This window comes from Dendrobates tinctorius, unplaced genomic scaffold (assembly GCF_039654945.1).
Source record: "Dendrobates tinctorius isolate UK_male_01 unplaced genomic scaffold, ASM3965494v1 ptg000086l, whole genome shotgun sequence".
Lineage (NCBI taxonomy): Eukaryota > Metazoa > Chordata > Amphibia > Anura > Dendrobatidae > Dendrobates > Dendrobates tinctorius.
Genome location: NW_027361754.1, coordinates 14259191 through 14331279, shown reverse-complemented (window position 1 = coordinate 14331279; position 72089 = coordinate 14259191). Strand labels below are relative to the sequence as shown.

General features: G+C 47.6%; 1 pseudogene; it reads left to right on the top strand.

Annotated features, from left to right (window-relative positions):
- The first annotated feature begins 36440 nt into the window (after nucleotides 1–36440).
- Nucleotides 36441–58133, top strand: LOC141097704 (indolethylamine N-methyltransferase-like; annotated as a pseudogene).
- Nucleotides 58134–72089: the final 13956 nt, after the last annotated feature.

Genomic DNA, 72089 nt, shown 5'->3' with positions numbered 1-72089 from the left:
GATCTATTTTCTAGAGTTAAAGGTGCTTGCTGGTTTACCAAGCTTGACCTCAGGGGGGCGTATAATCTTATTCGCATTAAGCATGGGGATGAATGGAAGACGGCGTTTAATACTCCGAAGGGACATTTTGAGTACCTGGTGATGCCTTTTGGGCTCACTAATGCCCCTTCTGTCTTCCAGTGCTTCATGAACGATATTTTCCGAGATTTTGTCGATAAATTTTTGATTATCTATCTGGATGATATTTTGATCTTCTCCAAGGATTGGGATTCTCATGTGGAACATGTTCGGACTGTGTTCCGGATCTTGAGGGAGAATTCCCTGTATGTCAAAGGATCTAAATGTCTTTTTGGAGTACAGAGGATTTCTTTTTTGGGATTTATTTTGTCTCCGTCTACTATTGAAATGGACCCGGCCAAGGTACAGGCCATTTATGATTGGGTTCAGCCCACTTCTTTGAAGGCCCTCCAGAAGTTTTTGGGTTTTGCTAATTTTTATCGGAAATTTATAGCAACATTTTCTAGTATTGCCAAGCCATTGACTGATTTGACTAAGAAGGGTGCTGATGTGTTAAATTGGTCTCCGGAGGCTGTTTCTTCCTTTCAGGAGCTGAAGCGAACATTCACCTCCGCCCCGGTTTTGCGGCAACCTGATGTCTCACTCCCGTTCCAGGTAGAGGTGGACGCTTCTGAGATAGGTGCAGGAGCTGTTTTGTCCCAAAAGGATCCTGTAACATCTAAGATGAATCCTTGTGCCTTCTTTTCCCGAAAGTTCTCTCCATCTGAACGTAACTATGATGTGGGGAATCGTGAACTGTTGGCCATGAAATGGGCATTTGAGGAGTGGAGACATTGGTTGGAGGGAGCTAAACATCAAGTCGTGGTCCTCACTGATCACAAGAATCTGATTTACCTAGAGTCGGCTAAGCGCTTGAACCCTAGACAGGCTAGGTGGGCCTTGTTTTTTACACGTTTTGATTTTGTGGTTTCCTTTCTTCCTGGAACTAAGAATGTCAAGGCAGACGCCCTCTCTAGGAGCTTCTTTGCTGATTCTCCTGTGGTGACCAAGCCTGCTACCATCTTAGGCGAAGGGTTAGTTCTGTCTGCCATCTCGCCTGATTTGAGACGTGCTCTGGAGGAGTTCCAGGAGGACAAACCTGAGCGTTGTCCCAGTGGAAAGTTATATGTTCCTGACCAGTGGAAGAAGAGAGTGATGTCTGAAGTTCATTGCTCTGCTTTGGCTGGTCATCCAGGTATTTTTGGTACTAGAGATCTGGTGAGTCGGTCTTTTTGGTGGCCCTCCTTGTCTCGTGATGTCAGGAATTTTGTGCAGTCCTGTGGGACTTGCTCCCGATCTAAATCGTGTTCTCGCTCTAGTGGGTTGTTGATGCCTTTGCCTGTTCCCAAGAGGCCATGGACCCATATTTCAATGGATTTCATCTCTGATATGCCTGTCTCTCAAAGGATGACTGCTATTTGGGTGATTTGTGATAGGTTTTCTAAGATGGTTCATCTTGTACCACTCCCTAAGTTGCCGTCTTCCTCTGAGTTGGTGCCCCTGTTTTTGCAACATGTGGTTCGCTTGCACGGGATTCCTGAGAACATTGTATCTGACAGAGGAGTTCAGTTTGTGTCTAGATTTTGGAGAACTTTCTGTTCCAAGCTGGGAATTCAGTTGTCCTTCTCCTCTGCTTTTCACCCTCAAACCAATGGGCAGACAGAGAGAACAAACCTGACCTTGGAGTCATATTTGAGATGTTTTATTTCCGCTGATCAGGATGATTGGGTTTCATTTTTGCCCTTGGCCGAATTTGGGTTAAACAATAGAGCTAGTTCTGCCACTTTGATGTCACCTTTTTTTTGTAACTTTGGGTTTCATCCTCGATTTTCTTCAGGGCAGGTGGAGCCCTCTGCCTGCCCAGGTGTTGACACTGTGGTGGAGAGAATGCACCAGATCTGGGACCAAGTGGTGGATAAGTTATCTCTCTCCCAGGAAAAGGCCCAGCGGTTTTCCAACCGACATAGGACCATCGGTCCCCAGTTTAAGGTTGGTGATATGGTGTGGTTATCATCAAAAAATATTGCTATGAAGGTGGCTTCTCCTAAGTTTAAACCTAGATTTATTGGACCTTACAAGATTTTGGAGATTATTAATCCGGTCTCTTTTCGTTTGGCTCTTCCTGTCACTTTTAAAATCCATAATGTGTTCCACAAGTCTTTGTTGAAAAGGTTTGTTGAACCTGTTGTTCCGGGGGTGGCACCTCCAGACCCTGTATTGGTCGAAGGCAACATGGAATATGAGGTAGAGAAAATACTGGATTCCCGTCTGGCTAGATGGAGACTCCAGTATTTGGTTAAGTGGAAGGGTTATGGTCAGGAGGATAATTCCTGGGTCTCCGCCTCTGATATTCATGCCAAAAGATTGGTGCATGCCTTTCATCGGGCTCACCCTGATCGCCCTGGTGGCGTGGTTGAGGGTTCGGTGACCCCTCCTCAAGGAAGAGGTACTGTTGTGAGTTCACTACTGAGGGCCGGTGAACTCCCTCTTCTGGTGAAGAAAGGTAGTGAGCCTGATTGTCAAACATCTGAGACTAATGATGATGACTGGCTGAGTGGAGTTGCTGACTGGATATAAGGCCGCCCACGCCCTTTTTGCCCTGCGGGTGATTTCTCTGTGGGATCCTTGGAGACCAGTCTGAATTCCTGCTCATCTAAAGCTAAGTTTTCTGCTCTGCCTGTTGCATTTTTGCTTTGCCTTTGTTTTGCTCTGTTTTTCTGGATTTCTGCCATTCCCTGCTGGGGTGAGCTGAATTTCTTTAGCTCTCTCTTCAGAAAGTACCTGAGTGCTGATATAGCTTTTGAAGCGTAGCTGCTTCAGGGTCTTTTTTCCATATCAGCTTGTTGGCTTATTTTGTTGAGAGGGTTTTTTGCAGATTGCAGACAGCAACCGTCCTTTCCTTTCCTATTTAGTTAGTTTTGGGCCCCATCGTTTGCTCAGCCTATGTTTCTGCCTGTGTGAGTGTTTTTTCATCTTGCTTCACCGTCATTATATGTTTTGGGGCTGCCTTTTGCTTTGGGGTCTGCTCTGGGGCAGTTTAGATTTCCTTTTCTGTCTTTAGGCTATACAGTTCTCCGGCTGTGATCGAGGGGTCTAGGGCACCATAGGAACCCCCCACGGCTACTGCTAGTTGTGTTGATAGGTTCAGGGGTCTGCAATCTGATAGTTGCCAACTTCTCTGGTTTTCTGGACGTAGCTTCTATTTTGGTGTCTGCCTCCTATGGTGACTCAATCATAACAGCAGACATTGCTGGAACTCAGATACCGAGAAGGAGGCACCTAAGCGAAAGGCACTGCCGAGAACCAGCTGACGGTGCTGGAACCCGAATGGGTAGCAGAAGGTACCCATGAAAAACAAAGTTGCAAGGCCGCGAGCCGGCCACAGTTACCGAAACCCACAGTCCTACAGGGGGTGTTTGTCCTATTGGCACTACGGAACCAGCCTTTGTTGCCAGATCCCACAGCCCACATAGGAAGCCCATAAACTGCAGGCACCATAGACTCGGCTAACCCGACCGCAACACGACAGGACAACGTATTGGTGGCAAAGTGACATTGACACTACCCGGAAACAGCAGGCGTGCTGGAACCAGGCTGGGCAGGAGGGAGTACCTGTGCCAAAGACAATGCCGGGAAACAGCTGGCGGTGCTGGAACCCAGGGAAAATACTACAAACAGAGAGGAGACAGAGGCCTTATTGGAGCAAGTTTAAAATCTGTAGTTGTGTGAGTGTGGACAGAGCAGGAGAAATTGCCGGACACACTGCTGGGGATCAGATGACATTTCTGAACCCCAATAACACTGGAGCATATGTTGACTGTGCAGATGGCACTTCTGAGCAGCAACTGGCGATGTTGGAGCCCAGGGTCAAGCAGGGTGTAGGCTGAGGCCTAATTTCATCCAGTTTTATATCTGTTGTAGACTACTACTGATTTTAAACGTGCTCCAATTAGGCCTCTGGCTCCACTCTGTCTCTAGTATTTACCCTGGCCTCCAACACCGCCATTTGCTGCTCTGAAGTGCCGTCTGCACAATCAACACTTGTTCCTGTGTTACTGGGGTTCAGTAACGTCAGCTGATCCCCTGATGTGTGTCCGGCAATGTCTCCTGCTCTGTCCACATTCCCACACACATCAGGGGATCAGCTGACATTACTGAACCCCAGTAACACAGGAACAAGTGTAGATTGTGCAGACGGCACTTCTGAGCAGCAACTGGCGATGTTGGAGGCCAGGGTAAATACTAGAGACAGAGGGGAGCCAGAGGCCTAATTGGAGCAAGTTTGAAATCAGTAGTAGTGGGAATGTGGAGGCAGCAGTAGACATTGCAGGGGAGCAGCTGGCGTTACTGAACCCCACTAACACTGGAGCATGTGTTTTTCTCTGTGCAGACGGCACTTCTGAGCAACAACTGGCGGTGTTGGAGCCCAGGGTCATTCATGGAGTAGGCTGAGGCCTAATTGGAACAAGTTTTATATCTGATGTAGTTTGAATGTGGAGGCAGCAGGAGACTTTGCCGGACACACAGCAGGGGAGCAGCTGGCGTTACTGAACCCCACTAACACTGGAGCATGTGTTTTCTCTGTGCAGATGGCACTTCTGAGCAACAACTGGTGGTGTTGGAGCCCAGGTTCAATCAGCCCAGGTTCAACCTGCTGACTGGAGCCGTCTGTGATGGTGTAGACATTTGTGGCGGACACACAAAACTTTGCCACATTTGGGCCGTACTGGTCTTGCCTTGTGCTGAGGCGCTGCCTCTGCTCCCTCTTTGTGCAGAGCGTCCTCCACTGCCTCGACGCACAGAGCTGCATTGTAAAGAACTAGCAGCACTGCTCTCGGGTGCAATGGAGAACATGATGGAATGCACCATTGTGTCTTGGTACTCCCGCATTTTACGCTCCCGGTTCAACGGTGTTATGAGGCTTTATAAGTTGTCCCGGTAGCAAGGATCTAGGAGGGTGTACAGCCAATAATCAGCCGTGTTGAGAATGTGGGCGATGCGGCGGTCGTTTCTCAGGCATTGCAGCATGAAATCAACCATGTGCTGCAGACTCCCAACTGCCCAAGAAACGCTGTCCCCTGCTTGAGGCGTCATCTCTGCCTGCTCTGCATCACCCCACCCTCGCTCTACATACTGACTACTAGAGCATTGTGTACCTCCCTCCTGTGGAAAGATGTCTTCCTCCTCCATTGACTCCTCCTCATCCTCCTAACAAAGTGTCCCCTGCCTAGGCCTTTGTGAGGAACCACGTTGCACAGACTGTCCAGAAGCAGATGGCATTTGTGACTCCTCATCCTCCACCTCTTCCAAAACCTCCTCCCTTAGTGCTTGCAGTGTTTTTTTGAAGCAGGCAGATAAGGGGGATCATCTGCACTCGCCATCCGCGTGGAATCATCGAAGGCCCGCAGAACGTGGCAGATGTCCTTCATAGAGGCCCACTCAGTGGTGCTGAAGTGTAACCGGCGCACAGTGCGACTTGTTTGCGCCTGATGCAGCTGGTACTCCATTACTGCTGCCTGCTGCTCACACAACCGCTCCAACATATGTAACGTTGAATTCCACCTGGTGGGTAGGTTACATATGACGCGATGTTACGGAAGGTGGAGTCGGCGCTGCAGAGCTGCAATGCGCGATCTTGCCATGCTGGAACGCCGCAAGTGAGCGCACTCTATGCGGACCTTGTGCAGCAGTGCATCAAGATCCAGATAGTCCCTCAAAAAACTCTGCACGACCAAGTTGAGCACATGTGCCAGACATGGGATGTGAGTGAGGTTGCCTAGGCCCAGAGCTGCCACCAGATTTCGGCCATTGTCACACACTACCAAGCCTGGCTGGAGATTCGCTGGCAAAAACCACACGTTGCTCTCCTGCTTGATGGCATTCCAGAGCTCCTGCGCTGTGTGGCTTCAATTCCCCCAAAAAATTAATTTCAGTACGGCCTGTTGACGTTTAGCCACGGCTGTGCTCATATCAGGTAAGCGTTCACGGGTCCATGTGGAGGTAGACCGTGACGGCTCCTGCAGCGCTGATTCTGAGGAACTGGAGTATTAGGAGGAGTCAATGTGTACAGACTGGATTCCTGCAATCCTTGGAGTTGGCAGAACACGTACAGTGCCTCTCTCAAGATCTGTACCCGGCTCCACAACATTGACCCAATGGGCAGTGAGGGAAAGGTATCGTCCCTGTCCATGGTTACTTGTCCACGCATCGGTGGTCAGGTGGACCTTGCTACTGACGGCGTTTAGTAGTGCATGTTTAATTTTTCCCTCCACATGCTTTTGCAGGGCAGGGACGGCTTGCCTGCTGAAATAAAAGCGGCTGGGCACGGTGTATTGTGGGGCTGCCAATGCCATGAAGTTACGGAAGGTGTCAGTCTCCACCAGCCTGAATGAGAGTATTTCAAGGGCTAGTAGTTTTGCAATGCCAGCATTCAGAGCCTGTGCTCGCGGATGGTTTGCCGAGTATGGCCACCTTTTCTCCCATGTCTGTGCTACCGATGGCTGTAGAGTGGCCAGGGAGTGTGAGGATGACTGGGAACGTGGTGCTGTTGCTGGAATGTCACTGGGTCTCTGGACAACAGTGCCAGAGGTTCTTCCATGGCGATCCTGTGAGGAAGCCGAACCAGCTGTGTGTGAGCTGGAGGAAGAGGCTACAACACGAGCTGAAGAGGTGGTAGGTGGTGCTGTAGGTTGGCCTACGTCTTCTGTGTTTCTTTGTAACTCCACTACGTGCTTGGTCCGCACATGTTTCCACATATTTGTGGTATTGAGGTTGCTGACACTTTCCCTCGTTTGACTTTCTGATTACACAGCTTGCATTTGACAAAGCAAATGTCATCTGCAACTGAGTCAAGAAAGGAACACGCACTGCAAGTCCTGGGAGCGCTCGTTTTGGGTTTTGGAAGAGGAATGCTCCTAACGGATGCCGAAGTGGAGGCTACAGGCAACCAAGTCTGCCCCCTCCCTCTCCCTCCTGTTTTGGCCGTTCCGGGAATCTCTTCCTCAGAGCTGCTCCCACCACCTTCCTGTTCCTCACGCCATGATGGGTCAAGGACCTCATCATCTGCACTCCCCTCTTCAAACACCTGCTTCTCCTGGGTAGTCTCGCCAGTGCAGTATGCACCAGAAAGTGGCACCTGAGTCTCATCATCTGATGCGTACTGAGGTGTGCTGACCATAGGCACTGGCCCACCCACCTCTTAAGATTCAGAGGGACAAAGCAGTTGTGCATCACTGCATACTCCCTCTTCTTCACATTCTAGAATGCTGCTTGGCTGGCCCCCTGTTTCCAAGCCAAGAGATTCAGAGAACAGAAGTAGAGATGGCTCCTGTCCAGGGCTCTCTGACTGCCTGGGCAATTTGGCAGGTGGTGAAGAGACAGATGGTTGCTCTTCAGTGCTCTGGCCCTGAGAGGATGTGGAAGTAATTGAAGTCGATGCGTTAGCTGCCATCCATCCGACAGCGGCTTCAATTTGTTTGTCCCGCAGCAGTGGGGTACGACGAGGTCCTACAAAGCTGCGCATAAAGGACTGTTGCCTGGTAAAACTGGGGGATGCTGAGTCACTGGTGCCCGTAGCAGGCACAGAATCCCCACGTCCTCTCCCTGCTGAAACTCCACGACCACGGCCACGTGCCTTACTCCCTGCCTTCTTCATCTTGGTAGACTGATAAAGATAGGCAGAAAAGTACAAAGGGGGGGCTTAGTGTGCTTATTCCTGAACAGCTGCTAACAGGTATAAGAAACACTAATTTTATAAAGTGTGTGGACTACACTTTAATATGTGCTAATGTGGCCTACACAACTGTCAAGTGGAGTGTTTGATGAACTTTATTTACGTGTTTTTTTTCAAAAAAACAAAAAGGATGTGACCAAAGATGTGAAAGCGATAGTATCACAAACTTTTTGGAGCTATTACAATGCAGGAAGGTATCCTACAATGCAATAGATGAGGCTCCAAAAAATAAGCTAATACTAATCTGGCTGCGGCTGAAGGGCACAAGCCAGAAAAAAGGCTCCCCTATCTACTCCTATATAGTATTTGCAACCAACCAATGTAGATGGATATGGATGGAAGCACACTAACAGGAGAAAAAAATCAGGAAAAATGAGCTGCAATAAAACAAAAAAAGGACTATGTATGAGGCAGTGGCGCACGCTGAGCGGACTACAACCAGAGGTGGCTGCAGGACACACTACAGCGTGAGCTGCACTTACATAGACCTTGCAGACAGCTGTGAACAGCGCTGCAAGGCAAAAGAAAGCTACAGTGATTGATAATCTTGCCTGGGTAAAGCACAATATTATATAGCAAATCACTGTCTCTAACTGTCCCTCAGAGTCTTGAACAGCAGCCTCAATACAAAAAGGGGTGGGGGAACAAGAGGCGCAATAGTGCCCTATCACTAGTGACACTACGATGTGAGTGGTGTAATGCAGTTCCACTCACCTATTCCAGTTGTGTGACCCACAACTGGCTTGAAGACACAACACAGTATCAGCTGCTGCAGGACTTCCACCAACCACTCCAATGTGGAAAAACTACCAGAGAATATGGGAAGCAAGGTGTACCACAGTCCGCGCTGCTGAGTCCACAAAATTACCTGGGATGCAAGATGTTGTAACAAAGTACTTCTTTATTCCTTCCTACATGTTTCGGCGCCCTTCCTGGCACCTTCCTCAGGGATTCGAACAGCAGCCTGTCCTTAACTGAATTCACAGCAGAGTGAACCCTAAATGGCGGTGGCAGCGGCTTTTATAGTGCATCATGACATCATTTCAGCAGCCAATCACAGCCATGCCATTAGTTAACATGCCTACATGCCTAATAGGATGTGCCCACACTTCTGTGGATTCCTCATTGGCTGAATCAAATCAAACTGGCTCATTGCATACTTCAGATTCCGGTGTTTGATATGCAAAAAGTATCGGAACTCAGTATCGGAATTCCGATACCGCGAATATCGGCCGATACCCGATATTTGCGGTATCGGAATGCTCAACACTAATTCTGGCATCTTTTTTGTCAGAGCTCCGCTCTGGGGTCAGCTCCACGCAACTTCAATTCCCCAGAACCCTTAACTCCGCTCCTCTCCTTTCCCTCTCCACAGGCCAACCGCTCAACAGAATTAACTGACTCCCGACCAGAGAGCACAGCTCCCCTGAAGTCACGTTTAGATCTCCCCCCTCTGGCCTGGAACAGGAATTGTGATGCATGCTGTGGATTACCTAGCATGGGATCCCCCCTGCCTCCAGGCATGACGTTACCCCTAAGAGGGAGGCAATGTCACCATGGCAACCGGACTTGGGGGTGCCACATTCCCCTAGTTCATTTCAGTACCACCCGGACTGAGAAAACATAACAAGAATAGTTAATAACAACAATAAATGAAAATCTACAAAGTCTTAAAAATGTAGAAATTACCGAAACCCAGAAAGAAAAACAATAACACAGTTACTGTGGTGCCTAGTCCTTATGCTGCCGTTCGGGAATTGCCTTTGTCAGCGTACCTGGGGTTTGGTTGGTGGGAACCACCTTAGCCCACTTTGTGTTTTGACCCTGGGTGTGGCTACAGGGTACTCTGTAGGTGGGCCTGTTTTTCAGCCACGCCAGCAGCTTATTTTCAAGGCCAAGTCGGCATAACAATTTACAAGTAAGGTCCTGGCCCCACATAGTACTGTGGCCCAATGGTCCTTCAACAGGTTATTACAAATATTTAAAAGTTCACTCTCTAAGCCTCTGTAGGCTCTCATGCTCAACGGTTGCAATTATACACATTATTAACTTATTTACATTTTAGTCCCTATACTGGGCTGGGACCTGACCTCTCGTACTACGGCTGGATATACGCAATACTGGTATCTCTAATGACTTAGCCTGGCCTAGTGTGTTTGTTGTTTATGTTGTGGACCTACTAGTGTCTGTGCTACTGGTAGGCCTGCATCTTACTGGTAAACTGGGCAGCCGTCTGCGTCTTCTTAGACTCACCATGGGTCTGACAGTTTCACCGCTAGCAGGGGGATTTTCACGTTCCACTGCAGATGTGGCATCTGTTACTGGAATCGATGGGTCTACAGTCTCTGCTGCTTCAGGTGCAGTAGGCTGGGGAAAGATCAGGACAGGTACTACGATGGCTTGATTCACCGGCGTCCAAGAACGGGGAAAGTCTCCAAGAATGGTATGGATCTTCTCTTCCACCTCTTCTATGGGTTGAGGGACATCTTGGTCATCCTCTTTGTTTCTCAATTGGTCAGGGCATACTTTCAGATGATCCTTCGACACTGCTGCTCAGGTTTAATAATAATAATAATAATAATAATAATAAATTTTATTTTTATAGCGCTGACATATTCCGCAGCACTTTACATTTCAGAGGGGATTTGTACAGACAATAGACATTACAGCATAACAATAATCACATACAGTAGATTATAACAAATACCAAGAGGAAAGAGGGCCCTGCTCGCAAGCTTACAGTCTATGAGGAAAGAGGTAGACACGAAAGGTGGGTGGTAACAGTTGCCCTGATTGTATGGACCAGCCATAATGTTAGGTGTGTGACAGTACGGACACAGAGGGCTAATGGATGCATAAAGCATGTGGGAACATGATGCAGGAAATCTGGTTATGGTAAAACTTTTGGCTGTGCCACACAGGGGTAGATTAGGTTAATGTGTTGAGGCGATAGGTTTCTCCTCCATCCACCTTACTGACGAGGTATACCTTGGTATTAACAAAGTTTGAAGGCATGACAGTATATGGTTCAGCCTCCCACTGATCGTCCAGTTTGTGCATCCTCCTCTTTCTTTTGAGTACCTGTTCTCCCGGTACTAAAAGAGTAGCCGGAGCTTGTTGGTTGTGGCTCTTTTCCTGTCTCTGCCTGGCTTGGGACATACTTCGTTCCACGCACTCTTGCACTTTGCGATATTGCTGCTGCTGCTCTGTATCCCAGTCGGCATCAGATGGTGTCGTTTCAGGTGTTACAACTCCCATGTCCAAGTCAATGGGTAACTTGTCAGGTCTCACCCTCATCAGGAAGGGTGGGGTGCAATTGCTTGAGTTTACCAGGATATGGTTGTATAGATCTACCAGATCTGGCAGCCTCTCTGGCCACAGGTTTCGCTATTCCAGGGGCAACATCTTCAACAGGTCAATTACCACCTGTTTCATTTTCTCGCACATGCCATTTGTCTTCGGATGGTACGGCGGTGCTCTGATTTTCTTGCAGCCTTGGTCGGTGACCACTTGTTCAGGGTAACCATGCGGTTGACAAAAGTGTTCTTGAAACGCTTTGGCTGCTGTCTTCACGGTTTAGTCTTTGACAGGCACGACAACCAGGAAGCTTGAGCAATGGTCAACGATGGTCAGAGTGAAGGTGTAGCCAGTCCTACTATTCACGTGATCCAAAGCTACCAGATCAAGCGGTGGCTTTGTGATGATTGGCTGTAATGGGGCTCGCTGGCTGTTACCGTCTTTCCTGCTCAAGTTGCATGGGCCACATTCTCGGCACCACTTCTCAATGGCTTTCCTCACGCCAACCCAGGAAAATTTGTCACAAAATAGGACTTCAAGCTCCTTTCACCCGAAGTGCCCTGCTCCATTGTGGTATGCCTCTAAACCATTGGTGCATCCTGCTTCGGGACTACCGCCTGCCAGACCAGTTCATGTGTGCGCGAGTTGATGTTCCTCTGACACAGCTTACCCTCATAGATGAACAGCCTAGCCCTCTCCTTCCATAACTGCTGTGTTTCCTATGGAGCATCTGGACCAGGGTATGAGTCAAGTTGTGTTAGCAACTCCTTTACTAGATGGACTGCCGGGTCGCTATCCTACGTCTCTGCCCACTCATGGTGGGGCAATGGGTTAAATGTGGCCTCTTGCATGACATAGCGCTTGTTCCTCATGCAATGGGAGCACTAGGCCACGTCGTGGTGGTGGAAGGCTGGTAACTCAATTTCTTATAGGTCTTCTGGGTCTTCTCCCCATCTGGTAAATTGGGCACCCTGGACAGTGCATCAGCATTAGCATTCGTATGCCCCTCTCGGTACTTGATGGTAAACTCGTAGTTGGACAGCCGGGTCATTAGAGTTGAGCGAAACGGGTCAGTCAATTTCAAAAATCGCCGACTTTCGCCAAAGTCGGGTTTCATGAAACGAAACCCGACCATAGCGTGAGGTCGGCCATGATGTCGGCGACCCGAGCGCCAAAGCCGCGTTTCAAATGATGCTTCCAGCGCCTTTTTTCAGCCAATGATGGAGAACGCACACTGTCGGCAACGCGATGACATAGGCAGCGGCCAGCACCATCTTAGAGAAGGGCATTGAAGTGATTGGCTGGCTTTGTGTGGCGTCACAGTTGGTATAAAAGACTGTGAACGCTGGCCGCCATCTTACTTCTGCTGATCTTACAATAGGGAGAGGTGCTGCTGCTGATTCTGAACAGGGAGAGCGTTAGGCAGGGAAGAAGAAAAAATAACTGCTTCTGCTGATAGCGCTTTTCACTGTCCAGTTAGTGTGCAGTGAAAGGGGAGGATTTTTGTTGTGTGCAGCTGCGCTGGTGGTGATTAGGCTGCCTTTTAAAGCTACCTGCTAGCTGCATTGCTGTGTGCACACTGCTGTTCAAACTGCTTTTTTCAAAGCACTACAAATTTTATTACTTTGTCCTGGTGAGTTAGTGAGCGTTCAGTTTTTCACACATCGTCTAGCGGTGTACGCTCCTCACACACTACCGTGTACCGGCTGGTATCACGGACAAATAGAAGCTATCTGGGTGTGACTCTGGAAGAAAAAGCTGAGGAGTTTTTCCGTTTTTCCAGACCCACACCTTAGAGTTGTGTCCGTTTTTCAAACAGTTTTGTATATCTGCTGTTTGATTACAGTCAAAACTTGACAGAGACAGCGTGTGTCTGTCCGTATACAAATACACGGCGCTTGACAATTTTCCATACAGACACCGTCAAGCGGTGTACGCTCCTCACACTCTACCGTGTATTCCAGCTGGTATCACGGACAAATAGAAGCTATCTGGGTGTGACTCTGGAGGAAAAAGCCGGAGTTTGTCTGTTTTTCCAGACCTACACCTTAGAGTTGTGTCCGTTTTTCAAACAGTTTCGTATATCTGCTGTTTGATTACAGTCAAAGCTAGACAGAGACAGAGTGTGTCAGTCCGTATACAAATACACGGAGCTTGACAATTTTCCATACAGACACCGTCTAGCGGTGTACGCTCCTCACACACTACCGTGTATTCCGGCTGGTATCACGGACAAATAAAAGCTATCTGGGTGTGACTCTGGAAGAAAAAGCTGAGGAGTTTGTCCGTTTTTCCAGACCTACACCTTAGTGTTGTGTCTGTTTTTCAAACAGTTTCGTATATCTGCTGTTTGATTACAGTCAAAACTAGACAGAGACAGCGTGTGTCAGTCTGTATACAAATACACTGAGCTTGACAATTTTACATACACACACCGTACAGCGGTGTACGCTCCTCACACACTACCATGTATTCCAGCTGGTATCACGGACAAATAGAAGCTACCTGTGTATGACTCTGGAAAAAAAAAACGAGGAGTTTGTCCGTTTTTCCAGACCTAGAGCTTAGAGTCGTGTCCGTTTTTCAAACAGTTTCGTATATCTGCTGTTTGATTACGGTAAAAACTAGACAGAGACAGTGTGTGTCAGTCTGTATACAAAGACACAGAGCTTGACAATTTTACGTACACACTGTACAGCGGTGTACGCTCCTCACACACTACCATGTACCACCTTCTAGCACGGACAAATAGAAGCTACCTGTGTGTGACTCTGGAAAAAAAACGAGGAGTTTGTCCGTTTTTCCAGACCTACACCTTAGAGTTGTGTCCGTTTTTCAAACAGTTCTGTATATCTGCTTGTTGGATTACGGTCCAATACATACTGTGAGAGCGTCTGTGACTAACATAATATACACGTTGATTTAATTTGTTTAATACACCTTACACAGCTGGACGCTCCTCTTACAGTACCATCTCTCTGCTGGTATTTTGGTTACATTTTCCCAAACATAAGGAAGTATGGTGGAACAGGCCGCAGACGTGGGCAGGGGGGCGCAGCTGGTACTAATGGTGGTGGTACATCGGCTGGTTCTGGCAAAAGAACAATAGCAGCTAAGGCAGGAGGTGTTGAGCCTGCGTCATCCTCTGGCCCAAGAAGGCCTGTAAGGTTGCCTTTTCTTGGAGTAGGAAAACCGCTTTTAAAGCCGGAGCATAAGGAACAGGTTTTGGGGTACATTGCCGAAACAGCCACCAGCTCTATTGCCTCCTCTTCTGAACGGTCGAAACCTGCAAGCATGGAGTCGTCAGTGCAGGGTTCTGGTCATAAAAACCCCTTTCCTTGTGTCCTTCACCCCCACCAAAAGTTAAGAATGCGGCAGCCCACACTGCAGATTACTCTATGGAGCTCTTTTCACATACCATGCCTGGGTTATCCAGTCAAATCCTGAATTCCCCAGTCCAAGATGAATCTTACATGGACTGCACTGATGCACAGCCACTGCTAGATGATTCTGCTGGTACATTGACCCACAGCACTACATTGGCCTCGCAGTCTATTGAGCCAGAATCTGACCCTGATGAAACCCAGGTGCCCTTTCCCGCATACCATACCACCTTACACGGTGACACAGAGGAAGGTAAAGAGGAAGGTGCAGATGACTTTGAAGAGGAGGTGATGGATGGCCCATTTCTGGACCCGGATTGGCATCCATTGGGGGAGGAGGGTGGTGCTGGCAATAGTTCAGATAAGGAGAAGTATCCGCAACAGGCATTGACATCACAGCAGCGGTTATCTAGCAGGTCCGTAGCTGTCCTAAAACGTGGAACAAAAACTAAAAGAGTTGCAGGACAGCTTGACCAGACGGTCAACTTAGCACAGCGTGCAAGGCCAGAAAATGTTTACCATAGTAGGAAGAGTGCAGTGTGGAACTTCTTTGTCCAAAATCCTACTGATGAGGCAAAGGTTACATGTAAGAAGTGCGGAAGGACCTTTAGCCGAGGTAAACAACTCAGAAATTTGAATACCAGTTTCATGCTTAGACATTTAATCAACATGCACTTGCAAGCGTGGACGCACTACAAAACCTCAGGTAGCACATGAGCACCTACTCTGACTGAAGGTAGCCAACAACGCTCCATCGCTACCCCCACTGTAAGACCACCGCCACCATTAAGCACACCTCCTCTTCCTCGGACTTGCCCAATTACGCCCTTTGCAGCAGCTGAATGTCCAGCCAACACATCTACATATGCCAATTTTTAAACCTCCCTAACTGGGCTGCCCACCCCTCCCCCAACAGCTGGGGTCAAGACCTGGTGCACCCCGGCAAGTGCCGTTTCTCTGAATAGGTGGATGAGCCCACTGATGGCCGCCGACAATGGCACAGGGCCCCTCATAGTACAATACAGTGTCTCAGACGGTGGGAGGGCCCGCTCACCGTCAGACACACCAGCGTACTATGAGGGGCCCTGTGCCAGTACCGTCGACCACGATTGTGCCCCCCCGCTTGGTCACGGCCACAGCACTTGCAAGTTGCAATACTTACCCTTCCCTGCTCCACCGCTGTGTAGTCTGGGAAGTTAAATCCTTCACAGGGACTGCCACTCAAAATTTGGTGTATTGATCAATGATGGTTAAGATGTAGCTATGACCTGTTCTGCTGGCCTCTACCTTCAGATGATCAATGGCTACCATTTGAAATGGACGTCAACTTACAAGCGGATGCAGTGGTGCTTTATGATCACCTTTCACAGTTGTGATAGTCACAGACGTGTGACATTCCTGCCACCATTTTTCAATGTCTCCTCTCATGCCAATCCAATAGAATCGCCTACGGCCTGTGGCTTCTGTCTTTTGCACTCCAAAATGACCAGACACATCATGATAGGTAGTGAGGACCATGGGTACATCTCTCCCTGTGATCACAATTTGATGGAGACGAGTAATGGTGATGTGATCCACGCTACTGCGATAAAGCAATCCTTTCTTCACAAAGAACCTTTTTCGCTTTCTCCACAGACACAGTAATTGAGGGTCTGCATCGCCTTCTCAACACATACCGGGAGGTTTCCCCGCGATGAGTAATTCCAAAATTTCTGCTAACACTCGACTTTGCGTCTTTACTTGTATCCATGTAGTTTCCAGTAGCGGAGATTCTTGACTGGCTTACTGAGATTGAAATGTATACTAAGATTTAAAAGTACCACAATACTGTACACTGATGTACGCTATGAATACCTTTCCCTTTTTCTACTTTTTTCATTCTGGTGTAATACATAGTGAGCCTGTGAGTATCTGTGTCTGACTTTGGAAGTATAGACGGAAATTTAACCCTAGACTGGACACACCTGGTATGTGCTGATACAGTACCTTGTTTCAAAAATTTGTATTAAGGTCTCATCTGTAGGATAACCAACTGTGTGGGGGACCCTCTTCTTGCCACAGACAAACACGAGACTGAGTTTGTATTGAACAGGTCTGTTTTTAGGGCCCATCCTTCTGTCAACAACAGCAATTCACCACAGCCGTTTCACATTTCTCTCTACACAGGCCCCGGTACCTTCACTTCCTTTGTAACTATAATCGTGGCGTCCTCTGTGGCTCTTCCACTGTGGCTGGCCTAGGCCCAACCATCACAGCGCTGCGCCAGTCTGAGCACACCGTCCGTATGATAGCCCCATGCGTCTTCGTCTTCGGCTACCATCCTCTGGCCCACCCCCCATGACCGCCTCAACTGGGACACGCCCCCGGAAGAAGCCCGTGCGAAACGCGCGTAGGGGTGAGGGAGGACACGTCACACTGCGCCACCAATGTTCCACCTACTTTAAGGTAATTTCACAATTGTCCCATGTCTAATACTTACATTGGAATTACCCAGGCTATTTTTACAAGCGCCTTTCAATTTCATGGCCGTGATTTTTCGTTATATATTGTTATGGGTATAGTGATTGTTTCTTTATTACAATGGGTATCGCCTTGGTAGTGATATATTTATCCTCTTACATTGGGGAACAAGTGGCATATGAATGAAGTTTTTTACAGATATTGTTCTTTAATAGTTATATTTATATAAGTTATAAAACTTCTATCCTGCATAAATTGGTATATTTATATGAAATAGATTAGAGTGGCGATATCAGTGTTTTGTTGTGTCTTCCACTGGGCATTGCTGTTTATCATGTATTAAAATATTGTAATAATAAAACTAATATTTTTTGTAATATTGCTGGATCTCTTAATTTTCGGGTACCTTTTTGGTGTTATTCCGAATAAAGGTTTGATTTATGTATTTAAGTGCCAGCTCTTGGGTTAGCATTTATCAGGACTCCTTCTATTTAATACTATACTATATATACCTTTTATCTGGTGATACTGTACCTTTTTTCAACTTGTTATTTTATTGGGTAATCAATACTGAGCCTGTGAGCGTCTGTGTATGCCTCATGAAATATATACGGAGATTTACTGTTATCCATAGACTGTATAGAGCTGTACGCTTCTGATACAGTACCATATATCTGCTGCTATTTTGGTCCATTTTCAAAAACATGAGGAAGTATGGTGGAAGAGAACATGGATGTGGGTGTGGAGGGCCACCTGGTACTGATGGTTGTGGTGGTGCATCTGCTGGTAGTGCCAAAAACACAATTGCAGCTAAGGCAGGAGGTGTTGAGCCAGCGTCATGGTGTAGCTCTGGAAGGCCTTTAAGGCTCCCTTTTCTGGGAGTAAGTAGACTGCTTTTAAAGCCGGAGTATCAGAAACTGTTTGTTGCTTACATTGCTGAAACAGCCTCCAGCTGTATCGCCTCCTATTCTGAAGTTGTAAAAAATGCAATCTCTGAGTCGTAAATGCAGGCTTCTGGTCAGGAGCAACCCCTTTCCTTGTGTCCTTCACCCACACAAAAAGTGAAGGATGTGGAAGCACACACCTCAGATTACTCCATGGAGCTCTTTTCACATACCATGCCTGGGTCAATTAAAAATAGGGCCCATCATGTACTGGAGCAATGTAAATGGGGCAGATCAAACACTGGAGCAGCATCTAAGGGGCACATTATACATTGGAGCATTACAAATGGGGTCCATTATATATGGAGCATTATTAGAGCCCATCATACACTGGAGCATCATCCATGAGGCCGATCATGTACTGGAGCAATGTAAATGGGGCAGATCACACACTGGAGCAGCATCTAAGGGGCACATTATACACTGGAGCGGAACAAATGGGGCCCATTATATATGGAGCATTATTAAAGCCCATCACACACTGGAGCATCATCCATGAGGCCCATCATGCACAGGAGCAATGTAAATGGGGCATATCAGACACTGGAGCAGCATCTAAAGGGCACATTATAACTGGAGCATTACAAATGGGGCCCATTATATATGGAGCATTATTGGAGCCCATCAGACACTGGAGCATCATCCATGAATCCGTGAGGCCCATCATGTACTGGAGCAATGTAAATAGTGCAGATCAGACACTGGAGCAGCATCTAAGGGGCACATTATACACTGGAGCATTACAAATGGGGCCCATTATATATGGAGCATTATGTGGAGCTCATCAGATACTGTATGGAACATTATATGTGACTAATTATTTGGTATGGAGAAATATATGGGGCTCATTATTCTGTATGGCGCACAATGTGGTGGCCATAACACTGTATGGAGTAATATACTGTCCTGTTTTTGAGCTATTGTACAATTTAAAATAGATCAGTCATGTCATGTAAGCAGTGAAGTATGTGTCATTATACTATACCTATATTTCTGTGGTGTATCGGAGCATCATGAGCTGTGGTATGTGTTAAAGGGGCGCACTGACACTCTTTGGCCCAGGGCACACGAAAACCTGGAGCCAGCCCAACCCCCCCCACAAATTTAGCCAAATAACCCCCAGTTTTCAATGCGTAGCTATTATTAGGAAGTAAATTAAGGTTGACAAGCTTCAGTTATAAGAATTGATGTTTTTGGCATTGAAATGGACACTGTAGGTGTGCTTACTGTCCTCCACTCCCTGCCGACTTTGCTTCCCCATTGACTTGCATTGGGTTTGGTGTTTCAGTCGGCCACCGACTTTTCCCTATAGTCGGCCGATTTCGTTCGACCCGACTTTTGCGAAAGTCAGGTTTCATGAAACCCGACTCGACCCGAAAAAAGGCAAAGTCGCTCATCTCTACGGGCCATCCATCGCTGTTCCAGTGCACCTAGCTTTGCGTTTTCCAAGTGAGTCAGAGGATTATTTTCCATGAAGACGGTAATCTTCGCTGAAGCCAGGGAGTGTTTGAATCGCTCGATCACAGCCCAGACTATGGCGAGAAACTCCAACTTGAAGGAACTATAGTCAGGGTTCCTTTAAGTGGGACGAAGCTTCCTGCTGGCGTAGGGAATCACTCTCTCGCTGCCTTTCTGCACTTGTAAGAGCACTGCTCCCAATCCCACATTGCTGGTGTCAGTGTAAAGTATAAATGGTTAGTCATAGTCAGGGTAGGCCAGGACTTCGTCTCCCATGAGAGCCAACTTCAACAGGGTGAATGATTCTTCTATCTTGTTGTTCCACTCGAACGGACGACTCTTGTTCTTGGCCTTCTTGGGTTGGCCCACTGGGAGGTCTTGCAGGGTGCGGCTATTTTGGTGAGACCTTTGATGAATCTCCGATAGTAGCCTACCAACCCGAGGAACTGCCGTACTTCACGAATGGTGTTGGGTCTTTGCCAGTCCCTGATAACGGTGACTTTGTCAGAGTCTGGTGCCACACCTTTTGTGCTTACTACATGGCCTAGGTACTGCTTCAAAAGGTGACATTTGGGCAGCTTCACTTTCAGGCCAAAGTTGGACAGGGCTTCAAACACCTCGGCCAGGTGCTTCAAGCGGTCTTCATAGGTCTTGTAGAAGATGATGATGTCATCCAAGTACAATAGATCCGCCTCGAAGTTCTTGTGCCCGAAGCAACACTCCATCAACCTCTGGAATGTCCCCGGTGCGTAGCAAAGCCCAAAAGGCATGAAGTTTAACTCTCATAAGCCCATGGGTGTGGTGAAGGCTGTCTTCTCGCTATCTGTCTCTGCCACGGGAACCTGCCAGTACCCACCGGTGATCCAAGGTGGAGAAATAGTTAGCAGATTTCAGGGCAGTTAATAGCTCCTCAATTTGTGGTAATGGGTGTTAGGTATTGGGGTTTCTTCCCCTGCACAGGAGGAATCCCGAGCCTTGCCTTCTGCGGTCTCCCATTCTTTCCTGACTGCAGAGGAGGCTGCTCAGCAAAGACATCGTTCCTGGTGTCTTGCTCAAGCTAGTGCTGTCGTGTTGGTTGCTGCTGCTATCCTTGGATCAGCTATAGCCACCTGCACTAGCCAGCAGCGAGCAGCTCCTGGGACTAAGTCTCTCTTTCGCTCCACTGAGCATGCCCGTGGGACGACCTCTCATTTGAGGTCGGAGGTCACGTGCTCAGGCGCTGTTGCTGCACCGATTGGACCACAGGGAAGGTCCCGGAAGCCTGCAACTATAAAAGGTTCGCATGGCTGCCCGGCCGTGCAATAATATAGAATGATGTACTCGTTTGAGTGATGATGGATGCATGTTTCTGGTGACTGACTCATTATAACTCCCCTCCCTTGGTTGTGCATGTAATAGTGTTATCAGAGTTATAGTCAGCGCCTAGTAGTGACATTGCCTATGCACCACAGTGTACCCAGGTCTCTTCACAAGTGATAGCGCCAGAGTGTGCTATCCTGCACAAGGCACGACTGTGCCGCATGTACAGCAGTGTCCATCAGTGTGGCGCCATACGCAATTAGTGCGCTTTCCAGAACCTAAGCTTAGGCTGGTTAGTGACGTCCACCAGAGCGGCGCTGTATGCACTTCGTGCGATTAACCTATAGTTGCTCTCCTTGGAGCCTCAGTTGCAGCGCCGAGCGTTGGTGGGTCTAGAGGGACTAACCGTGTGTCTATGGGGCAGAGTCCTGTGACTGCACACCAGCGATCACCTTGCCGAGGTCTGTGAGCATAACAGGCTACGGTGTTTCTGTTCCATGTTAGTGAGACTCTGTGAAGCAACAGAGTCTGCCTCTGTACACACTGGGTGACGTTAACCCATGTGTGTTCATTTGTTTTACCGCCATTACCGAGCAGCAGGTAACATCTCTGCACGGTGGACCCCGGGCTGCGAACGCACCTTATGCCATCCTTATTGTTCAGTGCATTCCGCAAGCCCTTACAAATGGGTAAGCATCTTTATGTGTTATGCGGTTTATCTGCCTGTAATCAACACACATCTTCATTGTACCGTCTTATTCCTTAACGAGGACTAACGGAGCTGCCCAGGGGCTAAAACTATCTCAAATGTCCCCGGCTTTTTTAATCTCCCATAATATGCCCTTGGCACACTGGTAGTGGGCCGGGGGAACTGGGTGGTACCTTTCCTTAAAGGGTGGATGGTCTCCAGTGGGGATATGGTGTTGAACCCCTTCTACCTGCCCAAAGTCTAGTGGATGTTTATTGAGTACGCGTTCACTCTCTTGAACCACCTGGTAAAACCCATTCTTTTGGTGCGAAGGGGTGGAGTCAATGCCTATAAGCATCTTCAATTTAAGATGCGTACAGGTACCCTTCCTTTGCAGACATCTACTACCCCTCTGACTGTCAGGATAGTAGGCCTGCTGTCTGAGTACATGGGTTCTACCAGTGCCTGGTAACCTTGACCCCTGATACCTATAGTAGCTCGACACCAAATTAACATTTTAGTTTTGGGAGATATTACAATGGGGAATGTGTCACTCACCCTCACACTGCCAATTTCTCCACCAGACAGCTCGACCTGTTGCCTCTGCATCAAGGCTTTGATCTCCTTCTGCAGGACTAGGACTCGCTGCTCACTGGAACTGGCAGTTTCGGCTACCTTTTGCAATAGAACAATAATCTCGCCAAGGCAATTTTCCATCACATTTTTACCTAGGGTCATCATTGGGTTACATTCTCGCCGATCAATATCTACAATTATCAGATCATGGGCTTTCAAGCTTTCAACTCTACTCACCCTAGCTTAATGGTCACCTCTTTATACGCCACTTGTGGCAAAGGCTTTCCATTTCGGTCGACTATTGTCAGATCATTATCTTGGCCACGGATAATATCAGAGTCAGCCCAGTACAATTTATAAAGGATATATGGCATCATCGTCACCTGGGAGCCAGTGTCCAGTAAAGCATTCATCGGGATGCCATCAATCACAACTGGGTGGATCGGTTATCCTCCGATTTACTTGTCTCGCCAACTCTGCGGGCCTGGTTGCCTTATTCCTGAGAATTGTCCCTCTGCCCCAGGGGTTGCCCATTTAAAGGACACCCTCTTGCAAAGTGCCCCGCCTTGTTACAGCGGTGGCAAATGGGTTGTTCAGTCGAATTGTAGCAATCGCTGTCTCTTCCCCTGATTGGTGGGATTCTTTTCTGCCATAGCCACGGGATGTCATCTGGACTGGAGGCCAGATGGATCTTTTCCTTTGGGGATGATACTTGCATGGACTGCATGGTTTGGGTCAGCACAGCCACACTTTTGGTTAACTCCTGGACCTGGAGACATAGCTCTGCAGAAGGGTCATATCTAGGGTTTACGCATCGGCCTCAATGGGGGTCTGGGGAAATAAGACCGCCTCCTGTTGGTATGTAATTGCTGGGCTCCTAGGGGGCACTGTGCCTCTCTAATATGGTTCACGCAGCACCCAGATGGCCCTATCTTTAAAGTGCGCAAAGTCCAGGTCAGGGTTTTATAGGGTCATGATGCACAGCTGTGTCCTTTGGGTGTTGGTCAGGAGCCCCTCAATAAAATGCTCAGTTAGCAATCTATCCTCATCTTGCATGCTGTCAGGGTCAACCTGCTTAATGGCCCGCAGCGCCTCCTGAAGGTTAAGTGCACAGTCCCATATACTGTCCTGCACCCTTTGTTCGCACCCAAAGAATCTCATTTTTATCTCTACTGCAGTCGAGTGTCAAAGGTGTCCTTCAGCCTGGCCAAGATTTGCTTGATAGTTATTTTATCGGTGTCTGGCAAGGACTTTACCTCCCTCTGGGCCGCATCAGTTAACTGGCCAGTGAGGATGCTGACCTTTTGACTCTCAGACAAGGGGTACACTTCAAACTAAATAGTTTCTACTTGAAATCGCTCTGGGTCTGTGAATCTCCTGAGTATTGTGGCAACCAGGCCACTCCCGGTATATACGGCATGGATAGTGGCACTATGGGGACTGCGGCTGCAGCCGCCGCTAGATCTCCACCTGGGTTGGACATTTTCTTCCCCCCTAGTGAATCTTAGCCGGGTTCTGTGTTTCTGCTGGCTTATCAGTCTGCTGCTCTGTAGGCGGGGTGAATCGAGCGCACAGGGGTTCCGGGTCAGGGCCTCCTGCTTTCCGCACGCTGCGCGGCGTGATAATGACGGATACCAAACAATTCAATAAAGTTTATAGCACACAGGACCCGGTGGTTCTGGGATGAAAAATCCTGTTTGTGACGCCAAATTAACACGCCCGTCAGGGCCGGGGGGTACATGGAATGGGGCTGGACAGTTCTTTGGGGAAGGTCATGAGGCTGTGATCCATTTCCATGGTCTTGGCTGTGTCATAAAATGGGGGATAGGTATATGGTATAGAGCGGGCCCCCAGAGCAAATATTTTTGACTGTTCAGGTGGTGGTAAACGTTGAGGTGCATAGAATAAGTAAGGGACACAGAGAAGTGCAGTTTTCTTTACCTTTTACTTCTTGTTAGATGAAAATGCAATCCAGGGTACCAGTTACAGATGACAGAAGGAGTCTGGCTAGCCTAGAGGCATTCAGGGGGTCCACCCTGCCAGGTGGGGTTGGGGACCTTCCTGCTGCGCTCTCTTTTCAGGTCCCTGCTGCCTGTATCTAAGCTGCAGCCCTCTCCTGCATGTTGAGTTTAACCTGTATGCAGACAGCATGAGCCTAACACGGGCTCTGCCTTTTCACTGTCAGCCCCGTGCTCTTGGTCTGCTGCCGTGCCTCCGGGTGTTAGGTGTGACCAGGGAGCTTGCCTTCCCCTGCTCTCCAGATTCGGCTGATGGGGCATACAGCACCCGCCCAGCCAAAGATTCTGGCATCTTATTATTATTATTATTATTATACATTTATATAGCGCCATTTATTCCATTGCGCTTTACAGGGAAAAGGGGAAATATAGAAAAGTACAATAAACATGTGCAAGACAAGGGACACACGAGTACATAGAGAGAGGACCCTGCCCGCGAGGACTCATAGTCTACAGGGATCAGTGAGGATACACTAGGAGAGGGTAGAGCTGGTTGTGTAGTGGTTCAGTAGACTGAGGATCATTGCAGGCTGTAGGCTTGTCGGAACAGGTGGGTCTTCAGGTTCTTCTTGAAGGTTTTTGTTGTTGGTGAGAGTCTGATGTGTTGCAGCAGAGAGTTCCAGAGTATGGGGGAAGCACGGGAGAAGTCTTGTATGCGGTTGTGGGAAGAAGAGATGAGGGGGGCGTAGCGAAGGAGATCTTGAGAGGATTGAAGGTTGCGTGCGGGTAGGTATCGGGAGACCATGTCACAGATGCATGGGGGATACAGGTTGTGGGTGGCTTTGTATGTCATGGTTAGGGTTTTGAACTGGAGCCTCTGGACAATAGGAAGCCAGTGAAGGGCCTCGCATAGGGAGGAGGCAGGGGCATAGCGGGGAGACAGGTGGATTAGTCAGGCAGCAGAGTGTAGGATAGACTGGAGTGGTGCCAGAGTGCTGGAGGGGAGGCCAGAGAATAGGATGTTGCAGTAGTCGAGGCGGGAGATGATAAGGGTGTGCACTAGTGTTTTTGTGGTTTCATGGTTGAGGAATGCGCTGATCCAGGAAATATTTTTGAGTTTGAGGCGGCAGGAGGAGGCAAAGGCTTGGATATGAGGTTTGAAAGAGAGGACAGAGTCGAGGATCACCCCAAGGCATCAAGCGTGCAAGACTGGGGAAAGAGAGCAGCCATTGACATTGATGGATAGGTCTGGTGGAGGGGTAGTGAGATGGGGGCAAGATGATGAATTCTGTTTTGTCCATGTTCAGTTTGAGAAAGCTAGCAAAAAAGAAGGCTGAAATAGCAGATAGACATTGTGGGATTTTGGTCAGTAAGGAGGTGAGGTCAGGTCCAGATAGGTAGATTTGCGTGTCATCGGCGTAGAGGTGGTACTGCAAGCCGTGGGATTCTATGAGCTGTCCCAGCCCAAAGGTGTAGATGGAGAAGAGTAAGGTTCCGAGGACTGAGCCTTAAGGAACACTGACAGACAGGGGGCGAGGTAAGGAGGTGGTGTGTGAGAGGGAGACACTAAATGTTCGGTCTGTTAGGTATGATGAGATCCAGGATAGGGCCAAGTCTGTGATGCTAAGAGATGAGAGAATCTGCAGCAGAAGGGAATGGTCCACGATGTCGAAGGCAGAAGACAGGTTCAGGAGAAGGAGGACAGAGTAGTGTCACTTGCTCTTGGCGGTTAGTAGGTCGTTAGTGACTTTAGTTAGGACAGTTTCAGTTGAGTAATGCGGTCGGAAGCCAGATTGTAACCGGTCAAAAAGGGAACAGGAGGAGAGGTGGGAGGACAGTTCAAGATATACATGCTGTCCAGTAGTTTTGAGGCGTAAGGGAGAAGAGATATTGGGCGATAGTTAGACACAGAGGATGGGTCAAGGGAGGGCTTTTTGAGGATGGGTGTGATTGAGGCATGATTGAAGGATGAGGGAAAGACACCATTTGTAATTGAAAGGTTGAAGAGGTGTGTTAGAGTTGGTATGAAGACTGTAGCAAAGTTAGGGATGAGGTGGGACGGGAGCAGGTCAAGCGCACAAGTGGTGAGGTGTGATCTTGACAGGAGGGTGGAGAGCTGATCTTCTGTCATGGTGAAGAAGCTGGTTTTGGAAGAACAGGGCTGAGCGGCTAAGAGGGGCATTGGGGGCTGTGGGCCAAAGCTTTCTCTGATCGTATCGATCTTCTGCTTAAAAAGGAGGCAAAGTCTTCAGCAGAAATGAGGAGATGGAGGAGGTGCTGTGGGACAGAGTAGAGAGTTGAAAGTGTTGAAAAGCTGTTTAGGGTTGTGAGACAGTGAGGATATGAGGGATGCAAAGTAAGTTTGTCTTGCGTCAGAGAGCATGTACTTAAAGCTGGCAAGGGACTGCTTGTATGCGTTGAAGTGCTCGGTAGAATGGGTTCTCTTCCATCTCCACTCAGCAGCCCTGGAACTCTGTCTCAGTTCTTTGGTCAGGCTGGTCAGCCAGGGCTGCCTGTTGATTGTACAAGTTTTGCTCTGAGTGAGGGGAGCAGCCGAATCAAGTGTTGCTGTTATTGTGGTGTTGTGAATGTCAGTAGGTTGTGGTCGGATGGGGGAGGGGTGAGTTAGTGAGATTAGTGAGGGAACAGAGAAGGGTGAAGATAAGGTCCAGCGGGTGACCATCTTTGTGAGTGGCCGCAGAGGACCATTGAGTGAGGCCAAAGGAGGCAGTCAGTGATAAAAGTTTAGAGGCAGCTGAGGTGGAAGTGTCAATGGGGATGTTGAAGTCGCCCATGATGATGGTGGGGATGTCAGCAAAGAGGAAATGGAGTAGCCAGGTGGTGAAGTGGTCGAGAAAGGTGGAGATGGCTAGTTCTGGGGGGCGGTAGATGACAGCCAGTTGTGGGTTGGAGGGGGAATAGATGCGGATGGAGTGCACCTCGAACGAGGGAAGAGTAGCGGAGGGTGGAAGTTGAATTGGGGTAAAGGAGCAGGTATCAGACAGGAGCAAGCCGACTCCTCCACCTCGTTTGTTGCTGGGGCGAGGGGTGTGAGACAGATAGAATACGCCATAGGAAAGCGCAGCTGGAGAGGCTGTGTCAGAAGGAGTGAGCCAGGTTTCAGTGATGGCAAGGAAGGAGAGTTTGTTGGTGATAAAGAGGTCATGGATAAATGACAGCTTATTGCAGACAGACCGTACGTTCCATAAGGCACCAGGTAAGAGGACCGGGGGAGTGGGGGCTGGATGAATAGGTATGAGGTTATCATGGTTGCAAAAACGTGTAGACGATCATGGGAGGGTGTTAGAAATGAGTGTGGGGATGTGTTAAGGAGGGCCAGGATTTGGGGATACATCTCCAGCAATGAGGAGTAGCAGACAGAGCGTTAGAAGGTGGGAGCAGGATAGGACATGATGTGGCCGTGTGTGTCTGGAGAAAAAGGATTGTATGTGGAGGAACAGTTCTGAGGAAAAGGATAGGTGGCTGGGGAGGATGGAGGGGGAAATGACAAGTTCCTTACTAGGTGGGGGATTACAGGAGATTGGACAAAATAGAGAAGTATGGGGGTGAAAGTGTGAAGAAACCGAAACATTGTTGTGGTTATCTATTCTGTTACCTTTCAGTCAAATTCCAGTCCAATTCTAGTCCAATTCAGAGTAGTGTAATAATTAGAAAGCTGTAATTTGAAAGATTGATTTTGAAAGATGCATGGTCAGACACGTCTGGTCAGACGTATGGCCCTGAATATATGTGGAAGTGAGAGGTGTCAGCTGTGAGGAGGTTGTGGGAGTGATTGCCCACACTACATGTTCTGACTCAAAGAGAGGTGATAAAAAAGGGGGGAGGGATTGACTACTCAGGTATGCATGGAAGACACAAGAGGAATGAATACATTATGGATACAAAACAGTGCAATACCAGGGTACCATAGTAACATTGTAACATAGTTAGTAAGGCTGAAAAAAGACATTGGTCCATCCAGTTCAGCCTATAAAATTCTGCCAGAATAAATCCCCAGATCTACGTCCTTCTAAAGAACCTAACAATAACTGTAAGATACAATATTGTTACGCTCCAAGAAGACATCCAGGCCTCTCTTGAACCCTTCGACTGAGTTCACCATCACCACCTCCTCAGGCAGGGAATTCCAGATTCTCACTGCCCTAACAGTAAAGAATCCTCTTCTATGTTGGTGGAAAAACCTTTTCTCCTCCAGACGCAGAGAATGCCCCCTGTGACCGTCACCCTACTTGGTATAAATTGATCCTCGGAGAGATATTTGTATTGTCCCCTTATATACTTATACATGGTTATTAGATCGCCCCTCAGTCATCTTTTTTCTAGACTAAATAAACCTAATTTTGCTAATCTCTCTGGGTATTGTAGTTCCCCCATCCCCTTTATTAATTTTGTTGCCCTCCTTTGTACTCGCTCTAGTTCCATTATATCCTTCCTGAGCACCGGTGCCCAAAACTGTACACAGTACTCCATGTGCGGTCTAACCAGGGATTTGTACAGAGGCAGTATAATGCTCTCATCATGTGTATCCAGACCTCTTTTAATGCACCCCATGATCCTGTTTGCCTTGGCAGCCGCTGCCTGGCACTGGCTGCTCCAGGTAAGTTTATCATTAACTAGGATCCCCAAGTCCTTCTCCATGTCAGATTTACCCAGTGGTTTACCGTTCAGTGTGTAATGGTGATATTGATTCCTTCTTCCCATGTTACATTTATCATTGTTAAACTGCATCTGCCACCTTTCGGCCCAAGTTCCCAACTTATCCAGATCCATCTGTAGCAGAATACTATCTTCTGTTGTATTGACTGCTTTACATAGTTTTGCATCATCTGCAAATATCGATATTTTTCTGTGCAAACCTTCTACCAAGGGTAGGATTATATGCAATTCATATACACAGACAAGGCAGGAAAGTTGAATGGATGAGAGAGCATACCTGTGGGTAGACAAAACAACTCGATTAGATGACACAGGTGGTGGTGAGGATGAAGATAATACAGCAATGATGAATGGGTAAGTGCATCATGGAATTCTAGTCTAATTCACAGTAGTGTAATAATTAGAAAGCTGTAATTTGAAAGATGGATTTTGAAAGATGCATGGTCAGACACGTCTGGTAAGACGTATGGCCCTGAATATATGTGCAAGTGAGAGGGGTCAGCTGTGAGGGGGTTGTGACAGTCATTGCTGTTATGATTGAGTCACCGTAGGAGGCAGACACAAAAATAGAAGCTACGTCCAGAAAACCAGAGAAGTTGGCAACTATCAGATTGCAGACCCCTGAACCTATCAACACAACTAGCAGTAGCCGTGGGGGGTTCCTACGGTGCCCTAGACCCCTCGATCACAGCCGGAGAACTGTATAGCCTAAAGACAGAAAAGGAAATCTAAACTGCCCCAGAGGAGAACCCAAAGCAAAAGGCAGCCCCCAACATATAATGACGGTGAAGCAAGATGAAAAAAAAATACACAGGCAGAAAGATAGGCTGAGCAAACGATGGGGCCCAAAACTAACTAAATAGGAAAGGAAAGGACGGTTGCTGTCTGCAATCTGCAAAAACCCTCTCAACAAAATAAGCCAACAAGCTGATATGGAAAAATGACCCTGAAGCAGCTACGCTTCAAAAGCTATATCAGCACTCAGGTACTTTCTGAAGAGAGAGCTAAAGGAATTCAGCTCACCCCAACAGGGAATGGCAGAAATCCAGAAAAACAGAGCAAAACAAAGGCAAAGCAAAAATGCAACAGGCAGAGCAGAAAACTTAGCTTTAGATGAGCAGGAATTCAGACTGGTCTCCAAGGATCCCACAGAGAAATCACCCGCAGGGCAAAAAGGGCGTGGGCGGCCTTATATCCAGTCAGCCAGTCATCATCATTAGTCTCAGATATTTGATAATCAGGCTCACTACCTTTCTTCACCAGAAGAGGGAGTTCACCGGCCCTCAGTAGTGAACTCACAACAGTACCTCCCCCTTGAGGAGGGGTCACCGAACCCTCAACCACGCCACCAGGGCGATCAGGGTGAGCCCGATGAAAGGCACGCACCAATCTTTTGGCATGAATATCAGAGGCGGAGACCCAGGAATTATCCTCCTGACCATAACCCTTCCACTTAACCAAATACTGGAGTCTCCGTCTAGCCAGACGGGAATCCAGTATTTTCTCTACCTCATATTCTATGTTGCCTTCGACCAATACAGGGTCTGGAGGTGCCACCCCCGGAACAACAGGTTCAACAAACCTTTTCAACAAAGACTTGTGGAACACATTATGGATTTTAAACGTGACAGGAAGAGCCAAACGAAAAGAGACCGGATTAATAATCTCCAAAATCTTGTAAGGTCCAATAAATCTAGGCTTAAACTTAGGAGAAGCCACCTTCATAGCAATATTTTTTGATGATAACCACACCATATCACCAACCTTAAACTGGGGACCGATGGTCCTATGTCGGTTGGAAAACCGCTGGGCCTTTTCCTGGGAGAGAGATAACTTATCCACCACTTGGTCCCAGATCTGGTGCATTCTCTCCACCACAGTGTCAACACCTGGGCAGGCAGAGGGCTCCACCTGCCCTGAAGAAAATCGAGGATGAAACCCAAAGTTACAAAAAAAAGGTGACATCAAAGTGGCAGAACTAGCTCTATTGTTTAACGCAAATTCGGCCAAGGGCAAAAATGAAACCCAATCATCCTGATCAGCGGAAATAAAACATCTCAAAAATGACTCCAAGGTCTGGTTTGTTCTCTCTGTCTGCCCATTGGTCTGAGGGTGAAAAGCAGAGGAGAAGGACAACTGAATTCCCAGCTTGGAACAGAAAGTCCTCCAAAATCTAGATACAAACTGAACTCCTCTGTCAGATACAATGTTCTCAGGAATCCCGTGCAAGCGAACCACATGTTGCAAAAACAGGGGCACCAACTCAGAGGAAGACGGCAACTTAGGGAGTGGTACAAGATGAACCATCTTAGAGAACCTATCACAAATCACCCAAATAGCAGTCATCCTTTGAGAGACAGGCATATCAGAGATGAAATCCATTGAAATATGGGTCCATGGCCTCTTGGGGACAGGCAAAGGCATCAACAACCCACTAGAGCGAGAACACGATTTAGATCGGGAGCAAGTCCCACAGGACTGCACAAAATTCCTGACATCACGAGACAAGGAGGGCCACCAAAAAGATCGACTCACCAGATCTCTAGTACCAAAAATACCTGGATGACCAGCCAAAGCAGAGCAATGAACTACAGACATCACTCTCTTCTTCCACTGGTCAGGAACATATAACTTTCCACTGGGACAACGCTCAGGTTTGTCCTCCTGGAACTCCTCCAGAGCACGTCTCAAATCAGGCGAGATGGCAAACAGAACTACCCCTTCGCCCAAGCTGGTAGCAGGCTTGGTCACCACAGGAGAATCAGCAAAGAAGCTCCTAGAGAGGGCGTCTGCCTTGACATTCTTAGTTCCAGGAAGAAAGGAAACCACAAAATCAAAACGTGTAAAAAACAAGGCCCACCTAGCCTGTCTAGGGTTCAAGCGCTTAGCCGACTCTAGGTAAATCAGATTCTTGTGATCAGTGAGGACCACGACTTGATGTTTAGCTCCCTCCAACCAATGTCTCCACTCCTCAAATGCCCATTTCATGGCCAACAGTTCACGATTCCCCAATTCATAGTTACGTTCAGATGGAGAGAACTTTCGGGAAAAGAAGGCACAAGGATTCATCTTAGACGTTACAGGATCCTTTTGGGACAAAACAGCTCCTGCACCAATCTCAGAAGCATCCACCTCTACCTGGAACGGGAGTGAGACATCAGGTTGCCGCAAAACCAGGGCGGAGGTGAATCTTCGCTTCAGCTCCTGAAAGGAAGAAACAGCCTCCGGAGACCAATTTAACACATCAGCACCCTTCTTAGTCAAATCAGTCAATGGCTTGGCAATACTAGAAAATGTTGCTATAAATTTCCGATAAAAATTAGCAAAACCCAAAAACTTCTGGAGGGCCTTCAAAGAAGTGGGCTGAACCCAATCATAAATGGCCTGTACCTTGGCCGGGTCCATTTCAATAGTAGACGGAGACAAAATAAATCCCAAAAAAGAAATCCTCTGTACTCCAAAAAGACATTTAGATCCTTTGACATACAGGGAATTCTCCCTCAAGATCCGGAACACAGTCCGAACATGTTCCACATGAGAATCCCAATCCTTGGAGAAGATCAAAATATCATCCAGATAGATAATCAAAAATTTATCGACAAAATCTCGGAAAATATCGTTCATGAAGCACTGGAAGACAGAAGGGGCATTAGTGAGCCCAAAAGGCATCACCAGGTACTCAAAATGTCCCTCCGGAGTATTAAACGCCGTCTTCCATTCATCCCCATGCTTAATGCGAATAAGATTATACGCCCCCCTGAGGTCAAGCTTGGTAAACCAGCAAGCACCTTTAACTCTAGAAAATAGATCCGAAATCAGGGGTAACGGATACTGATATTTAACAGTAATTTTGTTGAGGGCACGATAATCAATACAAGGTCTTAATGATCCATCCTTTTTAGCTACAAAAAAAAACCCGGCACCTAAGGGTGACGATGATGGTCTAATGTGACCCTTCTCCATGCCTCCTTAATATAGGATCGCATAGCCTCGTGCTCGGGTACAGACAAATTGAAGAGCCGACCTTTGGGAAATTTACACGCCGGGCTCAGTTCAATTGCACAGTCATAACTCCTATGAGGAGGCAGAGACGCAGACTCACTCTCACTAAATACATCATAAAAGTCCGCCAAATAATCAGGAACATCATGCGACTGAGGAGAGGTGGAAAACACCGGAGCCTCACTAAAGGCACACCGACACCCCCAACTCACCACAGACACAGATTTCCAATCCAAAACTGGATCATGAATTTGTAACCATGGAAACCCCAGAACAATGGTATCATGCAGATTATGCAACACCAAAAATCTGCAATTTTCTTGATGGTCTGGGGCGACCCGCATTACCACCTGGGTCCAAAACTGAGCATTATTTTTTGCCAAAGGAGTAGCATCAATCCCTCTCAAAGGGATAGGCGTCTGCAGAGGTGTCATCGGAAATCCACAACGTTTAGCAAAATCCAAGTCCATTAGGTTTAGAGCTGCTCCTGAATCCACAAAAGCCTTGGCGGAAAATGTGGACAGGGAGCAGATCAGAGTAATAGCCAGAAGAAACTTAGGTTGAACACCACCAACCGAAAACGAGTGTGCAAAGCGTTTCTCTCGTTTAGGACAGGCAGAAATAATATGCGAGGCATCTCCACAGAAAAAACACAACTTATTACGCCTTCTGAACTCCTGACGCTGCTCTCTGGACAAAACTCTATCACATTGCATAGGTTCAGACATTTGTTCAACAGGTGGCAACACCTCTCGTGCAGTCTTGCGTTCGCGCAAACGCCGATCAACCTGAATGGCTAATGACATAGAATCGTCAAGACCAGAGGGAACAGGAAATCCCACCATAGTATCTTTTACGGCTTCTGACAAACCCTTCCGAAAGAGAGCAGCCAAGGCACTATCATTCCAGGTAGTAAGGACCGCCCACTTTTGGAATTTTTGACAGTACAATTCTGCAGCATCTCGACCCTGGTTCAATGCCAGCAGGGTCTTTTCAGCATGATCAATGGCATTAGGTTCATCATACAATAACCCTAAGGCTTGAAAAAATGCATTCACATTAGTCAGAATAGGATCATCTGGTTTCAAAGAAAACGCCCAATCCTGGGGATCGCCACGCAGCAAGGAGATGACAATTTTAAACTGCTGCGCGGAGCTCCCTGACGAGTTAGGCTTCAAGGCAAAAAATAATTTACAATTATTTTTGAAATTCAAAAATTTAGACCGATCCCCAAAAAATACATCAGGTGTAGGAATCTTTGGTTCAGCAGCATGTGAATGAGCAAGGTAGGCGGAAATTCCCCGCACTTCTGCAGCGAGCTGCTCCACACGATCAGACAATTGATTTATCTCCATTGAGAGAAAAAAAAATTCCCCCTACGGCCTCAGAGATATAGAGGAAAAAATATACACTTTTTTTTTTTTTTTTTTTTTTTTTTTAACAATTCTTTCCTGCTATTGAGTACCCTAGGATCTGCGGTATGGCGGGTGATTCTGTTATGATTGAGTCACCGTAGGAGGCAGACACAAAAATAGAAGCTACGTCCAGAAAACCAGAGAAGTGGGCAACTATCAGATTGCAGACCCCTGAACCTATCAACACAACTAGCAGTAGCCGTGGGGGGTTCCTACGGTGCCCTAGACCCCTCGATCACAGCCAGAGAACTGTATATCCTAAAGACAGAAAAGGAAATCTAAACTGCCCCAGAGCAGACCCCAAAGCAAAAGGCAGCCCCCAACATATAATGACGGTGAAGCAAGATGAAAAAACAATACACAGGCAGAAAGATAGGCTGAGCAAACGATGGGGCCCAAAACCAACTAAATAGGAAAGGAAAGGACGGTTGCTGTCTGCAATCTGAAAAAACCCTCTCAACAAAATAAGCCAACAAGCTGATATGGAAAAATGACCCTGAAGCAGTTACGCTTCAAAAGCTATATCAGCACTCAGGTACTTTCTGAAGAGAGAGCTAAAGGAATTTAGCTCACCCCAACAGGGAATGGCAGAAATCCAGAAAAACAGAGCAAAACAAAGGCAAAGCAAAAATGCAACAGGCAGAGCAGAAAACTTAGCTTTAGATGAGCAGGAATTTAGACTGGTCTCCAAGGATCCCACAGAGAAATCACCCACAGGGCAAAAAGGGTGTGGGCGGCCTTATATCCAGTCAGCCACTCCACTCAGCCAGTCATCATCATTAGTCTCAGATGTTTGATAATCAGGCTCACTACCTTTCTTCACCAGAAGAGGGAGTTCACCGGCCCTCAGTAGTGAACTCACAACACATTGCCCAGACCACATGTTCTGACTCAAAGAGAGGTGATAAAAAAGGGGGGGGGATTGACTACTCAGGTATGCATGGAAGACACAAGAGGAATGAATACATTACGGATGCAAAAGCAGTGCAATACCAGGGTAGGATTATATGCAATTCATATACACAGACAAGGCAGGAAAGTTGAATGGATGAGTGCGCATACCAAAGCAGGATTATATGTAAATTCATATACACAGACAAGGCCGGAAAGTTGAATGGATGAGTGAGCATACCTGTGGGTAAACAAAACAACTCGATTAGATGATGCAGGTGGTGGTGAGGATGAAGATAATACAGCAGTGATGAATGGGTAAGTGCATCATGGAATTCTAGTCTAATTCACAGTAGTGTAATAATTAGAAAGCTGTAATTTGAAAGATGGATTTTGAAAGATGCATGGTCAGACACGTCAGGTAAGACGCATCTTATTTGTCAGCGCTCCGCTCCGGGGTCAACTCCAAGCAGCTTCAATTCCCCAGAGCCCTTGACTCCACTCCTCTCCCTTCCCTCTCCACAGACCAACCGCTCAACAGAATTAACTGACTCCTTCTCCCAACTAGAGCTCCCCCTCTTGCCTGGAGCAGGAATTGTGATGCATACTGTGTATTACCTGGCATGGGGACCCCCCTGCCTCCAGGCATGAACCCTAAGAGGGAGGCAATGTCACCATGGCAACCGGACTCTGGGGTGCCACATCCAGCATGTCCGGGCCCTGATTAGGTTAGTGAACTCTCACTCACCAAACTGACAGCTCAGCACACAGCCTCAGATGGGATGAATGACCTGTCTATCATGATACTGACAGCTCAGCACACCCATACCCGAGAATGGATAACTTAGCTGCCACTCATCACACGGAGTGGAGGAATCTTAACACAGTAGTTATAAATATTAAAGAGGGTTTGTCAGCACAAAATGACAGATCAAACCAAGTTCAGCACCTTGTAGCGGACACAGCCCTTATAAAAACTTATTGTGCTTTTAGTGTCTAAATCCATGGCTGAGTTTGTGAAAAAATTGTTCTCTATTCATTTATGTTAATGAGATGTTCGGTGCATGTTGGGAGTGAGCAAGCAGTTCAGTGATTACAAGAAATGAGAAGATCATTCTCTAGGTATTTTCTGCTCCGAAGCAAGTCAATAGCAAGGTTCAAGAGACATCCATAAGATGTCGGGCATATTGTTAGCATTTCAACAACATTTTTGTTTAAAAAGTTGAAAGCGTTTTTTTCATTGTTGGATGAAGTAAAAAAAATATCATATGGAAAAGGCAAGTAAAAAAGCCCCCAAAAATATGGAAAATATCTCAAAATAACCAGAATATAGTAAAAAAAGACAATTCAGGAAAAAAAAGCATTCTGGTATCCTGAAGTGTCTTTGAAAAATGTCACTGTTTTGCCCGCCTGAATAAAACATTGTTTGCACATACTCTAAAACCAACTTGTTTATAGAAAGATCATACAATTTCCACGTGAGTATATACGGTAATCCCATTACGTTAAGATGCAAGACTCATCACCTCATAATTAATTCTTAGAAGCGTTGCAAATTATATAAAGACCTCAACAGACATTTAGAGACAAACAACTCATCCGTGACAGAAGACTACACAATGGATTCCTCTAACTATAAGATCTACCATGAAGATGGCTTTGATGCCAGATTAGATCTGGAAACTTATTTTTCAGATAAACCTGAAATGAATTTTGGTGATGATTCCATAATATTTCCCCTTGAAAATCTTACAAAAACTTTTGCAGAGGGTACGTGGTTTATTAATCTTTCTAAACTGAACAAAAATGTAAATGTAGCACTTTTGTTTTTGCTCCCATTTTTCATGAGCTGAACTCAAAGATCTAAGACTTTTTATATGTACACCAAAGGTCTTTGTGGAGGGAAGGGGCAGAAAACTAGTGAGTATCTGGTGTGACCACCATTTGCCTGATGCAGTACAGGAAATCTCCTTTGCTTAGAGTTGATAAGGTTATTAATTGTGGCCTCTGGAATGTTGGTCCTCTCCTCTTTAATGGCTGTGTGAAGTTGGTGAATATTGGTCGGAACTTCAACACGCTGTTGTATCCAGAGTGCAAAAATAACTCGGCAATATGATTCTCCAGGTCAATTCAATTATTGTGACTCTAAACTTGTCTTTTTTTCTATATTTTAAATGGTGACAAAAATGATGAAATTTGTAAAAAAAAAAAAAAATAATATTCGCTTGTGTTGACAATTTCCAGGACTCGTAACGTTTTCATTTTCTGGCCGATTGAGCAAGGTGAGGGATTGTTTTTTACATAATCATCTGATGTTTTTAATTTTGTAGATATGACATTTTGATTGCTTCTTTCTGAATTTATTTTTGTAGAGTTCCAACAACTGGAAAGCTGTAATTCTGTTATTTTGATTTTGCTTTTAATCTTTAGAGGTATTATGGCCATATTTCAATAGATAGGACTTTTGCAGATGTGGTGATGCAGAATATGTATATATATATTTTTTTTCTTATACAAATAAATATGTATATATTCAGCAGATGAGGCCATGCTGTACGTTATAGATCCTGAGCCCGTACCATGAAAGTGCAGTAAATGTGTAGGTAACAGGAACCGGAACCAGATGGCTGCCCCCTTGGTTCCAGCCCAGACACTCTTTGGGGGTCCTCCTCCCTACACTCCCCAATCCTGTAAGCTCGCCAGTCCTCGGGCGAGGGTCTCAGTATATTGGGATTGGTCTGTGGGGGGTATCAATTTTTGTTGCCATATGAACTGGTCTTGTTCGTATCGCTCGGGAGGTTTGCTGGCTGTTGACCGCTCTGAGAGTCTTAGTTCGACTGGGGTGGGGCCTTCTGGGGTGGTGGACGGTGGTGGGTTAACTGGTCCGGGTGGGCTAATTGTGTCAGTTGGCTCATCATTGAGTGGAGGGCCTCTGGTTGTTGGGGGAAAGTCTTCGTCGTCGTCCAGGTCCCAAAACACGGGCAGCGGTTCAGAGGCCGGAGGGGCAGGTTCAGGTTGCTTCGGGTCAGTGGAAATACATGGGCGTAACATATTACGATGCACATTGCGGGTAGGCAGCGTTTCATCTTTTTCAGGTCGCATTTCGTACACAGGTCCTTCAGGATTGATACGATGTAGGACCCGATAGGGACTCTCTTCCCAGCGTGGCTCCAGTTTGTTCTGGGGGCGTTGATCTAGTACAAGTACATGGTCCCCGCTTTGGAGGTGGGGAGGTGGAGTTGCATTCTTTCCTGGGTGTTCCAAGTCTCGGAGTTTGGTATGTGTGATTCGATGAAGAGTTTCCAGCTGGTGCCAATGATTTTGGACCCATGATGATACCCGGGTCCAGGTCCCAAAAAACATGCTCCCTGATCAGAATGTATTTGTTGGGGGCAGCCGTAGACTTGTAAGAAGTTTCTGCAAATTGCGGAGGCAGCCGACTCTGCGGTCTGGTCTGGAGTGGGGGTGACCACAGCGAACTTAGTGAAATGGTCCACCATGACATGGCAGTGTTCTTACCCCTGGAATGTGGGACCAATGGTCAGGTAATCCACCGTCAGGAGCTCGAGGGGTGCTGAGGTCACGATTGTCTGTACTGAGGCTCGCTGTGTGGGCGGTTTGGCTAATTCACATAGGCGACAGGTCTGGCAAATTTCGTCGACAATAGCCGGCAAGTGTGGGTGGTAAACTCTCTGTTGCAACCATTGCAAGGTCTTTTTAGCTCCGAAATGAGCCCCTTTTTCGTGGGCCTCTCAAGCCAGTTCGTGGAGTTGGGCTCCGGGCGTAGCTGCCTGACAAAGCGTCATGAAAGTTGTTTGTGATGTTATTTTATGAAACAATAGTCCCTTTCGGATAACCAGCCTCTCTCATTGTCACAACATCAGCGACATGTCTTGAGTCAGTTTGTCTTTGGGGATCAGTGGGCAGTTGGCTAGCGGCCACCCACGTCTGGAGAAGTCTGACTTCTTCGTCTTCTTGTTGCTGTTGGATCCACTTATCCCGAGATTGTTCCAGCAAGCCCCTTGGGGTCTCTGGGGGAGATACTTTTTGGGTGGTAGCTGTGAGCACGGCAGCGGTGAGGGCGAACGGTATCTCTACCCATTCTAATTCGTCGTCTCGACTCTTCCCTGGGGTTGTATGTCGAATCCTGGAGAGGGCGTCAGCATGAACATTCTCGGCCCCTCTTTTTTAGATGATTTTATAGTTGAACTTCGCCATACGGGCCACCCATCGTTGTTCCAGAGCCCCCAAATTGGCATTTTCCAAATGGGCCAGCGGGTTGTTGTCGGTCCGCACCACTACCTCGGAGCCCGCTAGGTACTCTGCAAACCGCTCCATCATGGCCCACACCACTGCGAGGAGCTCTAGTTTAAAGGAGCTGTAATTATCAGGGTTGCGCTCGGAATGATGGAGTGAGCGGCTTCCATACACGATCACTCTCTCCCGGCCATCTTGAACTTGTGGCAACACAGCCCCCAGCCCGTGAAGACTCCCGTCAGTGTGTAGGATGAACGGTTGCGAGAAATCCGCATAGGCCAACACCGGAGCATCCGAGAGCGCAGCCTTGACGTCTTGGAAGGCCTCTTCCTGAGGTTGTTGCCATTGGATTTTTCGTCCATTTGCCCCAGCCGGAGCCCCCTTCAGCAGGCCATGCAGGGCTCGAGCTCGACATGCAAAATTCTTTACGAAATGACGGTAGTATCCGGCCAAACCCAGGAAGGCCCGCACGTCTTTTATTGTCTCGGGGGTAGGCCATCCCTGAATAACAGCAACCTTTTCCCGGGACAGCCTCACACCCTCTGCTGTTGTGAGTTCATTTTCCCCTTCACCGTCGATGTCTGATGAACTCCCTCTTCTGGTGAAGGAAGGTAGTGAGGCTGATTACCAAACACCTGATCTGGTAGATGATGACTGGGTAACAGGAATTTCTGACTGGATATAAGGCAGCTGACACCCTTCTGAGTCGCTGGTGATTTCTCTGCTGGATTCTTGGAGACGAGTCTGATTCCTGCTTCCCAAAGACAAGTTTTTGCTCTGCTATTGAACTTATTAGTTTTGTTTTGTTTTCCTTGTTTTTTGCAGTTCAGCCATCCCCATTCGGGGGTGTGCTGAGTTCGATTTTTGTCTCTGATCAGTTTGTCTCTTTGCTCTGTCTTCAGAATTTACCTGAGTGCTGATATAGTCTTTTTGAAGTCCAAGCGACTTCAGGGCCTGTTTTTCCTATCAGACGGTTGGGACATTTTTTGGTAGGGTTTTTTACGGATTGCAGACAGCAGCTTTTCTATCCTGTCCTTTTTAGTTAGCTTGGGCCCCATCGTTTGCTCAACCTATCTTTCTATCTGTGTTAGTGTTTTCCTCTTGCTTCACCGTCATTATATGTTGGGGGCTGCCTATTGCTTTGGGGTCTGCTCTGGGGCAGTTTAGATTTCCCCTTTCTTTCTTTAGGCCTATTTAGTTCTCCGGCTGTGATCGAGGGGTCTAGGGTATCGCAGGAACCCCCCACGGCTACTGTTAGTTGTGGATAGGATCAGGGGTCTGCAATCCGATAGCTACCAACCTCTCCGGTTTTCTGGACTTAGCTTGCATTTTTGTTTTTTCCTCCTTCGGTGACTCATTCATAACACTCTGCCGAGACGACATAGCCCAGATACTCAATCTGGGAGGGAAATAGGTGGCATTTTTGGGGTTTTACCTTCAACCCGTGCTTTTGCAACCGGCCAAGCACCTGCCCCAACCGCTTTAGGTGGTCCTCAAATGTGGCAGCATAGACGATGATATTGTCCAGGTATATCAATGTGGCCTCAAAATCGAGATCTCCCATTCACCGCTCCATCAAATGCTGAAAGGTCCCGGGGCGTTGGCCAGTCCGAACGGCATTCGATTGAACTCAAATAGTCCCATAGGCAGTATGAACGCTGTCTTGGCCCTATCTTCTTCTGACATGGGCACCTGCCAGTACCCACTGGCCAGGTCCAAAGTCGAAAAGTACGTTGCCTTCCCCAAGGCGAACAAGGATTCTTCTATGCGGGGCAGTGGGTATGAGTCTTTAATAGTGCAAGCATTCAGCTTTCGATAATCCACACAGAATCGTAAGGTACCATCCTTTTTACGGACCAACACAATGGGGGCCGCCCAGGGGCTTTGGCCTTTCCGCATCACCCCCTTTCGCAACATTTGGGCCAACAAAGTTTTCACCTCTTGGTAGAGTTGTGGAAGAATCTGTCGATATCGTTCTCAGATGGGGGCCGCCCCTGCCGTGGGATTTTAATGAGTGATGGCGGTGGTACATCCAAAATCTTCCTCATGACTAGCAAATACTTCATGGTACTGTCCGAGCAGTGTTTTTATCTGGGAGAGCTGGGCTGGAGTTAGTCCGCAGAGCTCGGCCCGCATCTGTTCCAGGATGTTTCGACCCTTCTCCTGAGCCGAAATTTCGGTGGCCTGTAGAGTCCGAATCGTTACTTCCCAAGGATCCTTGGATTGCACTCTCAATTGAACCGCAGGAGCCGGCAGCACTTCTTCTAAAGGCCTTACTAGCTTGGCCAGTTCGGTCCGAGCTTTCAGGACGATGTCTCGGTCTTTGAGGTTGATGCAGCGCACCAGGACGGTCCCTTTTTGCACTGTAGTCAGGGAACAGGCCACCAGTATGCCAGGAGGTAAGCGCTCCGATTAGCATGGCTCCACCTGCATCTCCACACCCTCCAAGGGTATCGAGGCTCGAATTGGCAGGGCCACCACAGTCTGCCCAGGAGGTAGCATAAGCAGGGGAGCCGCTGGCACGATGACTTTGCCCAGAGCCTCGCCTTCCCGGCAGTCCTGATGTACCCGCACTTCCCGCACCAACTGCTGGAATACCTGTCCCTAGGCCGTGCGAGAACCCCACTGCTTCAGGATCTTATGCGTGGAATCATTGAGGAGAAGGTTGCTGAACTCCCGTAGTATGTTAATGCCTAGGATGACTGGATGCTGCTTATTGGTTTCTCCTTGAGTCAGTACCACCCCTCTGTGACCAAGGGATTTACCGCACAACGTCACCTGCACCCACACCACTCCGGCAACAGGGACCGGTAGTTGATTGGTGGCTACTAGTCTGATCATGGGCCCCCACTGGAGTCTCGCTGCCTTGGGGAAATTTTGCCCGGCCCTCCACTTCTGCCCAAACCACAGGACATTTTGCGACCAAATCTTCAGAACTTCCACCACCCCTAGTTGTGGTTTTTGGCTCCGAGCGGCATCCCCCTAGCCCGGAGCCCTCTGGTTTAATGGCCGCTGGGGTGGATATTTCCCACGCTGCGGACACTCTCAGGCGAAGTGGCCTGGTTCTCCGCACTCATAACACCGGGCCTGCGCAGACCGACCAAGCGGGACTCCCAGGGGCCAGGATTAAAACTAGGCCGTCCAGTCCCAGACTCGGTCCTTCTCTTCACTTTGGCCAACTCGCCCTTGATGTTCTTCAACTCTTGTTTCATCTCCTCCACCCATTGAGGCTCCTCGACTGTATTCACAGAAGCCTCCACACTCCGGACCTTCCCCATGGGTACTGCCATCCCCTGCTCTTGCTCTCAAGCCAGTGCTTGACTTCCCACCTCTGAAAAGTCTATACGGGGATTCATTCTGACCTGCTCCCGTAAAGGCCTGTTTTATTATCTGGTCTCGCAGTCCAGTCACCAGTAGGTCGCGTAGGGTAATGTCAATAGGTCCTACCCCTACACCGTTCTTTCTTTCAATAGCCGTATGCAATTCTTGGAGGACATTCATATACTGGGTGATAGTCTCCCCCTCTCCCTGCATCCGACTGAACAACTGGGCCCTTAACTCTCCCACATTAGTTGGATCCCCATGGGTCTGTTCTACTATCTGCAAAACTTTATCAAAGGTGTTGCGGTGTCCCGAGGGCCTCAACATCACTGAATTCCAAGCCTCCCAGTCTGATGCCATGAGAGCTACTTCGGCTTCCAGGTCAGGAGTCATTGGGTGCATCCAAAAGAGTCCGCTTGGTCCAGCTCCATAGCATAGTATTGGAGCCGCAAAACCTAGGCAGGTTGTTCAGCATAGCCCCCAATGAAATGCTGGAACGGGGGCCCTCATTATCTGTTGAGTTCACAGCCCTGCCCTGGTCTGGGGCACCATTGTCCGCGCTCAGAGACTGCATCCTGCTGACTATGCCAAAAGTAGGTAACAGGTTCACAGGATGCAGTGACGAGACGCGAGACTGAGTGTTGTTTTGGAAAGTAACGTTTATAAACTGGAGCTACTAGGGCTATACTGAGCAACCAAAAAGGGGGTAACACCAATTGTCCTCGCAGGGACTCAACAACAATAAAACACTTTTCTTTAATGAGAATGCGACTGACTCGGCAAGGCCGGTTACTATAGGGCCACGATACGGCCAACTACGGGTCCTTATTTCCTAAAGTCAACTTATCCGTTCTGACGTCCCTCGGTGTCGCTGATGTGGCTGCTTTGACGTCGCAGCCGCTGGGCCCAGCTGCTGAGGATCTGTCGTCGTCTTCAGGCATCTCAGCACCCAGGAGTTGGGGTACAGCAGGCCCTAAGGAAGTCTTTAGTTGAGGTAACCCCCTGTAGCAACAGCGGGGTTCTGTTCGTTAGCGAGTCCACGGGGACTCCAGTCCCCCCAAGCAGGGTAGTGATGTAGTCTTGAAGAGTGGCAGTTGGTAGGCTATGCGCACGGACTGGGCCTGTGCAAAGAGTCCCTCCGTAGGCGAGGAGCAGGCCCCAACTGCCAACTGCAGGGGGGTAATGGCAGCTGTGGGCAGTGATGAACAGGCCGCAACCAAGGACTGAGGTGGGGCGGCAGCAGGCATGCCGCAACTGCAGGCTGAAGAGACACATCAGCGGCTGTGGGTGACAACGGGCAGGCTGCAGCGGGCTGGAGTACAGTGGCAGCCGCTGAGGACAACTGTGGGCAGGTCGCAGCCCCAGTTTGGAGAGGGGCGACAGTCTCTTGCCGGTAAGCTCGGTACCTCCTCTCTGAAGGACACCGTAGATCTCCTCTCTGCTGCTGATCTTTCCTCTGGTCACCGTCAGTCACTCTGGCTCTCTCACACTCCCACAGTCTCTTGCTCCATGTCTGGCGTACTACCAACTCTTTTCCCGGCGTGCTCCCTGCCCCTTTTATACTCGCCCCACCCCTTGCTGTCCTGTCACTCTTAGTAGCCCACACTCCTCCGTTGTCCCCTGGGTAGCGTTTCTTTAGGAACCCAGAGGGCGGTCCGCTCGTTTCTGGCCCAGACACTCTGCGGGGGTCCTCCTCCCTACAAATGTAAAGCAGGTCTTAATAGTTTAGTGATCTTCCAGGTGTGCAGTAAATGGATAAGTAGTAGAGTTGAGCGACTTTTGGTTTTTTAGGGTCGCGTTTCGTTTCGTGAAACCCGACTTTTCCAAAAGTCGGGTCGAGCAAGATCGTCCGATTATAGGGAAAAGTCGGGGTCGTCCCGAAACACGAAACCCAATGTAAGTCAATGGGGATTAAAAGTCGGCAGTGAGAGGAGGACAGGAAACACACCTACAGTGCCCATTTGAATGCCAAAAGCATCAATTCTTCTTTCTTAAGCTTGTCAACCTTAATTAACTTCATAATACAAGTTACGCACTGAAAAATGGGGGTTATTTGGCTAAAGTTGTGGGGGGGGAGGGCTGGCTGCAGGTTTTCATGTGCCCTGGGCGAAAGAGCGCCCCTTTAACACATACCACAACTCATCATGCTCCGATACGGCAGAGAAATAGCGGTATAGTACAATGAAAAATACCTCACTTTTTACATCTCATGACGAGGCCATCTATTTCTCCATACAGAATCATTGGTCCCATATAATGTTTGAAACAGTATATGATGAGCTCCACATAATGCTACAGTATATGTTGGTCCCCATGGATGAAGCTCCACTGTCTTATGGGCCCAAATAATGCTCCAAACATAATGGGCCCCATTTCTAATGCTCTAGTGTATAATGGGCCCTGTAAATGCTGCTCCAGTGTCTGATGTCCACCTTTGGAATGTTCCAGTGTATGGTGGGCCCCATCTATCATTCTCCAGAGTATAGTGCTCCCCAAAAATTGCTGTCCCAACATTGAAAACAATCAAATAAGTCTCCTCGCTAGGGAATCCCTGTACTTGTCTGGACAGGTGCTGTAGCTTGCTTAACAGCTCGCCAGCCGTTCTCACGCCCAGTATGGATTACACGTGATTGCACAAAGGTGAGAAAGGGTACCGTATCCCCAGATAACATGTATGGATAGCGTACACATTCAAAATATATGTCTCAGGAGGCAGGCTCAGATGGTGTTAGGCCCAGTATGGATTGCACGTGATTGCACAAAGGTTAGAAAGGGTACCGTATCCCCGGATAACATGTATGGATAGCGTACACATTCAAAATATATGTCTATACAGCATGAGGCAGGCTCAGACGGTGTTAGGCCCAGTATGGATTGCACGTGATTGCACAAAGGTTAGAAAGGGTACCGTATCCCCGGATAACATGTATGGATAGCGTACACATTCAAAATATATGTCTATACAGCATGAGGCAGGCTCAGACGGTGTTAGGCCCAGTATGGATTGCACGTGATTGCACAAAGGTTAGAAAGGGTACCGTATCCCCGGATAACATGTATGGATAGCGTACACATTCAAAATATATGTCTATACAGCATGAGGCAGGCTCAGACAGTGTTAGGCCCAGTATGGATTGCACGTGATTGCACAAAGGTTAGAAAGGGTACCGTATCCCTGGATAACATGTATGGATAGCGTACACATTCAAAATATATGTCTATACAGCATGAGGCAGGCTCAGACAGTGTTAGGGCCAGTATGGATTGCACGTGATTGCACAAAGGTTAGAAAGGGTACCGTATCCCCGGATAACATGTATGGATAGCGTACACATTCAAAATATATGTCTATACAGCATGAGGCAGGCTCAGACGGTGTTAGGCCCAGTATGGATTGCACGTGATTGCACAAAGGTTAGAAAGGGTACCATATCCCCGAATAACATGTTTGGATAGCGTACACATTCAAAATATATGTCTATACAGCATGAGGCAGGCTCAGACAGTGTTAGGCCCAGTATGGATTGCAAGTCATTGCACAAAGGTTAGAAAGGGTACCGTATCCCCGGATAACATGTATGGATAGCGTACACATTCAAAATATATGTCTATACAGCATGAGGCAGGCTCAGACGGTGTTAGGCCCAGTATGGATTGCACGTGATTGCACAAAGGTTAGAAAGGGTACCGTATCCCCGGATAACATGTATGGATAGCGTACACATTCAAAATATATGTCTCAGGAGGCAGGCTCAGACGGTGTCAGGCACAGTATGGATTGCACGTGATTGCACAAAGGTTAGAAAGGGTAACGTATCCCCGGATAACATGTATGGATAGCGTACACATTCAAAATATATGTCTATACAGCATGAGGCAGGCTCAGACAGTGTTAGGCCAAGTATGGATTGCACGTGATTGCACAAAGGTTAGAAAGGGTACCGTATCCCTGGATAACATGTATGGATAGCGTACACTTCAAAATATATGTCTATACAGCATGAGGCAGGCTCAGACGGTGTTAGGCCCAGTATGGATTGCACGTGATTGCACAAAGGTTAGAAAGGGTACCGTATCCCCGGATAACATGTATGGATAGCGTACACATTCAAAATATATGTCTATACAGCATGAGGCAGGCTCAGACGGTGTTAGGCCCAGTATGGATTGCACGTGATTGCACAAAGGTTAGAAAGGGTACCGTATCCCCGGATAACATGTATGGATAGCGTACACATTCAAAATATATGTCTATACAGCATGAGGCAGGCTCAGACAGTGTTAGGCCCAGTATGGATTGCACGTGATTGCACAAAGGTTAGAAAGGGTACCGTATCCCCGGATAACATGTATGGTTAGCGTACACATTCAAAATATATGTCTATACAGCATGAGCCAGGCTCAGACAGTGTTAGGCCCAGTATGGATTGCACGTGATTGCACAAAGGTTAGAAAGGGTACCGTATCCCCGGATAACATGTATGGATAGCGTACACATTCAAAATATATGTCTATACAGCATGAGGCAGGCTCAGACGGTGTTAGGCCCAGTATGGATTGCACGTGATTGCACAAAGGTTAGAAAGGGTACCGTATCCCCGGATAACATGTATGGATAGCGTACACATTCAAAATATATGTCTATACAGCATGAGGCAGGCTCAGACAGTGTTAGGCCCAGTATGGATTGCACGTGATTGCACAAAGGTTAGAAAGGGTACCGTATCCCTGGATAACATGTATGGATAGCGTACACATTCAAAATATATGTCTATACAGCATGAGGCAGGCTCAGACGGTGTTAGGCCCAGTATGGATTGCACGTGATTGCACAAAGGTTAGAAAGGGTACCGTATCCCCGGATAACATGTATGGATAGCGTACACATTCAAAATATATGTCTATACAGCATGAGGCAGGCTCAGAGAGTGTTAGGCCCAGTATGGATTGCACGTGATTGCACAAAGGTTAGAAAGGGTACGGTATCCCCGGATAACATGTATGGATAGCGTACATATATGTCTATACAGCATGAGCCAGGCTAAGACAGTGTTAGGCTCAGTATGGATTGCACGTGATTGCACAAAGGTTAGAAAGGGTACCGTATCCCTGGATAACATGTATGGATAGCGTACACATTCAAAATATATGTCTATACAGCATGAGCCAGGCTCAGACAGTGTTAGGCCCAGTATGGATTGCACGTGATTGCACAAAGGTTAGAAAGGGTACCGTATCCCCGGATAACATGTATGGATAGCGTACACGTTCAAAATATATGTCTATACAGCATGAGGCAGGCTCAGACAGTGTTAGGCCCAGTATGGATTGCACGTGATTGCACAAAGGTTAGAAAGGGTACCGTATCCCCGGATAACATGTATGGATAGCGTACACATTCAAAATATATGTCTATACAGCATGAGGCAGGCTCAGACGGTGTTAGGCCCAGTATGGATTGCACGTGATTGCACAAAGGTTAGAAAGGGTACCGTATCCCCGGATAACATGTATGGATAGCGTACACATTAAAAATATATGTCTATACAGCATGAGGCAGGCTCAGACAGTGTTAGGCCCAGTATGGATTGCACGTGATTGCACAAAGGTTAGAAAGGGTACCGTATCACTGGATAACATGTATGGATAGCGTACACATTCAAAATATATGTCTATACAGCATGAGGCAGGCTCAGACGGTGTTAGGCCCAGTATGGATTGCACGTGATTGCATAAAGGTTAGAAAGGGTACCGTATCCCTGGATAACATGTATGGATAGCATACACATTCAAAATATATGTCTCAGGAGGCAGGCTCAGACGGTGTCAGGCACAGTATGGATTTGACGGCCCAGATTACACAGCGGAGGAGCAGGGAGAGGTAAAGATTGCAAATGCTGGGGCCCTGCCCAAGCAAGGGGGGCCCACTCGTGGGCGTCAGTACTGGCACTGGGCCCCTCATAGTACAGCGGCGTGTCTGACGGCGGGTGTGCACCACCACCGTCAGAGACACTTGATTGCACTATGAGGGACCCTGTGCCAGTGCCCGCGCCCAAGAGTCGGCCTACCCACCTGTCCAGGGCAACGGCACTCGCATGGTGTCGTGCGCTAGGTGGTGACCCCGGCCATGGTGGGGGAGGCAGCACAGTTAGGGAGTTTTAGAAAGTGGCATATGTTGATGTTGGACATTCAGCTGATGCAAAAGGCGAAATAGGTGAAGTACCAGGAAGAGGTGGACCAAAGCAAGCCATTTTTCTTTCACCCTATGTGTCATCAGGGGAAGGTGAGACAAAATCCTTGGAAACCCATGCGTGGTTCATTTTAATGAAGGTTAGATCATCCACATTTTGGGTTGACAGACGGGTCCTTTTTTCTGTCAGGATTGATCCAGCTGCACTGAAGACTCTTTCCGATAGCACACTTGCAGCTGGTCAAGCGAGCTCCTGTAAGGCATATTGGGCCAATTCAGGCCAGGTGTCCAGTTTAGCGGCCCAATAGTCAAAGGGGAATGACCTGTGTGGGAGAACATCGATATGGGAGGAAAAGTAGTTTGTAACCATAGTTGACAACTGCTGTCTCCTGTCACTTTCCATCGATGCAGTATTAAAAGTTGTGTGAGCGGTATTTGAAAAATCAGTCCACAACATTGTCATGAAACCCCTGTCTCCAACGCCACTTCTGCTGTGTGCACCACGAACACCTCTGCCAAGCTGCCCCCGGCCCGTACGGCTCGTGTGAGAACCATCACCGCTGCTGTGTGCTGGGAATGCCTCAAGCAACCGATTTACCAGAGTTGCTTGTTTATTAGCCAATATTAGGTCAAGGTTCTCCTGTGGCATGATGTTTTGTAATTTGCCTTTATAGCGTGGATCCAGGATGCTGGCCAACCAGTAGTCGTCATCGTTCATCATTTTGGCAATGCGGGGGTCCCTTTTTAGGATCCGCAAGGCATAATCTGACATGTGGGCCAATGTTCCCGGTGTCAATGATGCACTGCGAGTGCTGGGTGGAGGTGCACTTTCTGGCAAATCCACATCCCTCCAGTCACGCACAAACCCTGTACCAGACCTTGCCACGCCAACATTTTCACTTGCCCCACGAGATGCATCCTCCTCCCCTAAGTAATCATCCCCATCATCCTCCTCCTCTTCTTCCTCCACCTCGTCCAGGAGAGGTCCCTGAGCAGACAATGGCTGAATGTCATCAAGGATTCCCTCCTCCTCTTCCTCCTCATCAACATTGGCTGCAGACGCCTGCTCCTTAAGGTGCGTCAAAGTTTGCATGAGCAGACGCATAAGTGGGATGCTCATGCTTAGGATGGCGTCGTCTGCGCTTACCAGCCGTGTGCATTCCTCAAAACACTGAAGGACTTTACAAAGGTCTTTCAGCTTCGACCACTGCACACCTGTCAACTCCATGTCTGCTCTCAAAGTGCCTGGCCGTGTATCCTCCCACAAATGCATTATGGCCTGCCTCTGCTCGCACAGCCGCTCCACCATGTGCAGGGTGGAGTTCCACCTTGTTGCAATGTCGATAATGAGGCGGTGGTTGGGAAGGTGGAGCAATCGCTGCAGCTTCTGCATACGAACGGAGTGTACAGGCGACCGGCGGATGTGCGCGCTCAGTCTTCGCACCTTCTGGAGCAGGGCTGTTAACTCCGGATAATTTTTGAGGAAGCACTGCACCACCAGGTTCAAGGTGTGAGCCAAGCAAGGTATGTGGCTGAGTTTTGAAAGGGCTATGGCTGCCACAAAATTACGTCCGTTATCACTAACTACCTTGCCTGCCTCAAGATGTACACTGCCCAGCCATGACTCAGTTTGTCGCTTCAAGTACTCGGCCAGCACCTCGGCGGTGTGTCTGTCGCCCAAACACATCATCTGCAACACAGCCTGCTGACGCTTTCCACTAGCTGCTCGATAGGGGGACACATCGTGTGCAACAGTGGCAGCTGCAGATGGAGTGCTCGTACGACTGCGCTCTGTGGACGAGCTTTCGCTTCTGGAGGAGGAGGAGGAGGAGGAGGGTCGAACGCCTACAGCCAACTGTTTCCTATACCGTGGGCTAGGCAGCACTGTCCCACCACCGCTGTCCCCTGTGGACCCTGCATCCTCCACATTAACCCAGTGCGCAGTGATGGACACGTAACGGCCCTGGCCATGCCGACTGGACCATGCATCAGTTGTGAGGTGCACCTTTCCGCTCACTGACTGCTTGAGTGCATGGACAATGCGGTCTTTCACATGATGGTGGAGGGCTGGGATGGCTTTGCGAGAGAAGAAGTGGCGACTGGGTAGGTCATAGCGTGGTACTGCATAGGCCATGAGTTCGCGGAAAGCTGTGCTTTCCACCAACCGAAAGGGCATCATCTCAAACGAGATTAGTTTGGCAATGTGGGCGTTCAAACCCAGTGTACGCGGATGAGAGACTGAGTACTTTCTTGACCTACTCATAGTGTCTGGGAGGGTGAGCTGGACTTGAGAGCTGCATATGGTGGAAGTAGCGGTGGACAAGGCGGACTGAGAGAGGGTTGATGATGGTGATGGAGTTGGTGTTCTTTCTGATGGCCTAGAATCAGTCTTTCGTTGATATAACAGTGGGATTCCCTGACTGCTGTGGTCTTGCAACGACACCTCAACATTTGCTGCTGTGCTAACCAGTGGGCTTACAGTGGGGGAAACAATGTAGCGTTGCTGACTACCTTCGTTGTGATCAGTTGCACATGTGGTACTTGAGGTTTGGTGTTGTGTCCACGCTTGCAAGTGCATGCTGGTTAAATGTCTAAGCATGCAACTGGTATTCAAATTTTTCAGATTTTTCCCTCGGCTAAAGGTCTTTGCGCACTTCTTACAGATAACCTTGGCCTGATCATGAGGATTTTGGTCAAAAAAGTGCCACACTGCACTCTTCCTACTTTGGCAGGCATTTTGCGGCCTAGCACGCTGTGATCTTTTGACCCTCTGGACAAGCTGTCCAGCAACTCTTTTGATGTTTGGAACCTGTCTTTGGAGTGCTCCGGGCCTGCCAGATAACAGCTGTTGCGATGTCGATGTCTGCTGTGGATGCTCCTCATCTGAGCTATTGGAAGCAGCACCCTCTTCCCCAATGGATGCCAATCTGGGTCAACAACTGGGTCATCCATCACCTCCTCTTCTATGTCATGTGCACCTTCCTCTGTGTCACCGTGTATGGTGGTATAGTGTGCGGGAAGGGGCACCTGAGTCTCATCAGGGTCAGAATCTGGCTCTGTACACTGCGAGGACAATGTAGTGCTCTGAGTGAATGTACCAGCAGAATCATCCATCAGCGGCTGTGCATCAGTGCACTCCATGTCAGATTCATCTTGGCCTGGGTAATTCACCATTTCACTTGATAATCCAGGCATGGTATGTGAAAACAGCTCCATGGAGTAATCAGTAGTATGGCCTGCGTCATCCTTCAATCTTGGTTGGGGTGAAGGACACAAGGAAGGGTTTGGTTCATGAAGATGAGCCTCCAATGACGACTCAGTGTTTTTACTTTTTACAACTGAAGAAGAGGAGGCGATAGACCTGGAGGCTGAGTCAGCAATGTAAGACAAAACTTTTTCCTGATGCTCTGGCTTTAAAAGCGGTTTGCCAACTCCTAGAAAACTAAGCGTTCGAGGCCTTATGTAGCCAGACGATGACGCAGGGTCAGCACCTCCTGCATTCGGTCCTATTTTGCTCTTGCCACTACCATCAGATCCACCACCAACACCATCATTACCAGCTGCCAACCCCCGCCCAATTCCACAGCCTCTTCCACCAGCCTTCCTCATTTTTGGTAGAAATGTAGACAAAATCCAACAAACTATATAGTAATGTAAAACAAGGTACAAGGTGTCTATAGGACAGGGGAGATTTTGAATTTCTGCACACACTTTTGGACACTGGACACTTTTGGATTGTGTGAGGCCCACTGATATCTGAGCGCTATGTGACAGGCTCGATGGCACAGCTGTGACAAAAGTGACTAGAGGATAAGGGAGATTTTGAATCTCTGCACACACTTTTGGACACTGGACACTTTTGGATTGTGTGAGGCCCACTGATATCTGAGCGCTATGTGACAGGCTCGATGGCACAGCTGTGACAAAAGTGACTAGAGGATAAGGGAGATTTTGAATTTCTGCACACACTTTTGGACACTGGACACTTTTGGATTGTGTGAGGCCCACTGATATCTGAGCGCTATGTGACAGGCTCGATGGCACTGCTGTGACAAAAGTGACTAGAGGATAAGGGAGATTTTGAATTTCTGCACACACTTGTGGACAGTGGACACTTTTGGATTGTGTGAGGCCCACTGGTATCTGAGCGCTATGTGACAGGCTCGATGGCACAGCTGTGACAAAAGTGACTAGAGGATAAGGGAGATTTTGAATCTCTGCACACACTTTTGGACACTGGACACTTTTGGATTGTTTTAGGTCCACTGATATCTGAGCGCTATGTGACAGGCTCGATGGCACTGCTGTGACAAAAGTGACTAGAGGATAAGGGAGATTTTGAATTTCTGCACACACTTGTGGACAGTGGACACTTTTGGATTGTGTGAGGCCCACTGATATCTGAGCGCTATGTGACAGGCTCGATGGCACAGCTGTGACAAAAGTGACTAGAGGAAAAGGGAGATTTTGAATCTCTGCACACACTTTTGGACACTGGACACTTTTGGATTGTGTGAGGCCCACTGATATCTGAGCGCTATGTGACAGGCTCGATGGCACTGCTGTGACAAAAGTGACTAGAGGATAAGGGAGATTTTGAATTTCTGCACACACTTGTGGACAGTGGACACTTTTGGATTGTGTGAGGCCCACTGATATCTGAGCGCTATGTGAAAGGCTTGATGGCACAGCTGTGACAAAAGTGACTAGAGGATAAGGGAGATTTTGAATCTCTGCACACACTTTTGGACACTGGACACTTTTGGATTGTGTGAGGCCCACTGATATCTGAGCGCTATGTGACAGGCTCGATGGCACTGCTGTGACAAAAGTGACTAGAGGATAAGGGAGATTTTGAATTTCTGCACACACTTTTGGACACTGGACACTTTTGGATTGTGTGAGGCCCACTGATATCTGAGCGCTATGTGACAGGCTCGATGGCACAGCTGTGACAAAAGTGACTAGAGGATAAGGGAGATGTTGAATCTCTGCACACACTTTTGGACACTGGACACTTTTGGATTGTGTGAGGCCCACTGATATCTGAGCGCTATGTGACAGGCTCGATGGCACTGCTGTGACAAAAGTGACTAGAGGATAAGGGAGATTTTGAATTTCTGCACACACTTGTGGACAGTGGACACTTTTGGATTGTGTGAGGCCCACTGATATCTGAGCGCTATGTGACAGGCTCGATGGCACTGCTGTGACAAAAGTGACTAGAGGATAAGGGAGATTTTGAATCTCTGCACACACTTTTGGACACTGGACACTTTTGGATTGTGTGAGGCCCACTGATATCTGAGCGCTATGTGACAGGCTCGATGGCACTGCTGTGACAAAAGTGACTAGAGGATAAGGGAGATTTTGAATTTCTGCACACACTTGTGGACAGTGGACACTTTTGGATTGTGTGAGGCCCACTGATATCTGAGCGCTATGTGACAGGCTCGATGGCACAGCTGTGACAAAAGTGACTAGAGGATAAGGGAGATTTTGAATTTCTGCACACACTTGTGGACAGTGGACACTTTTGGATTGTGTGAGGCCCACTGATATCTGAGCGCTATGTGACAGGCTCGATGGCACTGCTGTGACAAAAGTGACTAGAGGATAAGGGAGATTTTGAATTTCTGCACACACTTGTGGACAGTGGACACTTTTGGATTGTGTGAGGCCCACTGATATCTGAGCGCTATGTGACAGGCTCGATGGCACAGCTGTGACAAAAGTGACTAGAGGATAAGGGAGATTTTGAATTTCTGCACACACTTGTGGACAGTGGACACTTTTGGATTGTGTGAGGCCCACTGATATCTGAGCGCTATGTGACAGGCTCGATGGCACAGCTGTGACAAAAGTGACTAGAGGATAAGGGAGATTTTGAATTTCTGCACACACTTGTGCAAAGTGGACACTTTTGGATTGTGTGAGGCCCACTGATATCTGAGCGCTATGTGACAGGCTCGATGGCACTGCTGTGACAAAAGTGACTAGAGGATAAGGGAGATTTTGAATTTCTGCACACACTTGTGGACAGTGGACACTTTTGGATTGTGTGAGGCCCACTGATATCTGAGCGCTATGTGACAGGCTCGATGGCACAGCTGTGACAAAAGTGACTAGAGGATAAGGGAGATTGGATTGCTTTTAAAAAAGCAGTTTGCGGAGCAGTGGGTAAACAGCAATGCCAGCCTGTCAGGAAGCCTTAAAAGGCAGCCCAACAACCAACACCACTGATACACCACTATATAGCCTCCCCTTGCACTGCACACACAGTGACTGGTGTGTTGTGCAGGCCAAATTGCTAGCAGCAGAAGCAGTTTTTTTTTCTTCTCAGCAGGACAAAAAAAAAAAATTGGGATTGCTTTTAAAAAAGCAGTTTGCGGAGCAGTGGGTAAACAGCAATGCCAGCCTGACAGGAAGCCTTAAAAGGCAGCCCAACAACCAACACCACTGATACACCACAATATAGCCTCCCCTTGCACTGAACACACAGTGACTGGTGTGTTGTGCAGGCCAAATCGCTAGCAGCAGAAGCAGTTTTTTTGTCTTCTTCCCTGCCTAACGCTCTCCCTACAGAATCAGCAGCAACCTCTCCCTATACTAAGATCGGCAGAAGTAAGATGGCGGTCGGCGTGCACGCCCTTTTATACCCCCTGTGACGCCCACCAAAGCAAGCCAATCACTTGCATGCCCTTCTGAAAGATGGTGGTGACCCGTGCCTATGTCATCACGTTGCCCACAGTGTCCGTGGATCCTGATTGGCTGAAAAAGAGCGCAAAACAAACTTTTGAAACGCGACTTTGGCGCGTAAGTTGCCGACCTCGTGGCCGACCTCATCCTAGGGTCGGGTTTCGTTTCATGAAACCCGACTTTGCCAAAAGTCGGCGACTTTTGAATTTTTTTGACCCGTTTCGCTCAACTCTAATAAGTAGTACATATTCATGGGTGGGAAGGGATTAGAGGTGTGCTGTTCTCTCTTGTTGCATTTATCCAACATTTGTCCAAAGGAAGTGACAGCGCAGCAGCCCATAAGTGGCCACTGATGATCTGTAAGTGTTTTTATTTTGCAAGGGGGTCTACTTCATTTAGGAAGCGATTGTTAATGTAGTAGATAACATTTTTAGGATATGTATAGTGGACATAGTGAATATAGGTAATGACGAATCATGACTTCCTTTTGTATGCATATAACAATATTCAGACATTTTATCTGCAGGTCACATTAAAGGAGACATTTTGATTGAGTTCAGTGTTAGTTCCGCAATTCACCTCATACGCCGTCTGTGAATTCTTTAAACATATCATTGTGCTGAAGGCCAATGACAGATGCATCATGGAGCTGAAAAGATGGATGCATGAACGTACAGGAGCATTTGAGTGGGACCATGCTGCGAAACATCATGCAGACATAGAAGGAAAAAGGTGAAATATATTGTACTGGTAGTCTACAAACAAAACGAAAACATGTAAAATATTGTATGTCTTCCACCAACCCTATTTTAAAATGTTATTCTATTGAAATTTCAACTGTCAGTAAAAATGTCAACTTTTAGCAATTTGGTTGAAAAGATTGAATCACTGAATTCTTCTGAAATGACACAGTATGCCTGTGATCACCGCACATTTGATTCAGAGGTATAATCAAGAGAATCCTATAAGTACAGCCCTGCATTTGCCTCCATGTATGCCACTGATTAGCCATATAGTGACAAATATCACTCATTAGCCACAATTTAAAGAACAATATACCAATTGTAGGGATTCTCGCTCTCAGGGGGGCATTAGACTTTTCATAGGCACCGGATTCTTGTGTACAGACAGTGTGAGGATTGTTGAACTCCATAAACTTGTACAACTCTTTAAAGGAAGCCAGCCTTATCCTGGAACATACATAACAAAAATCACATTCCTTTTCCAAAGAAAGCAACGTAATAATGGGATTTCACATATACTCTGTCCCACCTGGCTTTCCTACATACTCTCCCCCTCTTCCCAAAGCTGAGGACCATCTGAGCAGTTTTCCACTGTTTTGTATGCAGTTAAAAAAGTTTTGTTGAAAGAGATTATTACATTTTTTTTGTCCCCGTTGAGTGAATGCAGGCTTATGAAAGAATATTTAGAATTGAGTGTCCTCAGTATTTGATACCTTTTAATGGCTAACTGAAAAGATGGTAACACATTGCAAGCTTTCGAGACTACTCAGGTCTCTTCATCAGGCATTGACTAATACAATATGTGAAGAATCACATATTTATACACAAAACATCACAACACATCTATGTATCACATGTATCAAAATGCAGGCTTATGGATACTTTTAGTATACGTATACTACTGAAGCTCCCAGGGTATGCATCACACATAGTCACCCAAACATACTCTCCCCCTCTTCTCAAAGCTGAGGACTAAGCACCATCTGTGCAGTTTTCCACTGTTTTGTATACAGTTAAAAAAGTTTTGTTGAAAGAGATTATCACATATTTTTTTGTCCCCATTGAGTGAATGCAGGCTTATGAATACTTTTAGTATATGTATACTACTGAAGCTCCCAGGGCATGCATCACACATAGTCACCCAAACATAGTCTGAACTTTCAAAACTAAAATGCAGAGCAGCAATCTTGGCTAAATTTAAGCCTTTCCCAAAAACTGAAAACCCATAGTCCAGTTCTAACCATTGACTCCTGTTGGGCCCTAATGCTTTCCTAATAAAAATGGCTGTGATACAATCACATTCTTCATGTTTCCATTTATTTTAGTGACCAGTTTCAGGACAAAGATGGGAACGTGCGAACAGCCCTTCGACATGTTGTGAAATGTGACTTCGAAAAAGAAAATATCGTAGAACCGATAGATCTACCACCAGCAGATTGCATCATCATTGCTTGGTTTTTAGAATTTATTAGCAAAAATCAAGATGAACTTAAAAATTATCTTAGGAAGATCTCAAAGTTGCTGAAACCTGGAGGACATCTCATATTTATTGCAGTTTTAGATGCAACATATATTACAATCGGGAAAGACAAGTTCCATATGCTCAAATTTGATGAGAATTTTGCCAGGAAAGTTCTAGTTGAAGAAGGTTTTGCTATTGATACCTGTAAGGTTAAGAAGAGAACGGCTGTGAGTGACCTTATGGACTATAAGAACGCGCTATTCATTGCAGCTCACAAAGAGAAGTAGAAACATAAACTAGGTCTGTATGCCAAGAGTTTCTAAGTAAAGCTTTAAAGTTGAATAATCATAAAATACCTACAGGTACATATAAAGCTATAAAAATGTAGCTGCTTAGCCGTTAGTATAAGAGCTGCTGTTTAGGACATATCCTAGGAGAAATATATCGTATTTTATTTGATTAAAATACCAATTCATTGCGGGATGGCACCGATGGTTTATTGTACCAAAGATGTTATAGATGTCACATAGATGCAAAATACAGATGAACATTAGTGGATGCCTAATATTCTAAGTGAACACAAAAAAGTGTGTATAAGGTAAGAATCAAAATATTATGTGTAGAGCAATACGCTGGCTAACAGATTGTTCACTGATTTTATTTGCTGTTCTGTTCTCCATCTGGTTCATATGAATAATGAAATAAAGCTAATGATTTCTTAATTATTTGTTTGTGTCCTTTACTAAGGTAAAATTTTAGCTGCTTACTGATTCTAAGATTTTACAGAATTTGATTTAAGGGCTCATACCCATTTGCGAGGAAAAAAAAACCGGTCCGATTTCCAGACAAAAAAAAGAATGAGTGCTACGCGAGTGTCATGCAATTTCCATGTGATTTTTCCACGGAACATCCAGATGACATGTGTCCGTTGTCCGTTGGCTCTGACAGGATGATGTGGGATATTAGTGGTAGTTGTCCGGTGGCTCTGACAGGATGATGTGGGATATTAGGGGTAGTAGTCCGGTGGCTCTCGCTGATGGGATGATGTGGGATTTTAGGGGTAGTAGTTGGGTGGCTCTGATGGGATGATGTAGGATATTAGGGGTAGTAGTCCGGTGGCTCTGATGAGATGATGTGGGATATTAGGGGTAGTAGTCCGTTGGCTCTGGCTGATGGGATGATGTGGGATATTAGGGGTAGTAGTCCGGTGGTTCTGGCTGACGTGATTATGTGGGATATTAAGGGTAGTAGTCTGGTAGCTCTGGCTGATGGGATGACGTGGAATATTAGGGGTAGTATTCTAGTGGCTCTGACTGATGGGATGATGTGGGATATTAGGGGTAGTAGTGCGGTGGCTCTGGCTGACTGTTTGAATCTCTTTAGTTTGTGTCTATCCACCATTTTCATGTGGTGCTCTGACTGCTGGTCTTTTTCCTCTGGTGCTGGGTTTGTCTTGGTTCTGGTGATTGTATCACTCTTTATTAACCAACACCTGTCTCCCAGTCATTGCTGGACAACAGTGTTAATCCACTTGAGTTCTGGCTTGGTGCTTTGCTTTGCCTTCTGTTTGCTTTAATTTGTGCAGTGCTGGGACCTCTAGTTCTGCTAGTCTTAGTTTCTGTTTTCAGTTGGTTTCTGCAGCCTTCTGTGTTTTCTATTAGAAGGTGACCCATTTTTGTACCCAGTCCTTAGATCTTTCAGGGAACCCTCTCCCCCTATCTATAGGTCTTTGCTTGAGATTAACTTAGGATCATCGGTGGGTCTATTCACAAGGAATCGTAGGGTATCAGCCTAGTCATAGTCCAGGGTCAGTTTTCCCCCTTCTACCCTAGTCCTGTGTCGCAGATCCGTAACAGTTTGCCCAGCCCAAAAGAGTATAAAAAAAACCTCCTGAATTCCTGCAATATGAACAGTGTTCAAGATCTTGCTCAATGCCTGCAAGGGTTAACATTGGAAGTTGCCAGCTTACAACATCACGTGAGTAATTGCCCTGGAATCCGCTCTGAAGAACCTAAGGTGGGTTTGCCTGAATATTTTTCTGGTAAACGGCAGGAATTTTTTTCATTTAGAAATGCTTGTTTACTTTTTTCAGCTTAGACCCAGGTATGGACGCACCCAGGATCAAAACTAGAGGGGGCAAGCCATGGTCGGGCGCGCTGTAAATTTTAGGCCACGCCCACGACCACACCCATTTCACAACTGGTTACACCCATATCCAAGCCCCAACCGCACCCATTTTGCACTGCTGATCACACTGACTGGTACTGAGGGCACAGTGGCTGGCATTATGGGCACAGTGGCTGGTACTGAGGAAAAGAAAGAACAGAGAGAGAAAGAAAGAACAGAGAGAGAAAGAGAGGGGAAAGAAAGAGCAGAGAGAGAGAGGGGAAAGAAAGAAACAACAGAGAGAAAAAAGAGAAGGAAAGAAAGAACAGAGAGAGAAAGAAAGAGGGGAAGAAAGAACAGAGAGAGAAAAAAGAAAGAAAGAATAGAGAGAGAAAGAAAGAAAGAACAGAGAAAGAGCGAAAGAAAGAGGGGAAAGAAAGAAAGAACAGGGAGAAAGACAAGGAAAGAACAGAGAAAAAAGAAAGAACAGAGAGAGAAAGACAGAGGGGAAAGAATGAAAGAAAGAGGGGAAAGAAAGAACAGAGAGAGAACACAGAGACAGAAAGAAAGAGAGGAAAGAAAAGAAGTAAGAACAGAGAGAGAAAGAACAGAGAGAGAAAGAAAGAACAGAGAGAAAGAAAGAGGGGAAAGAAAGGAAGAAAGAACAGAGAAAGACAGAAAGAACAGAAAGAGAAAGAAAGATTAGAGAGGGAAATAAATAACAGAGAGAAAGAAACAGAGAGAGAAAGATTCTGTAAAGATACTATAGCAGCCCGGCTCCCCTTGTAGTGCCCACCTGAGCCTCCGGTGCAGAACATATCATGATCCGCTCACATGGCCGGCATCCCCGATTAAAAGGCGATCCTGCTGTCCCCGCTGTCGGAGGACACAAATGGATATGAAGCATTCCCTGAAGTGCCTCCATGGTTCCATCACAATCTCCTCCCGGAATTACCTCCTTTCCGGTTAGTTTCCAGCACGTCATTCCGGTGGAATGTCCCATGCGAGTTTAAATGTGCTCCTTGGGGCTCCGCCATGTACTCTTGCGTCCGCGGGAAAAGTAAGCTCCCAGCCGGCACAGCGGGGCAGAATCTCAATCGGGATTGTCCTGCTGGATCCGACAGTTGGGAGGTATGAATGCTCCCCACCATACAACTTTTACACGCATGGCTCCGCACACCTCATACACACATTGTTCCACTTTGTATGCCTCGTACACACACAGCTCTGCACCCGTACACCTCACGCACCCACTCAGTGCACACATGGCTCCACTCCGTAAACCTCAAACAAATGCGGCTCTGCTCCATACACCTCATTCACACATGGCCAAGCTCGTTACACCTTGTACACACATGGCTCCACTCCGTAAACCTTGTACAAATGCGGTGCGGCTCTGCTTCATACACCTCGTTCACATGCTGCTCCGCTCCGTACACTTCATACACACACATGGCTCCACTCTGCAATCCTCGTACAAATGCAGCTCTGCTCCATACACCTCGTTCACACGCGGCCATGCTCCATACACCTCGTACTCACATGCTTCCACTCCATAAACCTTGTATAAATGCGGTTCTGCTCCATACACCTCGTTCTCACCCGGCCACGCTCCGTACACCTTGCACACACACTGGCTCTGCTCCGTATACCTTGTACTCACGCGGTTCCGCTCCGTACGCTTCGTACACAAACGGCTCAGCTCCGTACACCCACGATTCCGCTCTGTACACCTCGTACACACGAGGCTTCGCTCCGTACACCTTTTAAACACGTGGCTCTGCTGCGTACACCTCGTGCACACATAGCTCTGCTACATTCACCCTGCAAACCCCTCTTGACCCCACATATAAACTTCCCCTCATCCAGCACCATGACGACCAGCACAGCAGAGTCCTGCATACACGGAGGCCCCTGATCATGTGACCCCTGACTCCTCCCTGTGGTGACCTCATCACAGGTCCTGTGGAGCCCAGCGACGTCATTGCTGGGATTTAGCAGTGAGGGGCTGTGGTGGGTGGCAGGGGTGCGCTCTGGGAGGGTGAGGATGGGGTGCATGGCGGCGGGAAAAGTAATCTCGCTCTCCACTACCGTGGCCAGGAGGTGCTGTTTCATTGTGCACCCCTGCAACTAGGTGGGGCAGCTGCCCCCCCTGCTCCACGGTGGGTACACCCATGGAACCAGGTCTTCAGGGACTGAATTACAGTGTGTGCGGATTATTATGTCATTATTGCTAGGCATTGAGTTTCCCCCACTGCACAGGAGGAATCTCAAGCCATGTCCTCCTCTCCCATTCCTCTGCGGCCACAGAGATTCCTGCTCAGCAGAGACGTCGGTCCTGGCATTTTGCCCAGGCTGATGCTTGGCATCTGGTTGCTCTTTCAGGCTCTGCTATAACACCATGCTTGAGTCAACAGCAAGCAGATGCTTCTGGGACTAAGTCCTGTCTTTTGCTTACTGAGCATACCCATGGGATGACCTCTCATTGGACGTCAGAAGTCATATGCGCAGGTCCCGTTCCTGCTCAGATTGGTCCACTGGGAAGGTCCCGGATGGACGCCGTTATAAAAGAGTCACATGTGCGCTAGTATAGACAGTTATTATAACTTGTGTGTGTGATGATGGATGCATGGAACTGGTGATTGACTCATTATGAAACCCCTCCCTTTGATACGCATGTTGTAGGGTTATCTTAGTCTGAGTCAGTGCCTTGTAGTGGCTAAGCCTAGCACGACAGTGCTTCCAAGTCACAGCACCTCTCTCAGCGCCATATTGTGCCATCCAGCACAAGGCACCTAAGTAGCTGCATCTGCCAGGGCGGCACCATGCGCAGGTCAGGTCTAGCGCTTTCCTTACCCAGTCAGGGTGGCTAGTGGCGTCTGCCAGACCGGTGCAGTGCACACTTAGTGCATTATTATTCACTTTCTCTCTTGCTGGCACCGCTGCAGTGGCGCCGAGCTCTAGTGGACTAGAAGGACTCTAACCCCGCATTCTTGGGGCAGAGTCCTGTGTCTGTATTCTAGCGCTCATCCGGCCGAGCCTTGTGAGCTTAATAGGCTTCGGCATTTACATTGTGCGGCTTCACGGTTCTGTGAAGCAACAGAGCACGCTCCTGTACACACTGGGTGACGCTAACCCGCATGTGTTCATTTACAATTTGACGTATAGTTTTTGCCATTACCGAGCAGCAGTTCTACATCTCTGCACAGTGGACCCCAGGATGCGAACGCACCTCATTATCATCTTTATTATTTGGTGCATTCCGCCAGCCTAACAATTATTGCGAGGTGAGCCTCAAGTTTGGGCATTTTCATTGCGTCCGGATGACCCTTGTTTGATGTCAGTAGAAGCATTTTTTTATGCTATGGGGGTATTATATGATGATCCTGATCGGGTCACTACAGCTGAGGCAGAACTCAGACGGCTGAAACAGTGTTCTGGCGACGCTGAGAGATATTGTACCCAGTTCATACGATGGTCTGCAGAAGTCAGCTTGAATGATCCAGCACTCAAAAGTCAGTTTTTAGCAGGCTTCAATGGCAGGGTTAAAGATTTACTCAATGCATATCCTGCACCTGCTACTTTGGAAACTGCCGTGCAGTTGGCTATCTGGGTGGATAGAAGATTGAGAGACAGGCAGAATGAAGGGAAGGCTCTTATAATGCAGGATCCAGTCTCTCTGGAGAGCCCTGTTGACTGTGGGGAAACGATGCAACTTGGGGTGATGTCCTCTCGTTCTCAGGAAAAGGAGAGAAGGTTCTCTGAGGGGCTATGCCTTTATTGTAGTAAGGCTGACCATTTTAATATGTAGTGTGAAGGTCGCATAAGCAAGGAAAAGAGAAAAAAAAGATCAATCAGAGTAACCACCCCCGTTGGCATTGCATTTTTACGGTCCACAGGAGTTTCTTTTTTTACCTGTCGTGGTCATTCTATAGGATTTTCAAGTTATGATGGACTGTGGTTCTGCACTTCATTTGATTGATCAACAATTTCTAGACAAGTGTAAGATTGATTCTGTACCTTTCTTTATCATGCCCTTTTCCTGTAGTGGTGTTACCCTGGTTAAAAATGCACAATCCTGTACTGGACTGGTCAGCTAGTACGATAAGATCCTGGGATCAGGGGTGTTATGGGAAATGTTGTGATGTACACATTGCTGCTGTTGTGGAAAGTGAGCTACCTTAAGTCATTCAGGAATACTGGAAAGTATTTTCAGAAGTGGAGTCACAAGCTCTACGACCTCATAGAGATTACGATTGCACTTTTGAGTTCGTCCCAGGTGCTACTCTCCCTAAAGGCCCTGTCACACACAGCGATCTCGCTAGCGAGAATGCTGATTTTGTGATGCATCAACAATCTCGCCAATGAGATCGCTGTGTGTGGCGGGGATCAGCAACCGGCCCCCCTGTCGGTTATCGCTGATCGTGCTCGATCGGCCTGGGCCGTTTTTCGATCGCTGGTCTCCCGCTGGCCAGCACGCATCACTGCGTGTGGCAGCGAGAGACCAGCGATCAGCAATGCAGGACGCTGATTTCTAAGGTAAACATCGGTTATCCAGGAGCCGCAGCTCCTGGACACCCACTGTTTACTTTGGAAACCGGCGTACACGCTGGTTTCTAATGTAAATATTGGGTATCCAGGAGCCGCGCGGCTCCTGGATACCCGATGTTTACATTAGAAACCAGCGTCCAGCGTCGCTGGTCCTGATCGCTGGAGGGGCTGTCTTGTGTCTAACGATGTCCCAGCGATCCCATCATGTTGGATCATTGGTGGGATCGCTGGGACATCGTTATGTGTAACGGGGGCTTAAGAGTTGTTTATTTAATCTGATGATTCCCGAGTGGGAGACCTTAAAGGAATACCTGCAGACTAGTCTTGCTGCAGGTCATATAAGACCCTCTAAGTCCACTGTGGCCTTGGGATTCTTTTTTGTCAAAAAAAAGATGGGGGTCTTAGGCTAAAGAAACTACTGCTCTCTTCTATTATTCTTGGCGCTCCTCTGACCGTTTACTCACACCGTCTTAGCTTATCATCCTCCATTGGAGGTCTACGGCTGGAGCTGCATTGGACCACTAATTCAAAAACATCTTGTCGTCACTTCCCTCCGCTCCCCAGTGACCACTTTAATTTTGGACTTCTAGTAATGCCTTTCGGCATTAGAAATGCTCCAGCGTTCTTTCAAAATTTCATTAACGACATTCTGAGGCCATTGATCGGTAGGAGTGTTATTGTTTATTTGGATGATATTTTGATCTACTTGCCCGATCTAGAGTCGCATTAGCAGAGAGCCCGTGAGGTTCTGCAGATTCTGAGAGAAAACACACTCTTTGCTAAACTGGAGAAATGCGAGTTTGCAGTACAGAAAATTGGCTTTTTGGGATACTTTGCTTCCAGTGATGGGCTTGAGATGGACCCGGTGAAGGTTCAGGCGGTATTGGAGTGGCCAAGACCTGAATGCTTGAAGTCGATTCAGAGATTCTTGGGGTTTGCTAATTATTATACAAAATTCATAAAAAAAATTCTGTTATCGCAAAACCCCTTACTGATCTTACTAAGAAGGGTTCCAATACTGTACAATGGTCCCCTGAGGCTGTTAAGGCTTTTGAGCATCTCAAGGAGATGTTCAGATTTGCTCCTGTTTTGATCCAGATAGATGAGACTAAGCCCTTTCTGGTAGAGGTGGATGCCTCATCAGGTAGGAGTGGGGGTTGTTCTGTCACAGGAAGGAGAGGATGGAATGCATCCCTGCGTGTTCTTTTCTAAGAAATTTTCAGAGGCGGAGCTCAACTATTATGTTGGGAACCGAGAATTGCTGGCTAGAGTTGAGCGACTTTTGCTTTTTTAGGGTCGAGTTTCATTTAATGAAACCCAACTTTTCCAAAAGTCGGGTTGAGCAAAATCGGCCGACTATAGGGAAAAGTCGGGGGTCCGACCGAAACACAAAACCCAATGTAAGTCAATGGGGAATTAAAGTCGGCAGTGAGAAGAGGACAGGAAACACACCTACAGTGCCCATTTGAATGCCAAAAGCATCAATTCTTCTTACTTAAGCTTGTCAACCTTAATTAACTTCATAATACTAATTACGCACTGAAAAATGGGGGTTATTTGGCTAAAGTTGTGGGGGGTGTAGGGCTGGCTCCAGGTTTTCATGTGCCCTGGGCAAAAGAGCGCCCCTTTAACATATACCACAACTCATGATGCTCCGATACGGCAGAGAAATAGCGGTATAGTACAATGAAAAATACTTCACTTTTTACATCTCATGACGAGGCCCATCCTATTTCTCCATACAGAATAATTGGTCCCATATAATGTTTGAAACAGTATATGATGAGCTCCACATAATGCTACAGTATATGTTGTTCCCCATGGATGAAGCTCCACTGTCTTATGGGCCCAAATAATGCTCCAAACATAATGGGCCCCATTTCTAATGCTCTAGTGTATAATGGGCCCTGTAAATGCTGCTCCAGTGTCTGATGTCCACCTTTGGAATGTTCCAGTGTATGGTGGGCCCCATCTATCATTCTCCAGAGTATAGTGCTCCCCAAAAATTGCTGTCCCAACATTGAAAACAATGAAATAAGTCTCCTCGCTAGGGAATTCCTGTACTAGTCTGGACTCCTCGTCGTCCCCATCTTCCATCTCACTGCACAGTATTTCAACCTTGCAAGTGCTGTGATCCTGAGCAAGCAGGGGGGGCCCACTCGCTGGCGACGGCACTGGCACAGGGCCCCTGATAGTACGGTGGTGTGTCTGACGGCGGGTGGGCCGAACCTGCACTTTCATCTGCAGCTTCCTCTTTGTCACCGTGTAAGATGGAACTGTATATGGGAAGGGTAACCTGAGTTTCATCAGGGTCAGCTTCAGGCCATGTAGCGTGCGAGGGGAATGTAGTGGTCTGGGTCAATGTACCAGCAGATTCATCGAGCAGTGGCTGGGCATCAGTGCACTTGTGTCGCCCCCAGGAGTACGGTCGCCACAGTGGCATTACCTTCCTCCTAGGGAGTGTGATGTCATGCTTGGGAGCAACGAAGGATCTCTCTAGCAGGTTAACTGATTGGGCGGCGTTATTCCCACGAGTCACGACCCTCCAAACAGCGTTCATGAAGGCAAAGTGTTTGTTTTACGTGGGCAGTATGGTTGCAAAGCTGAACCTTTAAGGAGTGTCCAGAAGGGCACCACCAGGAGTGGAGCCTACGGCGTAATTTGACTCAACACGGGCAACCTCAACCATCCAGCAACAAAAAAGATGCACACATTGCAAGCTTAATTCCGTTAACGAACGAGACTCCGTCATGCCCCGCGGTCCGAGTCCGGCTTACTAGAGGGACACGCGAGGCTCTGGCACGTGAGATTGGCCAATAACTGGTGTGTCATGCCCTTACATGTCCGTGGCTGCATGTGCGCTACACTGAAAAGGCCAGCGTTTGTCGCTTACAGGTGCAGATAACCCGCTGAACAACATTAGTGATGGGGATCTGGGATTACAATTATTACCCGCGAACGATGATTTCCCAGTAAGTGCAGGTCAACCGCAGTTCCGGAATTAGGCCTAACCGTCATTCCTGAAAAAATGAAAAACTTACATGTGCAAACCACCGGTGCTGTAGCTTGCTTAACAGCTCGCCAGCCGTTCTCAGGCCCAGTATGGATTACACGTGATTGTACAAAGGTGAGAAAGGGAACCGTATCCCCGGATAACATGTATGGATAGCATAGTGTACACATTCAAAATATATGTCTATACATCAGGAGGCAGGCTCAGATGGTGTTAGGCCCAGTATGGATTACACGTGATTGCACAAAGGTGAGAAAGGGAACCGTATCCCCGGATAACATGTATGGATAGCATAGTGTACACATTCAAAATATATGTCTATAGATCAGGAGGCAGGCTCAGACGGTGTCAGGCCCAGTATGGATTACACGTGATTGCACAAAGGTGAGAAAGGGAACCGTATCCCCGGATAACATGTATGGATAGCATAGTGTACACATTCAAAATATATGTCTATAGATCAGGAAGCAGGCTCAAACGGTGTCAGGCCCAGTGTGGATTACACGTGATTGCACAAAGCTGAGAAAGGGTACCGTATCCCCGGATAACATGTATGGATAGCATAGTGTACACATTCAAAATATATGTCTATAGATCAGGAGGCAGGCTCAAACGGTGTCAGGCCCAGTATGGATTACACGTGATTGCACAAAGGTGAGAAAGGGTACCGTATCCCTGGATAACATGTATGGATAGCACAGTGTACACATTCAAAATATATGTCTATAGATCAGGAGGCAGGCTCAAACGGTGTCAGGCCCAGTATGGAGTACACATGATTGCACAAAGGTGAGAAAGGGAACCGTATCCCCGGATAACATGTATGGATAGCATAGTGTACGCATTCAAAATATATGTCTATAGATCAGGAGGCAGGCTCAAACGGTGTCAGGCCCAGTATGGATTACACGTGATTGCACAAAGGTGAGAAAGGGAACCGTATCCCCGGATAACATGTATGGATAGCATAGTGTACACATTCAAAATATATGTCTATAGATCAGGAAGCAGGCTCAAACGGTGTCAGGCCCAGTATGGATTACACGTGATTGCACAAAGCTGAGAAAGGGTACCGTATCCCCGGATAACATGTATGGATAGCATAGTGTACACATTCAAAATATATGTCTATAGATCAGGAGGCAGGCTCAAATGGTGTCAGGCCCAGTATGGATTACACGTGATTGCACAAAGGTGAGAAAGGGTACCGTATCCCCGGAAAACATGTATGGATAGCATAGTGTACACATTCAAAATATATGTCTATAGATCAGGAGGCAGGCTCAAACGGTGTGAGGCCCAGTATGGATTACACGTGATTGCCCAAAGGTGAGAAAGGGAACGGTATCCCCGGATAACATGTATGGATAGCATAGTGTACACATTCAAAATATATGACTATAGATCAGGAGGCAGGCTCAAACGGTGTCAGGCCCAGTATGGATTACACGTGATTGCACAAAGGTGAGAAAGGGAACCGTATCCCCGGATAACATGTATGGATAGCATAGTGTATACATTCAAAATATATGTCTATAGATCAGGAGGCAGGCTCAAACGGTGTCAGGCCCAGTATGGATTACACGTGATTGCACAAAGGTGAGAAAGGGAACCGTATCCCCGGATAACATGTATGGATAGCATAGTGTACACATTCAAAATATATGTCTATAGATCAGGAGGCAGGCTCAAACGGTGTCAGGCCCAGTATGGATTACACGTGATTGCACAAAGGTGAGAAAGGAAACCGTATCCCCGGATAACATGTATGGATAGCATAGTGTACACATTCAAAATATATGTCTATAGATCAGGAGGCAGGCTCAAACGGTGTCAGGCCCAGTATGGATTACCCATGATTGCACAAAGGTGAGAAAGGGTACCGTATCCCCGGATAACATGTATGGATAGCATAGTGTACACATTCAAAATATATGTCTATAGATCAGGAGGCAGGCTCAGACGGTATCAGGCCCAGTATGGATTACACGTGATTGCACAAAGGTGAGAAAGAGTACCGTATCCCCGGATAACATGTATGGATAGCATAGTGTACACATTCAAAATATATGTCTATAGATCAGGAGGCAGGCTCAGACGGTGTAAGGCCCAGTATGGATTACACGTGATTGCACAAAGGTGAGAAAGGGTACCGTATCACCGGATAACATGTATGGATAGCATAGTGTACATATTCAAAATATATGTCTATAGATCAGGAGGCAGGCTCAGACGGTGTCAGGCCCAGTATGGATTTGACGGCCCAGACTACACAGCGGAGGAGCAGGGAGAGGTAAAGATTGCAAATGCTGGGGCCCTGCCCAAGCAAGGGGGGCCCACTCGTGGGCGCCGGAACTGGCACTGGGCCCCTCATAGTACAGCGGTGTGTCTGACGGCGGGTGTGCACCACCACCATCAGAGACACTTGATTGTACTATGAGGGACCCTGTGCCAGTGCCCGCTCCCAAGAGTCGGCCTACCCACCTGTCCAGGGCAATGGCAGTCGCACGGTTTCGTGCGCTAGGTGGTGACCCCGGCCATGGGGGGGGAGGCAGCACAGTTAGGGAGTTTTAGAAAGTGGCATATGTTGATGTTGGACATTCAGCTGATGCAAAAGGCGAAATTGTTCAAGTCCCAGGAAGAGGAGGACCAAAGCAAGCCATTTTTCTGTCACCCTATGTGTCATCAGGGGAAGGTGGGACAAAATCCTTGGAAACCCATGCATGGTTCATTTTAATGAAGGTTAGATCATTCACATTTTTGGTTGACAGACTGGTCTTTTTTTCTGTCAGGATTGATCCAGCTGCACTGAAGACTCTTTCCGATAGCACACTTGCAGCTGGGCAAGCGAGCTCCTGTAAGGCATATTGTGCCAATTCAGGCCAGGTGTCCAGTTTAGCGGCCCAATAGTCAAAGGGGAATGACCTGTGCGGGAGAACATCAATATGGGAGGAAAAGTAGTTTGTAACCATAGTTGACAACTGCTGTCTCCTGTCACTTTCCATCGATGCAGTATTACCAGTTGTGTGAGCGGTACTTGAAAAATCAGTCCACAACATTGTCATGAAACCCGTCTCCAATGCCATTTCTGCTGTGTGCACCACGAACACCTCTGCCAAGCTGCCCCCGGCCCGTATGGCTCGTGTGAGAACCATCACCGCTGCTGTGTGCTGGGAATGCCTCAACCAACCGGTTTACCAGAGTTGCTTGTTTATTAGCCAATATTAGGTCAAGGTTCTCGTGTGGCATGATGTTTTGTAATTTGCCTTTATAGCGTGGATCCAGGATGCTGGCCAACCAGTAGTCATCATCGTTCATCATTTTGGCAATGCGGGGGTCCCTTTTTAGGATCTGCAAGTCATAATCTGACATGTGGGCCAATGTTCCCGGTGTCAATGATGCACTGCGAGTGCTGGTTGGAGGAGCACTTTCTGGCAAATCCACATCCCTCCAGTCACGCACAAACCTTGTACCAGACCTTGCCACGCCAACATTTTCACTTGCCCCATGAGATGCATCCTCCTCCCCTAAGTAATCATCCCCATCATCATCATCCTCCTCCTCTTCTTCCTCCACCTCGTACAGGAGAGGTCCCTGAGCAGACAATGGCTGAATGTCATCAAGGATTCCCTCCTCCTCTTCCTCTTTGTCAACATTGGCTGCAGACGCCTGCTCCTTAAGGTGCGTCAAAGTTTGCATGAGCAGACGCATAAGTGGGATGCTCATGCTTAGGATGGTGTCGTCTGCGCTTACCAGCCGTGTGCATTCCTCAAAACACTGAAGGACTTTACAGAAGTCTTTCAGCTTCGACCACTGCACACCTGTCAACTCCATGTCTGCTCTCAAAGTGCCTGGCCATGTATCCTCCCACAAATGCATTATGGCCTGCCTCTGTTCGCACAGCTGCTCAACCATGTGCAGGGTGGAGTTCCACCTTGTTGCAATGTCGATAATGAGGCGGTGGTTGGGAAGGTGGAGCAATCGCTGCAGCTTCTGCATACGAATGGAGTGTACAGGCAACCGGCGGATGTGCGTGCACAGTCTTCGCACCTTCTGGAGCAGGGCTGTTAACTCCGGATAATTGTTGAGGAAGCACTGCACCATCAGGTTCAAGGTGTGAGCCAAGCAAGGTATGTGGCTGAGTTTTGAAAGGGCTATGGCTGCCACAAAATTACGGCAGTTATCACTAACTACCTTGCCTGCCTCAAGATGTATACTGCCCAGCCATGACTCAGTTTGTCGCTGAAAGTACTCGGCCAGCACCTCCGCGGTGTGTCTGTCGCCCAAACACATCATCTGCAACACAGCCTGCTGACGCTTTCCACTAGCTGCTCGATAGGGGGACACATCGTGTGCAACAGTGGCAGCTGCAGATGGAGTGCTCGTACGACTGCGCTCTGTGGACGAGCTTTCGCTTCTGGAGGAGGAGGAGGAGGAGGGTCGAACGCCTACAGCCAACTGCTTCCTATACCGTGGGCTAGGCAGCACTGTCCCACCACTGCTGTCCCCTGTGGACCCTGCATCCACCACATTAACCCAGTGCGCAGTGATGGACACGTAACGGCCCTGGCCATGCCGACTGGACCATGCATCTGTTGTGAGGTGCACCTTTCCACTCACTGACTGCTTGAGTGCATGGACAATGCGGTCTTTCACATGATGGTGGAGGGCTGGGATGGCTTTGCGAGAGAAGAAGTGGCGACTGGGTAGGTCATAGCGTGCTACTGCATAGGCCATGAGTTCGCGGAAAGCTGCGCTTTCCACCAACCGATAGGGCATCATCTCTAACGAGATTAGTTTGGCAATGTGGGCGTTCAAACCCAGTGTACGCGGATGAGAGACTGAGTACTTTCTTGACCTACTCATAGTCTCTGGGATGGTGAGTTGGACTTGAGAGCTGCATATGGTGG